This window comes from Fistularia commersonii, chromosome 6, assembly GCF_037954325.1.
Source record: "Fistularia commersonii isolate RoL2024-O1a breed Wild chromosome 6, RoL_Fcom_v1.0, whole genome shotgun sequence".
Lineage (NCBI taxonomy): Eukaryota > Metazoa > Chordata > Actinopteri > Syngnathiformes > Fistulariidae > Fistularia > Fistularia commersonii.
The window spans coordinates 21,182,548-21,244,846 of record NC_141289.1 but is presented as its reverse complement, the minus strand read 5'-3'; the positions used below and the strand labels follow the sequence as shown (position 1 = coordinate 21,244,846).

General features: G+C 45.5%; 2 protein-coding genes and 1 long non-coding RNA gene across 3 annotated transcripts; all 3 read right to left on the bottom strand.

Moving 5' to 3' along the window:
• Positions 1–5,598: 5,598 nt before the first annotated feature.
• LOC147233669 (uncharacterized) lies at positions 5,599–6,723 on the bottom strand. Its single transcript, XR_015106234.1, has 3 exons — positions 6,671–6,723; positions 5,946–6,013; positions 5,599–5,627 (listed from the first exon to the last, which is right to left on the bottom strand). It is a non-coding gene; the product is annotated as an uncharacterized LOC147233669 (long non-coding RNA).
• Positions 6,724–12,867: 6,144 nt separating this feature from the next.
• On the bottom strand, positions 12,868–37,339 carry LOC147233668 (interphotoreceptor matrix proteoglycan 2-like). Its single transcript, XM_086147418.1, has 20 exons — positions 37,261–37,339; positions 37,040–37,186; positions 35,700–35,866; positions 34,571–34,639; positions 30,474–30,972; positions 26,998–28,805; positions 26,745–26,906; positions 26,160–26,218; positions 25,998–26,018; positions 25,526–25,752; positions 24,232–24,287; positions 23,937–24,150; positions 21,951–23,665; positions 21,660–21,879; positions 19,000–19,210; positions 17,560–17,748; positions 16,570–16,753; positions 15,973–16,052; positions 15,531–15,575; positions 12,868–14,763 (listed from the first exon to the last, which is right to left on the bottom strand). Exons 1-19 carry the CDS (start codon positions 37,337–37,339, stop codon positions 15,542–15,544), a joined length of 6,141 nt encoding a protein of 2,046 aa, XP_086003544.1. The 3' UTR covers positions 12,868–14,763; positions 15,531–15,541.
• A 2,681-nt stretch (positions 37,340–40,020) lies between these two features.
• On the bottom strand, positions 40,021–55,974 carry LOC147233667 (sentrin-specific protease 7-like). Its single transcript, XM_086148684.1, has 21 exons — positions 55,728–55,974; positions 54,571–54,676; positions 53,902–54,137; positions 52,169–52,260; positions 51,951–52,075; positions 51,592–51,856; positions 51,453–51,520; positions 46,632–46,760; positions 45,334–45,367; positions 44,914–45,114; positions 43,603–43,811; positions 43,458–43,528; positions 43,251–43,367; positions 42,841–42,963; positions 42,647–42,739; positions 42,417–42,490; positions 42,014–42,072; positions 41,335–41,378; positions 41,186–41,254; positions 40,571–40,721; positions 40,021–40,304 (listed from the first exon to the last, which is right to left on the bottom strand). The coding sequence occupies exons 2-21, from the start codon at positions 54,673–54,675 to the stop codon at positions 40,164–40,166; spliced, it is 2,406 nt and encodes an 801-aa protein (XP_086004810.1). The 5' UTR covers position 54,676; positions 55,728–55,974; the 3' UTR covers positions 40,021–40,163.
• Positions 55,975–62,299: the final 6,325 nt, after the last annotated feature.

Sequence of the window (62,299 nt, the reverse complement as noted above, 5' to 3'; positions counted from 1 at the left end):
ACTGGGAGGGTTTGCACCCAGTCCTGCACCTCTGGATGGAACTGGGCGCAGGAGAAAAGCACTGGGCGAGCAGATGATGACTGGGCTGCTTCGAATCCAGAGGGAAACTATATGACGTAGCCCATGTTTGCACATTGGATCAATTGTCTTACATTCAATCTTTATTTTTTTGATGCATTCATTGGATTTTTAATGTGGTTATTGATTCCATTCTTTAATTTTTATTTATGGTGCCTCATCCTATCATATTTCTGAGCAGGTTTGAGCGGTCGTTCTTTCCGTCTCTTATTTGACTTCTTCTTTTTTCCCGTGCAGATCTGATCGTCTACTGCACGACCTTTTCGCCGTGGGGCCGAACGTCGTTTTTTAAAAAGTGAGCGGCCTGACTGACCTTTGGTAGATGAGGTGAAAATGAAAGCATAAAGTGTGAAACGCACGTGCCATGTGTTTCTATGATTTTAAACAAATACATACCTTTAAAAAAGTGCCGGCTGTTGGAGGCTTGAGATGCGCCGCTCCTCCGGCAGTTTGCTGGATTCTCTGGCGTGTTGAAGGACATCTACCTTCCACCCAATGAGCCATTCATCATTTGCTGCTTATTTACAAATTCCTATGCTGTCACATGACCTGCTTTTCATGCGTTCTAGAGGGAAGATTGATCAGCTGAATCTGCGCGTTAGCGGCTAACCTCGGCTCCGTCTTCAGATGACAAGTCGGCGGTTCGGCTGGCGTCTCGCTTCCTCCCGGGTTGCCGTACGGCTGAAAACGACTTTCCGACCTGCCCATCGTGGAAAACCTGACGCGTTCTGTCTGACGTCCATCTTTTGGCGGCTTATTTTGTTGTGCGTTTGAGATCAAGTCAAGAAAAGACGAGGAGCTCGGCATGAGAAAGGGTCGCCTGTAGTCGGGGTTCACCGAAGGTACTCGTCAGATATCGGGGGAAACAGCGAGCCGAAGCCTGTCGATGTAAATGTTGTCGAGTTCCTTGGCGGACGCGGTCCGCTGGCTGTAGTTGGCTTAGAACCGTAATCTTCGTGCATTTAAACATCTGCGGAGGCTATTGGCCCGTCCACTGTTGCCTATGTTAGTTTTGCCAAGTTTTGTCACCATAGGGCCGTGTCATCGGCCGAGAGTCGGGGTTCGCCAGCCTATCGCGGGGCCACGTTCAGAGACGGGCCGCCGTTTGCTCCCTCATCCACGAGGAAGGCCAATTTTCCCATTTTTTTTCCAATGAAGCTTCTGCATGTTTGGATGGAAGCCCACGCAGAGAACATGTGAAGCCCACACTGAAAGGAACCACTGGCGCCGTTATCTATTCAGACCTTTGTGTCATGTCGATGGCTTAGTGAGATTTCAAAATACTTTTGTAAAAAATAGTGTCATTCAAGAACTTTTCCTTTAATCGATTTTTTTTTTTTGACCCTTGAGGTCAGATTTATTGTCCTTTTGTTTTAAACCTGAAAGTGTTTGTGTGTCTGTGAAAGAAGTGAAGTTGTGCGATGCCGACCACCCACTGCACGCCAGAACAAAAGAGTGGGATCGGACGGAGGTTTGCAGGCGGCGGCGCGTTCTTAGTTATAAATGAAATCTCCTTGAGAATTGTAAATCGTATGTCTTCACTGTTTTTAAATGTTTTTATGAGGTTTTGGAATGTAAGGTTTTTCGGACGTTTTGAGACGATCGACGCACAGCTTCTGTGATCGGTTGTTCTGCAAAACCAAAGTTCGAACGATAATTTGTGAATCCACAGTTGGGTCAAAGGTTCCTGGCCTCGGCTCACGCTTCCCGTCTGGCTCCCAGTTACGGCCCTAAAGTGCCTCTGTTGCTCCGAGGCTTGTTTGTTGCAGTCAAGCGACTCCACACCTCGGTCCGTAAAACCTAAACGCCCACATCAAACGGCGGTTAATTAGACGCCGCTACAGCATCGCAGGCATCTGCACACCATTAGGCTAATGAGGCCAACGCCGCCAACAAGGCTAACGAGTTGTTGCAACCTCTGGCAGGTTAAAGGCAACGACAACAAATGGAAACAAATACCGATGCACGTTAATCTGCTCGTAACGCCGCAGCTATGTGCTCGACTTGGAACGGAGATGGTAAAAAAACTGGCTTCGATTTGATTTGAAAGCAAACAAAAGCAGTAAAACCTGCACAAATCCACACTTTACATGCTAATAAACGTCGTTCCGCTACTGCTAATCATTTAACAGAACCAAAACATGTTGAATTCCTTAACTGTCAGCACAGAAACCATTTTTATTGTAACTTGAATTGATATGCGAGTCTTTCTTTGACCTACTAAGAACGGCGCTCTCCTTTTTCAGCGCGTGTTGGTCTGAACCCGAACAAAACACAAAACAACAGGTCATTTTGAATCCGCTTCTCACTTTTCTGAGATTTCCTTCTTGAAAATCCAAAGGTTTCTGCTTTGCTAGTTTTCAAATACTCTCATTTTCAAGTGATTTCCCACCAGTTCTCTGGTAAGTTGTGAATGAAGTCTAACTAATATGTGCTGAAACGCAGCGTTTGCAGGCCGGAGCTGCTCGGCCAATGGCGGGGCTGCGTGGGGCGGCGGCGGCGGCGGAACCTGCGCTGCATCACAGTAACGAGCGCTGACGCTTATGTAACATGGCGGACAATGATGTCTTTGTGGAGCGGCCCGGACGGCGGTGGAGCAGCCTCCGGCGGCGCCTCTGGCGGCGCCTCCGGCGGCGCCCCAGCGTGAAGGCCGGAGCTTCGGCCCCGTGGCTGGACATCACATCTGGAAGGACGGGACGTCCCTCACTTTGCGACTGCGCAGAAGAAGCCGGAGGTCTGAGAAGAGCGGGAAGCCGGTGCGACGATCGCTGGCCTTTTCCTCGGTAATGATTCCTTTCCTTTGGATGGCGCCGGCTCTGGTTTCCTCCCGGTTTCCCCGCCACATCTCAGAACAATTTTCAGTTGCAGTCCTGCAATCTTGAAAGTCGTTTTTTCAATTCTACGAGCAATTTTTTCGTGTCATTTCGAGGTTATTTTCCTTTGCAAAAAAGAGAAAGAGATCTCCGTGCATGTATGCGCGTGCACGAGCATGTATGGCCACACAAAGAGTTCCTCAGTCCTGCTGGGAAACTGGCAGCGAGGAGGGGAAATAATGACGGCCGCCGCTCGGCGGTAGAAGAAAAATGATTCCTAAGTTCCATCCAGTTATTTCTTCTCTAAGTGACTCGGCAGATCTGTGATCTTTTAATCACCCCCCTGTTTTTAGCTCAAACTTTGTCAGGTTATATAATAAATCCACGTCATTCAAAATCGGTCTTGAAGTTTGAGGTTTGGGGAAAGACATGGATGGCTTTGGCATCGAATGGAATTGGACCACTTTTTTAATTTTCTTCACCAGAAAATCCAAACGAACATCTGAACTACGTTGACGTCAACATTAAATCACTTACTAAAATAAGCACAACTCCCTGTCAGGAAGTCACGATTTATATTCGCTTCTATTCTGTTTATATTTTTGCATTGGCTTGCCCTGAGAAGAGCCTCGTGTCAAAAACAAAGGAGGCTGTTGCGATGCTCCGGATTGTTCCGTGTAAATCTGCACAGCAAATACATTCAGCCTACAATGTATTGGCTGAATGACTGGAGGAACGGCTCCGGTCTCTTCAGGTAACCCTAAGACTTTTACGACGGTTCCTTCTAGTCAGAAACCGGCACTCGGACTTGAGGTCTGACAGCCATTCTGACAACGTCTGGTTCAGGTCAGGGTTCAGGTCCGGGTTCAGGTCCGGGTTCAGGTTTCCCTCCTGACACGGTCCTGGTGTGAACCGTCTTCACCAGAGTCCGGATGGCCTCTGAAGAAGACGAGGAAATGCCTTTATTGCCGCATGCAGTTGTACATCGACCACGACTTCGGTGAAATTGAAGCCATCATGGTTGGACCATGAGCAGAAGGAAGCTGAGGAGCAGCACCAGGGGAGCAGCCAGGGGTTCAGGGTCTTATCCCACAACACCTCGACCAGCGAGGAGGAAACGGGAACCCGACCGGGGATGTTCGGCTCCAAGGACGACCGCTCTGAACCCCCTTTTCTGACGGGACTGGGACTGAACCTCGATCATCTCCTGATGGGTCCTGAGAGCGGGCCCGGCACCAGACCTGATGAAGGTCCTGAAAAACTGATGAGTCCTTATCGAGGCCCGAATCAAATGCTGCTCCAACTCTCCTCGGTTTCCTCAAACTTTGGATTCTCAAGTAACTTTGACATGAACTGCCGCTTCTGTCTTTCTCACAAAGGTCCACATCAATGTGACGAGCCTTCTGGGAGAAAACGTGAGGCAAAATATTCTGGCAGCGAAACCTCAGTCACAGGAGGCGTCACCTGAGCGTCACCTCCTTGTCCAATATGAAAATCCTCATTTCCTCTCGACATCTCGGATGCGAAACACTCGGAGGGAGGAGACGAGCCGCATGGCGGCAAAGATGGACAGAAAACACACCGCTGTAAAGTTTGGAACGTGAACCACCACTCAAAACACACAGATTCTCACAGGAAGTTTTCTTCTTCCTCTTTCTTCCGTTTGTTTTTGCTGATGAGCAAAGTTCTAGTTCTGACTGCTGGATGTGATTCTGTTTGAACCAGAAAGAGAAATGCATTAATCTTTGTAAGCAAAAGTAGAATACATGTAAAACCGAGGTAAGAGTCGGTGCCTTCGGTGTTTGGTTCAGGATTTATAGCTGTACATTTAAATGAGTGTGTATGTGTATGTTTATGTGTGTGTGTGTGTGATTTATTGCCTTGTGTTTTATTGGCTGTATCTGTCTTCTAATAAACTATACCCCCCCCCCCCCCCCACGCTCGTGCCTTGTTCTTATTGATGGCTGCTCATTGAGCAGAAAGGATTGGTCTTCTCTGATTTATTCCCGCCAGGCCGTGAAGCCGTCGTCTCCTGAGCCTCCGGTTTCAGGATCAGGTTCATAGAAGGGATTCATCATTATTCAAATTTATTCAAGAATATTTAGGGTCGACCAACCCGAGCGCCAGTCCGTGCAGGGAGGAGGTGGAGAGGCGGCGAGGTCAGGGAGACCGAAGGGACGGATTCAAGTAGATGTTGGTGACTCGAAACCAGGGCGAAGCCTGAAGAAGGAGAAGAAGCGAGCGTCCGATGTGGCCGTATTGTTTTGCCTCTCTTATTTAAAGCTGGAAAAAAACACTGCACAAGAAATATCCATGTTCTTCCTCCTCCTCTTCCCACACCTGATCTTCCTCTCCCTGCTCCTCTCTGCAGATGCAGAGGACGTCTGAGCGACATGCAGGTGACCGAGGATGGCGGAGGCCTGGACAAGGGAGAGGGAGGAGGCTTTGGCTTTCCTCAAACCTCTTGAGGTACACACCTCAAATCTCCAAAGTCTTAGCTGCATTCGTGACATCCCATGATGCGGGCCAGTGGTGTCCAATGATGTAGTTGAACAGAAAATATCTTCACATTATCTGGATTTTAAAATGACAATTCGGGGTCACGCGTCGCACTATCCTCGCTGTTCCCGTCATCCGTGTCATTTCGGGGGTTAGAAAACCGTTTGCAGACGAAGCCGACGCGGCGGCCGCTCAGCTTCAGTCCATGACCTGAAACCCTGAAAGGCTTCAGAGCAACTGTGGCCACAAACAAAAGAAAGTTCAAATCAAATAGAGGATTATTTTGTGTCTTAACGGTGTGAAAACAGACTCCATCATGATAGTCCTCGTTTGCAAAACTCAATGGGACTAAAAATGGAAGCGTCAAACCGCATCGAGCCATCTTAGAGCAGCGGTACTCTAGGATAGAATAGAATCAAATCGATTTAGATACGTTTAGGGACAATACAGTTTAAGAGTGTTTAAGATCATTCTAAACAACAACTGTTGTCCTGCACAGTGTTCATGGCGATTGCTAACTTTAACTTTTGTTAGCGATGGCTGAAGTTCGGATACCTTCCCCATCACTCCATGTGAACGTCCCGTCGGTCGAGGCGGCGGCGTCTTTCCGGAGTCTTTCCCGGCTGATGATGAGATGAGATGAGAACAACTTTATTTATCCTGAAGGAAATTGTTGTGCCAGAGTTTCAAGTAAAAAACATAACAATAATAGATAATAGTAGAAAGGAGGAAGAATAAGAAATACAATGAAATATGAATTGTCTTAACTGTTAACTGTAACTACAAAGATTGATCGACTCATGCGGACTCTCTGATTCACACATCCGGGCAGCTTCATTCCAGTGAAGCTCCTGCATGTTTTTGCTCTGTGGGAGGAAAGCGGAGGAAAGCAGGCATTGGGAGAATATGAACTCTCCCTCCAGCAGGCCTGCAGCAGGAATCCATCCAGGTCCTTTGTGCCGCGAGGCGGAAGCCGTGGTGCCGCCCGGTCCCTGGCGTGTGTCTAACAATGATTAAATTGCCGCGCAAATGACTTTAAATTTGATCTTGAATCCCAGCGTTCCTCCCCACAAAACCAGCCACACAAATTGTCGGACCAAGACGTCCACCCTGAGACAAAACACACGGTAAATACACTTGTCAGTGGTTTTTCTCCGCTCCCGTCGTTGCGTTTGGTTACGCGGCCGATCTGAATGAACGCCGACAGCTGCGTCCAAACCAGCAGAAAAACCCTGTGTTTCCCATTACACGTCCTCGAAATGAAACATGATGTCACCTACTTGGCTGCCCGCCGCCCTCTTAACGCTCAGAAGAAGAAACCTCTGCTTCTTCCTGCACCACTGAGAATATACTCTTTGGAATTCCCCCGCCGAGGTCCTGCGGGGGAAGTCTGATGTTGTTCCCTCGCTTCATCTCTTGCACTGAACGCAGCTTTCTCAGAAAGATACTTACGCATAGGTATACTTACTTATAGCTGTATGTAACATGTTCGTATATGTATGTAGATATACAAATAAATGGATACGTACATACATATGTATACAAATATATCTATATATATATGCATATATACAAAGATATTAAAGTATATAAAGTACTTATACGTATATGTATACAAACAGATAATGTACAGATGCATACACATGTAGGTATATATATACCTACTTTACATACTTTTATAACAGTATATGTGTATGCATTCATACATGTATGCAAATATATATGTATAAATATTTCCACAGATATGTATAAACATATATGCATACAGGTATAAAAATATGTATCCATGCATACAGATGTATATGTATGTATATATATATATATATATAAATAAATGTATATACCACATATTCATTCGTACATAGGTATATACTTAAACATGTGTATGTACACATACATTTCTATATATATGTACATATATATGTATATATGTATCTAAGTATATGTATGTACGGATACATATATATGTACCGTTATACATATATGTATAAAACTGTATATGGTAATATATGTATAGATTTATGACTATATATATGTATATATATATGTATGTGTAAGTACACAGCTACACACATATGTATATTTATACATGTATAAATATATATATATATAGATGTACGTATATATCTGAATGTATGTATATATATATAGGTATATACATACATTTCTGTGAAGATACATAAATTGATAAATATGTATGAATCTATAACTATGTATGCATTCATATGTAAGTGTATAGTTATATACGTACATAGATATGTATTCTCTCACTGTTATGTCATACAAATGAATACATGTCATATATTTGTATCTACTAATATTTGTATCTTTATACAAATTGTAAATGAATTATCATATTTATGTATAGATTTGTATATAGGCATACATATATACATATGCACATATGTGTATATATAGAATCATATAAATACATTCTTTACGTTACTTATATTCATATACATTATAAATATAAGTATATAATATTTAAAGTTATTTGCAAGAATAAATATGAAATTATATTAAATTTTATTTTATTGTTTAGTATGTATAAATATGAAAACATATTCAAATATTTATACATACATATATATGGAAGAATAAGAGCAACCTTATGTATCCCGAAGGAAATTGTTGTGCCAGAGTTAAAAGTTAAACATAACAAAAAAAAATAATAGCAGAAAATTGTATAAACAGTAAAAAACAAAGGGGGGGAGGGGGGAATAAGACTAATAAACTATAAAGTGTCTCAGTAACAAGTCAAGGCTATAAGGCGTCAGAGGGTCTTAAGTACAAGGTGAAAGATGAGGAGTGCACTAGAGTATGAAAAAATACTGCACATGCAGCTGCTATAAAATTAAATATTGCACAGGTATGAATATATACACAGATAAATTATTACGATTTACAGTGAGTGGGTGAGATTTTTTTTTTAAGGTTTAAGATTTTTAAGATTTTTATTAACATATATATAAACATACACACACATATAAATCTATGAATACATACATGCTTACATATATGTGAATAATGTATGTATATATATATATGTATTTTCCTAATTTTGTATATGTATATGTCTGTATGCAATATTTTTATTGACATATATATATACACACATGTATATATATATATATATATATATATATATATATATATGAGGTTATGGTTCCTATACATGTATATATATCCCTTTATATATATATATACATTTCTGTACGTTTGTGTACATAGGAACATGAATGTATACATATATCTAAATATACATACAAACTTTTTGTACAAAAATAGAAACGTATATAGGGAAACGTCCATACTTATATACATATGTATGCATTCACTTGTATGGGTGGATGTATATTTGTACCTACATACATTTACATTAATATTACATTTACATTTACATTAAAGGTTCATCTAAATAAATAGGTATGGTATAACAATGTATATGCGAGATGTACTTATCCATATGTATGTTTTTTCTATATATGTATAAATATATGCCTGTATACAGATGTACAAAAATACAAAAGTACAAAAAGGACAGAAAGTACATTCATGTAAGATACATAGAAATGTATGTCTACCTATTTATATGTAAAAATATATATGTCTAAATATACAAATATATATGTAAATATTTATGTCTAAATATAAAAATATATATGTAAATATATATGTTTATGTATATTGACTTCTACACAGCTATGTCTGTATGTATATGTCATAACTGTGTATAATTATGTCATACATAAATGTATGTACAAACATATGTGTAGATTAAAAATATATATATTCATATATGTACACATTTATATGTAATTGTAAATCTAAATTGATGAAAACAAAAATGTATGCCTATATGTATACACAAATACATATATATTTATACATATATGTAGATACATATATATATATATATATATACATGTTTTTTGTACTTCTATAAGTTCGTAGCTATATACGTATATAATTACAAAAATGAGGATATATATATATATATATACATATACACCTACATACATATTTGTTTATATGTACATATTTGTGTACGTATATACATTTATTCCTATATATATGTATACATTTATCCGTATATACGGATTTATGTATGTGTGCATGTATGTATGTATATATGTATATATGTATATATGTATATACTTAGATACATATATATGTTTGTACATGTATGTACATATAAATTAACAATTATTTGGCTTTATGTTCTTCTGTTGTAACACATATATGTATGTATACCTATGTATACTCCCTATGTATGTATAGTTTTTAGGTACTTTCTCTTCTTTTATACACATATATATATATATATATATGAATATATATATATATATATATAAAATATATATATATATATATATATATTGGATATATGAAAACGTAAAATTTAATCATGTATTTGAAAAATGAATATTAATATATATTATATTTTAATATATTATTAAAATATATATAACGATGTATATAATTATTTATTTCTACATATATATGTATACATACATGCATATATAATGTGTATATATATATGTATATATATGTATATATAATTATAATTATGTATATATATTCACATGTCTGTATGGAATATATACAAATATACACACGCACATGTACAACATATATATATTTATACATGAAGTTACAGTACATATATATGTATAAATATGTATACATTTGTCTACAAATATGAATATATTCATACATACATACAAACTTTTACACATATATAGAAATGTGTAAAGTCATATATATGCATACGCATGTATGATGTATGCATATACATTCAATGTTCGTATAAATATGAACGTATGTGAACATATATGTATATTAGTGTGCATATGCCAACATACATAGGTGTATATACATTAATATGTATGTTTTTTTATATTTATGTATACACAACCATATGTATGTATACAGATATGCAAAGATATAAAAGGACATAAAGTACATATGTGTAAAAATATACAAATGTATAAATATAAATCCGTATGTTTATATATGTATGTTTTTACGTATATATCCATGTATATACATATATATATATATATATATATAAGACCTATCTATGCAAATATATGTCATACATAACTGTATATAAGTACATATATGTAGATCTAAAAAATATATAAATATATGCATACATTTATATGTAATTATGAATATGAATAAATGTAAAAAACATAAATACATACATTTATATAAATGTATATATTTATATATGTCTGGGTCAATTTATACATGTATACATATATATGTCCTTTTTTGTACTTGTATAAGTTTTTACCTATGTACCCATATATATTTTACATATTTTTATCTGTTATTATGAATACTTACCTACATATACATGTTAACCTATGTACACATATATAATTAAGTATGCATATTCGTAAATATATGCGCATATCATAGATATGCACATATATACACATATACATGTATATAAATATCTACATATGCTTATACATACATACATACATACATACATACATACATACATACGTACTTACATATGTGTACGTGTACGTGTATATATGTACTTCTTCATATATATGTTTACATGTATATGTATGTAGGTATGTATGTGTATGTATATGGTATGTATGTATACATATATACAAAAATGTAAAAGTAAGTGTACCCATCAAGTAGGTTAACATATATATATATATACACACGTGTATATATAGATACATACATGTACGTATATGTATACATATATGCATATAGATTTCTATATGCATTTGGATACATAAAATGCATATTTACAAATATATTTATATTGGTATATATATAAATATATATACATATGTTTATGTATATACATACATGAGAACCCCATTTAATGCACTTTGTCCGTACATGAAGATAATGCTCCATTTCATTGTCTTGCAACAATGAAAGCTTGATGTTTAATGTTTTCTCCCAATTCCCTTCAACCTTTTCTTAAAGTTTGAAGGCAAACAATTTGGTTCATTTGACATACCATTTTTTGCTGAGCATTTCTGTATGAAACTTGACAAACCAGAAGTGACTGTTGTTATTCAAAAAACCATGTGGATAGTGAAGGTCATATATACCGCCGTATACATCAAGTAAAGAAAAAAAGAGCTGTACTGGTGTCTTGCCCAAAACCAAGTGTGGTTTCTGGGTGCAAAATGACCTTTCCCCTCCTGAAGAATGCGCCCTTTTACGTTGTTTTGGTTTTTATGCCGAGCATGTCGTCACATTACGCAACACGTGCGCAAACATTCCTTCCTTCAGCGCTCGACGAAAAAACAGACATTTCTATTTTGTCATTTCTCTTTGTCTTTGTGTTCGTCGCTCAGCAGTCGCTCCCACCCCACCCAGAAAAATGCTGCCATTTACTCGGGGTTTTACATCAGACGCAGCCTCCGACAGTTCCATTAGATTGACGTTACATCACATCGGACAGGTTACATCCATCTGTAAAGCTCTGCCAGCTGCAAGGCTGCACTGCTGGAAACTTTCAAAGACAAATCTTACAGAGCCAAGACACTGAATTTAAAATGTCAAACTATTGAGTTTGACATGACATATATATGCACACACACACACACACACACACCTATATACACATATATGCATGTGTGTATACTTATACTTATACTTATATAGATGTTTCATGTGTAACCTCATATCATAACTGATGCTATTTTCAGATTAAAACCATGTTGGTAGAATGAATAGGAACATTAAATAACAAAAAACACGAATTTGGGAAAAAAAAAAAGTTGTTTAAAAAAAAAAAGCTGTTGCTTTAAAATAAATAGTGGAAAAACAAAGAGAAATGTAGTAAAATGACATTGAACAAATTAAAAATATGAATTATTAACATACTCAGTGAATGACAGCGTTAAAAACAAAATACAACCATGTTAATTTTTCCCTCTTTTCTTTTTTTCATTGTAGTGATAACATGAATAAAACACACCTGGAAAATAAATATTTTGGTGTCCGTTCACAATTAAAACATTAACGTTTAGAATAAACGTCTCATAAAGTAAAAATGAGAGAAAAGCAATTAGAAGCCAAAAGGAGGCGCCGGGCGAAGGAAAACCTTTGTGCTGGTTGGCCTGTTCGGGCTCGACTTTCTGGATCAGCTATCACCAGGTTGTCATGACGATGAGTGGAAGCGACAGCTGGGGAGGTCGTGTACTTGGTCACGTTTGACAGCTGAGGGTCGTTTCCAGGAGACGGATGATTTGGCGGTGTTTGCTCTGCGTCGCCCGCCGCGGACAGGCTCTTATGTAACGTTCATTTTCACCCAACCGTGTCACTGATGAAAACTGTTTAACTGATCGGGTATTTATTCAAAGAAAACTTTGTTTTGCCTTGACGCTTTGGAAAAAAAAGGGGAAAAAAACAAATGTAATCATTTTAAATCAATCCCGTCAGATAGATTCCAACGACAAATAAGACACAGATGATTGGGTAAAAAATATTGTTCTTTTATTTTAGAAAAACATGGCCCACCAGCTTGCACACAAACTTTCTACGGCAGAATTGTACGGATAGAAAACACGATACAAAACACAGCTGAGTGGCGCACAAAAACATCCACAACACGTCCCAGCGTCCCATTTCTGAGGCCGCGGAGACAAAAAGACGTCTAATCACATGTACATTTTAAAGCTACGACACTCTGGCATCATTATTTATTGATTAAAAAAAAAAAAAACTCAACTAGCCTAGTGATATATAATTCCTGTTTTTTTTCCTTGACCATATTGGATTTTTTCACGAGGGAGATGCTTCAGCAGAAACGTGAATAAATATAACAAGATTGTTCAACATACGGAGGTCATTGTTGTCGAATGATGATTTTTTTCTTCCTTTTCTGGGCAACTAAGAAAAAAGAAGCTTCACGAAGTCAGATATTTTCCAAACATTGTGTTTGGAGACAAAATGGAAGCGCATTAAACCAAAACAGCGGCTGCCGGTGACAGGAAATGTTTTAACGCTCGTATTCTGAGTTTGTTCCCCGACACCTGGCGGACTCTGACAACGCCGAAGAGGATAGTTTGCGATCTGGGTCTCACCTGCTGAGTAGACCTGCTTATCTACTCGACTAAAACCACAAAGAGCATCGACATGTTATCATAACCGTCATTAATAAATGGAAATTTGATCGGGTCCTGTTTTTTACCGTCGATGGTCGATTCAGTGATAAATTGATCATATTGGCTGATGTTACTTTATTACCAGTGTACTGAATGAAGATGTCGTCTATAAATTAACATGCTATTTTAAAGTTAAAATTTGAGGGCTCTCTACTTACTGATTCTAGTATTTTATACGTCCCGTGTTATCAATTCCCAGTGATCTATAAAATTGCCTGCACAGCACTGAAAATATCGATCAGGTGTAATAACTATTCATTTACAATTTATGAACAATTGTTAGTATAAAATGTTAACACATCTTTCAAAGTAGATATATTTGATAAAGAAGCTTAATTGTGATGCAGTGGGGTGAAAGAGTTTGCGGTTTTCAATCGTACGGAAAAAAATCTACCCGAAACTGCCGAGAAACTTGTGTGAAATAAGTATCACCCGCAAACAGGATCACTTTTGAAATTGACGTATTTTCTTGAGCAAAAAGATCCAATATCAAGCACCGGCTTTTGCATGTTTCAATTCTACTTAAGCGTGTCGTGCAAATCACAGATAAAAATCTTCTGGTAAAATACAACAAAGTGTCACTAATGAAATGAGCATTGTTGTTGGAGTGAGCAGCACCTATGGACAGCAGGAGGAGGTCTTTGGTAAAAATAACCCGGTGTTCTACATCATCGACGCTCCTTCATCCACCGACAAATGTAAACATTTGGTGAGCAGCTGATCGGGCAGCAACAGCGACGACAGAGCGAGCGGCCAACCGGTCCCAGATCAGATACGGAAGCCGTGACGTCTTTTCAAGGGCTCTGCGACTCGACAGGAATCCCAAAACTCTAGCGGGGCGCTCAAGGCACTGAAGGGGTCGCGGCCGTCCCGAAGACGAGTCAAGCAAAAAGAACATAACAAACAAACAAGAAAATAAACCAAAAAAATATATATTTTCTTTTTGTTCAGGAGATTGGATGTTTGCGTAACAGCGGTGACGACCAGGCCGGGCTGTGAAACAGAGACCCTTGAAGCGAAGCTGAAAAAATAAATCCGTGTCGGGGGTGACGGAAACAAAGAGGCGGCGGAGAAAGAAAACACAAGATAAGGTAACGGAAATAAGAGCGGCGGCCTCGTGAAGGTCGGGGTTCAGTCCGGGGTTCAGTCCGGGGCGACTCTAGAGCGCCATGGCGTTGACAAGCTCCTGGTCTGAGGCTGCAGAGCAGGACCTACAAGGAGACACCAACTTCAACTCCAAAGCAACGGACACATCATGTTATTAGGATAATTATCAGGATCTTATGGGGATAATAGCAAATAAGGGGTTCATTAGTGTGACCCCTTGTTGAACTTATGATTTATCATTTTCATCTATATTTACAGGATTTTTATGTTGTGGTAAGGATTGGGTGGGTTTTTATCTTATATACAGAAGTGAAAATAAACAATGCTTTTCTCATGATTTCTTCTGTAACGTAAATTGGCGACGGAGGGGAGCGGCAGATAAAACCTCCCGGCACTTCCCGACGACGCCCTGCTGTCAGTTTGACATCCGACAGACGCGTCGCGGTCACCATGTTGTTGTTATGGTGTCATTTATTTGTTGGCGTCGGCGGAGATCTGCTATCACCGGATCTTTGCACTGGTATTGTTGGGATCGGAAAGATGAATTCAAGCGAACTCTAAAAACTCTTCGTCGGAGAAAAGTTAAAGCTGCCGATGCCGGGAAGCGGTGACGCCTGACGTAAAAGCTTTAGAACAACCTTATACCAAAATATTTATGTGATGGAATCGCCATGGCAGTAGCCAGCGAAGTGTGTCAGTAATGCGACGCTCCTCCGAAGGTTTCTGGCGTGGCAGCGAGGCCAAGTTGAAAAACGAACGGCCGTTTGCGGCGGCGTTACGACGCTGGCGTCACCCGGGGATCGCATTTCTGTCCCGAATCACCGCTGAAACATCTGCTCGCGGTTGAGGCCCGAAACACGAGTCCAAATACCTTGACGCCGGCTATGTGGTGGAGCTCCCCCTCCTTTCTAGGAATCTGCTCCATGAAACAAGAGAAAACATGGTGACGTTCTCGTTCTCTCGCCGCCAAGCCACAACCAGCACTCAAACCGCTGCACGGCGAGCAGGAAGGACGCCGGCGCTCAGAGGCAAACAATCATCATCTATTCCATATAAGATAATATGGGTTGGATCATAAAAATCACAATTTATCTGAATAACTTTATTTTTACCCGTGTTGCCTGTGTGTGTGTGTGTGTGTGTGTGTGTGTGTGTGTGTGTGTTTTACCCAACATCTCTAGTGTGATTTCCCAGATTGAAATGTAGTGAGCAAAACCGTTTCATTGAATCAGGAACAAGATTGAGCGAAATAAAACAACGGGAGGATAATAGATATAATGAATAAATAATGAAACAAACAGGAAGCCACTTACACTTGTGTCTGTCGCACAAAATCAGCAAAGTGTTGATCTCTGGCACATAATTCGATTATCCTCAGACGCTCCTGGATCTCCTGCAGCCGGTCAAAGATCGGAGGGGAGGGAAAACATGTTTATATAAGAGAGGCCAGGAGATAAAAATACCGTCCTGCCGGGACGCCGGCGGTCTGAGCCAGAGAGCTGTCACAACACGCGTCCGTCTCCATTTCAGACACACTGTTAAGAAGATCCTCATTAGACAAAATAGCAAAGACAAAAGCGGCCGCCGCCGATTACTTTCTAACCGACCGCTGCCGTTTGTTTCCAGGAACTGACATTTGCTTATTCTATTTATGACCTCATCATTTCTTATTTGATCACGGTCATTTTCAATTCATTTCAAGTTCCTTTTTACAAGTATTAGGTGGGATTTGTTTTCCATTTTTGCAGTTTCTGTGACAAATGGCATCTATTTTTCAGGCAAATCGGCATGAGCTTTCAATCTGAAAGGAAAGATAAAATAGGATCTTTAAAACTTGGTCCGGCAGCATTCGGATCCTGCGCTTTCACACCGACGAGATGCAACCGCTGTCCTGCGGTGACTTGGTTCACCTCTTCCGTGAGCACGGCGTTCTGGTAAGCGTGTAGTACGTCGCCGCCGCCGCCGCCGCCGCCGCCGCTGTGCCCCGGCAGCTCGTTGTCGTAACGCCGGTAATACTGGCCGGTCACCGGAGCTCCTTCCTGCCCGCGGCCCGCGCCGCCGCCGCGTTCCAGCTTCGGCACGCTGTCGCTGCGTCTGCCGGAGGACAAACATCCAGGTTTTACTCCGACCTCAGCGGACAGCAGGCAGGGCTACACGCAACATTCACACACACAACCATAGGCTTACAAAAGAAATCAAATGGTGATGTTATTTCCATTGGATTTAATGGCACACAATTTACATTAACAAATTACAAATAATTATATAAAAAAAATATATATATACATATATATAAAATATATATATTGATAATACATATCAATAATATATATGATAATATATAATATATATATACATATATATGTATTAAATTATCATATATTTATATATATATTATATATATATATATATTTATATATATATTATACATGTTATATATACATTATCATATATATTATATATATATATATATATATATATATATATATATATATATATATATATATATAATTTTTTAAAACTTATAATTATTTGTAATTTGTTAGTGTAAATTGTGTGCCATTAAATCCAATGGAAATAACATCACCATTTGATTTCTTTTGTAAGCCTATTGTAAAATAAAAAATAATAATAATTGTAATAAATGTTGAGTACAACAAGGGGTCGCGTACGTTGGCCTCACACACACATCCGGCACAGATCGTCTGATTTGATATTATCATCCGTGTCATTTTAAAGGACACGGCTTTACATTTGAGTCGACCCTCCAGGAGTTCATTGTAATAGCTAGTTTTAATATCATTGTATTGAAGGTGAATGTTTTCCCGTCGGTATTTGCCGATATGAGCTGGCGGAGCGGCCGGCCGAACATGGGGTGGAGGGTGAGGAAGGCCGCTGACCTGAGGGGATCCTCCGTGTCCTCGTCCACGTACTGTTCACGCAGCGTCCTGGCCAGGAAGTAGACGATCGCGGCGGCCACCGCCAAGAACCCCGTCACCGAGGCGATGGCGATGCCCACCACCAGGGGCTCGGACACGTACTCCTCGCAGTGCTCGCCGCGGTACCACCAGTTCTCCCCGACACGGCACCTGCACAGGTCAAAGGTCATTCAGAACAATAAGAATAATAATGATAATGTGGCGTTTCAGCAATGAAATAATGGCGGAGGCGTAGAGGAGTTCGATTCTTTAATATGAAACACCGACAAAATACAACTACAACTTGAGCATCCGGGATCATCTATCTATACCTGGCTTAACCTCGACCTTTGACCCTTGGAGAGACCACAACCCTTTGTGTCCACCACAATAATAACGATTGCTGTTGTTATTATTATTAACGCTGTGATAACACACACACACACACACACACACACACACACATATACAGTTGTACCTTGACTTCTGAATTTAATGGGTGTGTTACTCAGTTTGATCATATATCAAATTAAAGTTCCCCATTTAAATGAACCGCCCCCACCCCCCCACGGGTTTCTTACATGTATTTAAGTCCGAAATATTTTACTGTGTAAAGAATGATGATACACAATGCAAGGACAGAAATGAACTGGTCTAATTCAGTGCATTTACCTTGCAGATTGGACAAAGATGCCAGTGGCAGCGGAGGAGTTTGGAGGAGTTTGAAGGAGTTTGGAGGAGTTTTTCCTTTTGTGCTCTATCCTTAAGTTAACTTACTCCTCACACACTCAATGCCACAATATATTGCGAAATTTACTTTGTACGCGATGCTACACTGTATTGCTAAGCTTCATTTAGCGATGGAGTGAGTTTGAAAAGAAATCGAACCATCCTGCTTTGAATGACTATCGCTGCCGCCGTCCGTTGCACCAAATCCCTTAAATGTGCCGTGTCGTCTCGCCGCCGGCGATCTGCGCCACGGCATCTCGCCAACAACAGCTTCTCCATCGCAACGGGCACAACTCCCTCATGCGTTCGCAGATTTTTGGCACTTTTTGAAGCGGCCCTCGATGGGCGGCGGAGGCCACCTGGGTGTCGGACGCTCGTCCTGCTCGCTCCTCGCTCAGATCTCTGCTCGCATCGCAAAGCAAAACAAACGGAGAAGGACGCCTCCCATCACAGGAGATTCAGGGGTCGATTCTCTTCGGCCGTAAACTTCTAATCCTCAGACGGTAAATGATGTTAAACCCTCCTCTCTGTGCACAAAGTAGATTTCCTGTGGTTCGTGATGTCTGACGTCAGCTTTTATAAAACGTTGCCGGAACGTCAACATCGGATTCCATTGTTTGAAAGACAGAAAAACACTGACGTTGCGCTTCGACTTTTTGATCGAAATCAAATAAAGTTGGGAGCTCAACCGACCTGCAGATGGCACCTTTTCCAGGGATGACGTCACATTTGCCGTCGTTGAGACAGAAGTCGTCCCTCAGGCGGCAGATGCTCTGGCAGGGGAGTCCGTCCACGCTCAGGTAGCCGGCATTGCACACACACTCCGCCTCCCCGGACCACTGGTTGACCATACACTTGGAGAACTCATTACACGCCTGGAACTTGCAGGGATCTGCCCGTTCACCTGGACAAGAACCACACAGAAGCTCAGAGGGAAATTGGACAAACATATTTGCTTGTAGAAGTGATGTCACTTTGACACAAAGGTCAATGTTCTCAGAGCTTTGCTCATGTAGCAGTAGCATGTATCTTCTTCTTCTTCTTCTTCTTCTTTCGGCTTTTCCCGTCAGGTGTCGCCACAGCGAGTCAACTTTCTCCATCTAACCCTATTCTCTGGATCCTCCTCTCTCACACCAACTACCTTCATATCCTCTCTCACTACGTCCATAAATCTTCTCTTTGGTCTTCCTCCAGACCTCCTGCCTGGCAGCTCCAATTCCAGCATCCGTCTACCAATATATTCACTATCTCTTCTCTGTACATGACCCAACCATCTCAGTCTGGCTTCTCTGACCTTCTCTCCAAAACATCGAACATGTGCCGTCCCTCTGATAGACTCATTCCTGATCCTCTCCATCCTGGTCACTCCTAAAGAGGACCTCAACATCTTCATCTCTGCAACCTCTAGTTCTGCCTGCTAGCAGTAGCATGTATACAAAGGCACTTTACCGACTATCAAGCACATCTGAAAATAACTCAATAAATCTGTGTACACATACAGACCGCGCTTGTTTATAAATACACACAAATATGTACTGGAAAAGCTTTTGATGAGAAAAATGAATAAAAAAAGACGATCCATCCATTTCCTCCTCCGGCCGACGTCTATCTGGGTTTTCCTCCCGCGCGCTAAAACCGTTAAAGTCGTCTTCTTCGCTGTCGGAATTGAACGGCCTCAGAATTTCACTCTGGTTTCATGGGTTCGATGTGACCAGGATAAATGTTTTGGCGGCGTGAAGCTCGTTAGACCAAAAACATCCATAAATTAGCCGCATGGTCGTCGAAGCCTCAGCGCTCAAAGCTTGAGGAAAAAAGAGCGGCTTCTGGTCCGGAAATGAAGGTATTTATCATATAAATACAACAATACAAAGGGTACATTTCCACCAACTTCCAGGTCAGATCGAGGAGGCAGTGAGACTGAACGCTTGTGCTGATATGAGGTCTCCAGAATGACCTTCGAAGGCTCACTGAGAAGGTGGGAAGCTCTATCAGCCTCTTTGGACCTAAAAACATTTCTGAATATTCAACCCCTTGAAGGAGGATCTCTCTCCCTGTCTGAAGTTCAGATGTTGGCCGATGGAAAACATGACTAACTAGATAATCGTGTCCGCGCTTTGTCTTGACCGACGTTACTCATCGCTGAAGATTACCAGGTTGTAAAGAACTTCTTGGATTGGCTCAGACAGATTAAAGAGCTGCGGCTCACTGGAGGCAAAGCTCCGCTGAGATGATCACAGAGAGAAATATGGAATGTCAAACCAGAGAAAGCGAGAGTTTGTGTGTTCTTAAAGATGTGCGGCGTTCCCCTGGGCTCTGGCTCGGGTCCCCTGCGCTTCATGCCTGCCTTTCAAAGACGAGAAGAAGTTAAATTTGCTGTCGAATACTGAGAGAACAAGGATCTGAACTTGACGTCCTCTCCTTGGGTCTGTTGTGAAAACGCAGACGCTTGAGGCAATGGATCGTTTAGGGAGTCTAGAAGAACACCCGGTGCTGGCAGCAATTACTTCTGGATTTAAGTACGTCATACTTGACAGAATTTTCTCTCTCCAAAATGGCCACCAAGACCCGATGACTGTGTCATAAAAACGATCCCTCTCAGATCCTTCAGGTGGTCTTGAGGAGTGAGGAGGTGCTCACGTTTCGAGCTGATTCAGGTTCGGTTTATGAAGGCTTTTCTTTTCAACTTTAGCCGGAAAAGGTTTCAAGTTGCTTTGGACAAAATGTCAATTTTTGTAATTAGGACATAAAACGACTTTCTAAATTAACAGCTAAGATTACCGTACCTTTGATTGATGTAATGGACAGTGTGACGCAAAGAGTGACAAATGCAGGTTAGTGCTGTGGCGGTGAGTCAGTGGTGCCGCTCACGTTCCTCCCAGACAGATTATCTAGTATTAGCAGGCCGATGACAGCGACGCTAACACGCGGCAGAGAAAATCACTTCGCCTCAACGGTTTCTCAACATCTCAGACACCAGGGATGAACATTTATGACCATTTATTTCATTGTCAAGATATAAACAATGAAAGACAGTCTTTTTAAAATTGCCAAGCGACCTCCTGGCAATTTACTAGTGGCACTTTAATCGGCTGTGAGAGGAAGAATGTTGACCAGACGGAGGATCATCGATCGCAGATAATTCTTCCGGGAAATAATTGGTCAGATCTTTCTGTTGTTTTCAGTGATTATTCTTGTTATTGACAGTAATACCACTATTGGGCTGTTAATGTTCTGGATTTAGCTCCAGTAATCTCCGACCGGCACGCGGTTGCCAGACCGGGACACACAGCTGCCCGGATCATGGCTGTTGATTAGATGTTAATTAGATGTTAAATCCGATAAAAGGTTCCTACCCGATTCAACATCCAAGGAGTACTTGTCAATGGAAAGGTTCATGGTGTCGTAGGCTGTGTTGGCGAAATCCTCCAGGATCAGGTAGACTACATTTGTGACTCCGTGGGGAACCGGCCTCCCAAACCTCATGCGACTGTTGACGACAACACTGCCATTCCTGAAGTTGAGGATCTCCAGGTTCTGGAAGTTGTTGAGGTTGGACTGAAGGTACGGCACCAGCTGCAAATACAAGTTCAAAGGTTAAACCGGACTGGTTTGAGACTGTTACTTCTAAAGAGTCGAGTCCTCACCAGTTGCAAGAAGTGCTGTTCAAGCGCCTTGTATTCTGGCGAGCTCTTGTTGAAGAGGTCCATGGAGAACACCATGTTGGTCACCCTGAGCCTAAAAAACACCGTCAGTTCTCTCCCGAGCCAAACGGGCGACACGACGCCATCGAGGTCGGCGCCTTGCGCTCCGCTGAACAGGCCGCTGCTGTCCCCTTCTGCTGCCATGCTCTCGTACTGGAAGACGTCAAAGCTGACGTCAATGGCCGGCACGTGGGAGACGCCTCGCTGTGAGGGCGGATCGGTCAGATGATTGCTGCCATTGACTTCCTGAAGCAAAGACGTGGGAAGGGTGTCGCCTACCGGGGCCAAAGTTGTCCCTCTCTCCAATGCTGTTGTTGTGGCTGTGGGAGTTTCCACCTTTGTAGCCTCAGATGGCGTCTGATGAGTCACATCAAAAGACAGCACGCCGGATGGATCTTCATCTTCAGGCACCAAATCCGAAACGCGAGTGAACGGGGAGTCCTTCTCTGCTGAGAGAGCGATGTTTCCGTCGAGGTCTGGACTCGGAGGCGCAGACCCAGAAACGGGAGGGGTGGCGGAGGTTGTGACAACGATGACTGCGTCCACGGCGAGGTCGTCTTCCAGGGTGCCGGCTGGTAATGTCAATGTCGTCGTCTCAGAGACTCCCAAGTGTTGCTCCTCCAAAATCTCATCTTCACTGTTCTTTTCAGGAGGTGTGACGGGGCCTCGGGTGAAGGCCTCGGCCTCTGTTAGATCTACATCGAGTACAGACTCCTCTACTCCCACAAGATTGGGTAACAAGACTTCGGATGTTGATGTGTCTTCAACTCCCAAGAGGACTGGGTCATTTTCAGCATCTTCTTCCTCCTCTTTCTCTTCCTTCATCGTTACAATGACCCCAGTTGTTTCTTCTGGAGTTTCTTGAAGCTCAAGTGCTGCTTCTGTTACAGAAAAGACAGCATCGTGTGCCCAGAATGTGGGATCAGGAGATGCCGTCGATAACGCCAGCTTGCTGTGAACTTCAGTTGGAAGGAACTTCTCATGGATGGCGGCATCTGCTGTTGGTGCTGATGTTCCATCTGTAACTGTGAATGAGAGGGTGACCCGCTGGGTGGAGGCTGAGTTTGGTGTGACCAGATACTGGTCCTGGGAGGCTTCTTCCACGCTGCTGTCTGGCTGTGAAGGCTCCAGCGTGGGAAGCAAAGGTGTGGTGAAGGTGAGCTCTGAGGTGTCAGCTGTCAGAACATCCTTCTCGCTCAGCGACGTCTCCAAAGCGCTCTCCTGGACTTCTTCGTCTTGGTCTCCTCCCTCCTGCTGTTCCTCCTCTTTGGCTTCAACCTCATCTCTGCCTCCCTGCTCACCCTCTTCATCTTCTTCTCTGTCCTGGTCTCCTTGAGCCAGGAGGCCTCCTCCTCCTCCTCCTTCATCTTGATCTGCACCCTCCTGGTCCCCTCCATCCAATTCTCCCGCCTCCTCATTCTCCACCTCCTCAACTCCTCCCTCCTCATCTGTTTCCTCCAGGTCTGGTGGAGGCAGCGCCTCCAGGTTGCCGTCATCATACGAGGTGGGTTCCAGCAGCCAGATGTTGCCGTCTGGCCCGTCACCGGAGAATCCAGAACCAGATCCGTCATCCGGCGGCAGCGGAGTCGTATCTCCTCTCGGGGGTTCGTCTCCAGGAGCGTTAATGGACAGGAACCCCTCATCTTTAATGTTGTCATCTGTCGGCCAGACACACAAACATGTTTGGAGTCATTGGAGTAAATTGCAAATCCTTCTAAATCAAAGTAAATTTTATATTCGAACTGTTTTATAATGATGTCATGAAGGCAGGTCATGTTGACGACAGAGACAAATATTCATCTGCCCGAAGGATCAACAGCTCAATGCCCAGAGCCGGTATTCTTTCCAAGCCTTTCTTTTGCAGATGTTGGCGCGGGATCGAGGATCGTCGTGATTATCGGCGATCAGTTTCCGAAAACAAAGACTCACTGTCGCCCAGCGGCGGGTCCTTTGGATCGGCCCCCGGAGAAGTCGTACTCTCGTCGAACGTGAAGACATCATTTTCACTCCTCACTTCTTCTTGGACGTCTTTTCGCACATCAAACGGGTCAATCAGGAAGTCGTCCTTCTTCAGGAAATTGTCATTCCCTTGGATCTCGTGCGCGGGTGCGTCCGGCGGCTTCTCGGCAGCCAGGATGTTGTCCTGCAAAAAGACTCTGCGGTTCATAAAAGGAAAGCGTCACAGAATTCCAGGCCTTTGCGTACGGAGATGTTTCCCTCTCACCATATTGTTGCTGGTGTCGGCGGGTCTGACCGTGGGTTTGCCCGATGGAATGAGCTCTGCGGGAGACAAGAGGCCACGTTTGTGCTTAAATGGTTCAATGCTTCCTTCTTCGATCGGTGGAAACAAACCCGTGAGAATGTGAGAACTTTGTAGCTCTGAGCAAATGAAGAAGACCTCCAAAGTATCAACAAAGTTCTCACAAGTTTATAATGGAACGCCGTCATTTATCCTGGAAGCTGAAGACATCTGAAGACATTTCACACAGCAGTCCAAAGCATTGGACTTTCTAACACAAAGGAAAGTCCATGTAAAATCAATTTATAAAAACAGGAAAATATCAAAACCACGATAATAAAGATGTTAACATTTAGACAATTAAAGGATGTGAAAAATGCCGAGCCCTTCATCTACTTTCCATATTAAAGATAAATGAATTCCATGTTTACGTCCATGTGCTGAGCAGCGGTGCTATCTGTCTATCTATCTATCTATCTATCTATCTATCTATCTATCTATCTATCTATCTATCTATCTATCTATCTATCTATCTATCTATCTATCTATCTATCATCCATCCATCCATCCATCCATCCATCCATCCATCCATCCATCCATCCATCCATCCATCCATCCATCCATCCATCCATCCATCCATCCATCCATCTATCTATCTATCTATCTATCTATCTATCTATCTATCATCCATCCATCCATCCATCCATCCATCCATCCATCCATCCATCCATCCATCTATCTATCTATCTATCTATCTATCTATCTATCTATCTATCTATCTATCTATCTATCTATCTATCTATCTATCTATCTATCTAGCAAGCTAGCAAGCTAGCAAGTAAGAAAGTTAGCAGGCTAGCAAGTTATCTATCTATCTATCTATCTATCTATCTATCTATCTATCTATCTATCTATCTATCTATCTATCTATCTATCTATCTATCTATCTATCTATCCATCCATCCATCCATCCATCCATCCATCCATCCATCCATCCATCCATCCATCCATCCATCCATCTATCTATCTATCTATCTATCTATCTATCTATCTATCTATCTATCTATCTATCTATCTATCTATCTATCCATCCATCCATCCACCCACCTATCATCCATCCATCCATCCATCCATCCATCCATCCATCCATCCATCCATCTATCTATCTATCTATCTATCTATCTATCTATCTATCTATCTATCTATCTATCTATCTATCTATCTATCTATCTATCTATCAGCTGGATAGAGGGCTGATTATTGCCCAGAAAGCTGTTACCGTTGTGGAAGGTGTTGTTGGACAGGCCGTGGTCTTTGTGCAGAGCCTCGGTGATGTAGTTGCGGAAGTCAGTGATGGTGTAGATGACGGTGGGCTGTTCTCCTGCTGAGGGGTAACTGGTCTCCACCATATTGTTCTGCAAGGTGATGAAGTCCATGGTGTCGTTGCCGATGCCGGCGGCGTCCACCTCCAGCGTGATGGCGTAGTGAACCAGGACCACCAGACCCCTGGTGGGACCACACATACGGAACTCAACTCATTCTGATCCGTGTATTAAAAACATAACTCCGGAGAAAAACCTGCATTTACTTATCGCTAGTCTTTCTATCGGTTTGAGAATTCATGATTTATGAATCTGTTTTATTTACGTTGTTTACTTATTTATGTAGGTCAGGCCTCGCTCACCGCAGAATGCAGAGATGAAATATAGCAAATAAGATGATATTATTTATGCATGTGATTGATGACTCACCGCTCCAGGTCTTTCTGAGGCCTGCGGACACAAACATGAACAACATCCACGGTAAGCAACCAAACAGACGCTTCCAAAGTGGCAGGTAAATAAAACACCGAGCCATTTCATCATCTAAGCTTGCGTTTCCAGTTGAAGCAAAAGTTTTTAACCAAACGTCACCTGAAGTCAATGACGAGCACGTCCTTGAATCCGGGCACTCGCTTGAAGGCGTCTTCAATCTGGAGGTGACAGCAGAACATCTCGGTTGAAGCCGTGTGTGGAAAACATTTTCCTTTGTTTTGGGTTTTTTTTTTTGTTTGTCAAATCATTAAAAAGGTATTTTAGTGTTTTATGAATCGGTCGGCGGGGGTTCTCAAACACCTCAAACACGTCTTTTCAAAGTTCTTTTCGGGATCGTAAACAGAATAACGCAAAATAACACGATGCTCTGAATCTTTCCGAGTCAACAAAATACTCCCACCTTTAACTTTATCAGTTTGAGAATAATAAAGATTATTTCCTCCTCTGGCTGTATTTTGCCTTTCTCAGTTGACCTGCTACAAAAGCAAAAGGACAATTTTGTGACGTTTAAGTCATATTTTTCATTTTCCAAACGAATGACATGTTCCAATATTTCAGGGAATTTCCAGAAACAGAGAGTTTGTTTTGTTTTGTTTTGTTTTGTTTTGTTTTGTTTTGTTTTGTTTTCCCGCTAACTTGGGTATTTTCTTTTTGAATATTGAGAGAAGCCTTTGAGAGCGTCACCCTGTGGGTAAAGTGTCGCGCCAGCTGCTGGTACTGGAAGCTGCTGGGGTCCCTCAGAGCGTCGTTGTAGGTCTCCTCCCTCAGCCTGATGCTGAGCTCCACGGCCTGGTCCTTCAGGGGCCTCAGGGGCTGCAGCAAGGAGTCGTCGATCTCGTTCCCCAGCTGGAGGAGAAGGAACACCGAGCCTCTGAGAGGAGAACTCTTGGACATCGAGGCTGAGGTTACTTTTTTCAGGGAAACAAGGTTTTCTCACCAGGTTCTCGTGCTCCTGGAGGGGGTAAAGAAGTAAGTTGTCGTCCGGGTCGAAGACTATTTCTGTCTGGTCCGGGAAGTTGCCGTTGTTGTACTCCACGATATATCTGCTCGTCACTTCCAGAGGGCTTCCTTGTGTGGCTCCTTCTGGATGAGGAGAAACCTTCTCTGATAGCGGATCCAGAACCGTCTCCTGCCTCCACTTGTCGTCCGGTGTTTTGTCTGGGGCGACGGCGTCACTGTGCTCAGGGGCAACATCTGCAGGAGGCACCTGCACACCCTCCTTGCTCAGGGATGCACCTTTTTCTTGTGCCACCTCTGGAACTAGCTCCTTTTTGGGCTCAAAAGGAACCTCCTTGGCTTCAGAGCTTCCGGCACCTGTGGTTGCTTCCGGTTGTCCATGGACTCCCGGAGATGCCGCAGTGGAAGCCTCCGGGCCGGCTTCTTCGCGCTCTTCGGGGAGGGGCTGCGTCTCTTGAGGGTCACCGGACGTTTGCTTCGTCAGTTCTGATGGTGTGTCCGAAGTGACGGCCGGCTGAGAGACGTCCTTCACTTCACTTTCTAGTTCGAACCCTTCCGTATCTTCTGGAACAACCGCAGTGAGCGGAGTTATGACATCTTCTGACCCCAGAGGAGCTTCAGTGACACTCCCTTTGAGGATTTCTGCCGCCGGACCTTCTGGTTCTGTTGTTTCTGACGTTCCTTCAGCCATCGCCTCTTCTTCAGCCTCCAGTACATCCCCTCCAGCTCCTTCTTGGACTTTATCTGCAGACAGTGTGGTGATTTCTAATTCGTGCTTGTTAGATACTGTAACTTCTTCTTCTTGTTGTGGAGGACCTTCTGTTGGTTCTCGTGTAGGTTCTGTTTCATGTGGATATTGTCCCGTGCCTCGTTCCACAAATACTGATTCATCCGCCGGATCTTCTGTGTGTGCTTGCAGAGGGTTGGTGTCGTCTTGTGGACCTCCAGTGGGTCTTTCCACGGGTTCATCTTCACGTGGCAGACCTTCTGTAGGTTGTTGCGCATCTTCTAATCCATGTGGTCTCCCCAAAGATTCTTCAACAAGTTCTTCTTCTTCTGCCGGGTGTGTTGAAGGTTCTTCGACAGGTTGAGCTTCATTTGATAGATCTCCTGTTTCTTGTTCTCCAGGCTCTGTCTTTCCAGATGTTTGTCCAGTAGATTCTTTTACAACCTCTGCTTCAGGTATTGGTCCTCCTATGGGTTCATAAGTAGGGTGTTCACCTTGTGAAGGGTGGCCTGATGTTTCTTCTACAAGCACAGCTTCTTGTTGAGTAACTCCTACAGGTTTTTCTGACGGTTCGACTGCATGTGCTGAACCTTCTCTTTCTGGAGCTGTTTCATAGGAAGAACCTCCCGTATCTTCTTCTGCGGGTTCTTCTTCATGTCGTGAGTCTTCACTGGGTTCTTCTAGAGACTCTTTGTCATGTAGGGAGTCTCCTGGAGGTTGTTCTACAGGCTCTGCTTCATGTAGAGATGGTCCTGTAGGATCATCTACAAGTTCACTTTCATTTAGTGGTGCTGCTGTGCTTTTCTGCTCTGGTGTTGGTTCTTCCAAAGACTCTGCGTCACGTGAAGACACAGGTTCAGGTTCTTCTGCAGGGTCTACATAAAGTAGGGGATCATCTGTGGGTTGTGCTTCATGCAACGAACCTACTGTGGGTTCTTCTTCATGCAGTGGGTCTGTTGTAGGCTCCTCTGAAAGTTCTGCTTCATGCAGTGGCTCTTCTGTAGATTCCTCTTTAGGTTCTATGTCGTGTACTGGGCTGCCTGGAGGTTTCTCTGTAGCTTCTGCTCCAGGTGAAGGTCCCAATGCTGGTTCTTCTTCAGGTTCCACTTCATGTGTTGCAGGTTCTTCTTCAGGTTCTACTTCATGTGTTGCAGGTTCTTCTACAGGTTCATCTACAGGCTGAGCTTCATTTTGTGGTCCTCCTGTAGGTTCTTCTACAGGTTCTACTTCATGTGTTGCAGGTTCTTCCTCAGGTTCTACTTCATGTGTTGCAGGTTCTTCTACAGGTTCTACTTCATGTGTTGCAGGTTCTTCTACAGGTTCATCTACAGGCTGAGCTTCATTTTGTGGTCCTCCTGTAGGTTCTTCTACAGGTTCTACTTCATGTGTTGCAGGTTCTTCCTCAGGTTCTACTTCATGTGTTGCAGGTTCTTCTACAGGTTCTACTTCATGTGTTGCAGGTTCTTCTACAGGTTCATCTACAGGCTGAGCTTCATTTTGTGGTCCTCCTGTAGGTTCTTCTTCAGGTTCTACTTCATATGTTACAGGTTGTTCTACAGGTTCCACTTCATGTGTTGCAGGTTCTTCTACAGGTTCCACTTCATGTGTTGCAGGTTCTTCTTCAGGTTCTACTTCATATGTTGCAGGTTCTTCTTCAGGTTCTACTTCATGTGTTGCAGGTTCTTCTACAGGTTCATCTACAGGCTGAGCTTCATTTTGTGGTCCTCCTGTAGGTTCTTCTTCAGGTTCTACTTCATGTGTTGCAGGTTCTTCTACAGGTTCTACTTCATGTGTTGCAGGTTCTTCTTCAGGTTCTACTTCATGTGTTGCAGGTTCTTCTACAGGTTCCACTTCATGTGTTGCAGGTTCTTCTTCAGGTTCTACTTCATATGTTGCAGGTTGTTCTACAGGTTCCACTTCATGTGCTGCCGGTTCTTCTTCAGGTTCATCTACAGGCTGAGCTTCATTTTGTGGTCCTCCGGTAGGTTCTTCTCCAGGTTCTACTTCATGTGTTGCAGGTTCTTCTACAGGTTCTACTTCATGTGTTGCAGGTTCTTCTACAGGTTCTACTGCATGTGTTGCAGGTTCTTCTACAGGTTCTACTTCATATGTTGCAGGTTCTTCTACGGGTACATCTACAGGCTGAGCTTCATTTTGTGGTCCTCCTGTAGGTTCTTCTACGGGCGGCCCTGTTTGTGATGGACCTGTGGAACTTTCTTCCACAGGGTCTGCTTCAGGTGTCGAGCCTTCTTCATGGTCTTCTATAGGTTCTGCTTCTGGTGGATCTCCCTGCGTCGGCCCATTCACAGGTTCTGCCTCATCTGCTGTTTGTCCTGTAGCTTCTGTTTCCTGTGGTGGACGTGGACCTGCCCAGGGATTTTCCACGAACTGTGTAGTTTGTGTTGTGCCTCTGTCAGGTTCTTCTGCAGGTCCTGGTTGATGGGATGAACCCTCAGTGGGTTTTTCTTCAGTTTCCGTTTCACGCGGTGGAATTTCTGGATGTTCTTCTACAGGTGTTTCTGCCTTTGGTGGTTCTTCCTCATGTTCTGCTTCGTGCACTGGTGCACTTGCAGATACTTCTATGGGTTCTGCGGGTTCAAGTGTAAGTCCTCCTCCAGGTTCCCGCTCTTCATCTCCTTCCCTTCCATCATCCTCGGTGAGTTGGGACGGTTCCATCGTAGTCCTCCCGTCTCCATGCTCCCCTTCCTCCTCCTCCTCTGCAGGGTTACCTTCTGTTCCCTGTGGTTCTTCCTGGATGGCTGGTGTTTCTCCTACAGGCTCCTCTGCTGTGATATCTACCGGAGCTTCCTCTGATTCCTCCTCCGTGTTCACAAGTGTTGCTTCTTCTGCTGTTACATCTACAGCATGTGTTCCTGTCACATCTTCTGCCACCAGACCATCTTCTGCCGTGTCCCGGCTCTGTGTCTCGACCACCTCGGGTGGCTCGGCTGTAGCTTCGGTCGGTATTTTCTCCGTCTCCATCACCTCCGTATGTTCCACGTCCACCTCCGGGGTCACGCTCTCTTCCTCCCTGGTATCTGACGAGGACCAGATTCCGCCGAAGACCTCGTCCTCCGGTGAGGTGAGTGTTTCTGGCTCCGTTGTGAAAGTTGCCTCTGCTGAAGCAATGCCGGTGGACTCTTCTTCCGGAGTCCCGCTCATCGAGGTCGTCTCCTCACCGTCTCCTGGCTCCGTCCTCAGGGACACGATGGGAGTCGCGTCTGTGGTCTGGTGGACCGTTACAGAAGCTTCTGGGGAACTTTTGTCGGGAGGCTCCTGCGTTTCTGCTCGATCTTCTTGAGTAACGACCGCGGGCGAAGCCCGTTCTTCATCATCGGTCCAAAGTATATTGAAAGGAGCCTCCAGAGGATTGTCTTCTTCGGCCGCCTTCACGCCGGGTCTCTCCGGAACCGTCTGGACCTCCGAATGAACCTCAGCCGCCGCGTTCTCCGCCGACACGTCAAGGTGCTTGACGTTCGAAGGTCCTGCCGCTTGAAGGATTTCAGGTCCAGGCTGTGACGGAGGCTCTTCGGACGCAGGAACAGACGCATCCTCTGAAAGTCCCCGAGAAGGATTCGTTCCATCTTTGGTTTTGTCGTCCAAAGGCAGTCCGTCAAGAGGCCGGACGGGGACAGAACCTGGTTCCCATGCGGTCAGGACCGTCTCGGCTCGAGAGGGAAGTCTAGAAACCCGGACACCTTCGTCAGAGGTCACATTCGAGGGAGGAATCAACCCTTCGGTTGCGAAGATCACTGGAGTCCTGGCGGTGAGCTGGCCACCGAGTGAAAGGTCAACTTTCTCTGATCCAATAACAAGGACATCGTCACCTGCTGGCAGAAGACAAACCCGGTCACTCTTACATCACCGAGATCGCCGTCCACCTGCTGACCTCTAGAATCAATGATTTAATCACAGTTCTATGTGACTCCTTGCTTATTTTTGGTCAAAGTTTGGGACGTTTATCGCTCATTTTTCAAAACATTGAGGAGCTATCACTTCTCCATGTCTCGGAAATGTTCATAACCGAGCAAAAACTACGACCGCCAAAAAATGGCCCCTAAATCGTTCGGATCATTTTTTTTTCAGATCAGTCGATAAATCGTCCGAGGTTTCAAGAGTGAAAGGGGAATCTTTCTGGAAACGAGAAGCACCAAAAATCACGGGAGTAAGAAGATCTGTGGTGCGTTTGTGACGTTCTCGGCGGAAACGCGGCGGTCTGGACCTCCATTGACCAGCCTGCCAGTAAATAGGCTTACCGATCTATTCTGGGTCTCGGCCTACGGGACTCCGCCTCCAGCTGGAGCCTGGAGTTGGAGCCTGGAGCTAATCAGAATCTGGGGTCAACCTGCCGCCGAGCGCCGGAGCACCTGAAAGTAAGCCGAGGCTCCTGGCAGAGACGGAGGAGCTCCTCTGTCTTCACCGGCGGCCGAGGTGTTTATCTCGGCCTCGTCTCAGTTTCATTGAATTCTTCGTCGACCGATGAATCCGTTTAAAAAGATCAGCCTTTCCGAGTCGGTCGGTCGACTACCGTCAGAAAGACTTTCGGAGCGTTTTTTATTTTTTTGGGCAATTTGGGAAAATGACTTTCCTGTTTTTGTGTTTGTTTTTTCTCATTTCCATTCTGATTCCTTTACATTTTTTTCAGCTCATTTCTTAAAAGTTTGAGTTTTCTAATCAAACTGCATGTTTGGCAGTTTCACACATCATTTTGGGGGGAAATTTGCAGTTTTGTTTTGCTGATGTTCAGCTTCTGCACGCAGGCAGAACTTATCTTCTCAGATGAAGCCATTAGAAGGTGAAGCTACAAGAAACTGACTGATGGCGGTGCAGCGGAGCAGGGAGGATTTACCCGTCGGAGTCTCCGCTTCTCCAGGCTGGAGGTTCGTTGTCTCCGAGCTGCGTCACACAAACGAGATCATTTCAGTTTATGGCAACACACACACGCACACACACACACACATTAGAGAATGTCCCCCTCCTACTGATGATGAACTTCTCATTGATTATTGATTTGCACCTCCAAACCTTCAGAAATGACAAGCCTCCAGTGTTTATTTCAGGCTGAGCCGTGGCGCTCCTTGGATAAATTAAATGAACGGCAGGTTCAAGTTGTCGTTCTTTTTTCGGCGCCAGCGCTGGACCAGGACCCGGACCAGGACCAGGACCCGGACCAGGACCCGGACCAGGACCTGCGTTCCCGCCTCATACTAGTGACTGGATGTGCTTCCGTCCGAGCCACGACGACCACGACGACCACGACGGCGACCGACAAGGGTCGAGAAACTAACACGTTATCGGAGATAAAGGCTTGAAATCGATTTATCGGCGAAAACCCTAAATGGTACTTGTTTTTTGGAAGTTAATGTGTTCAAATTGAACTTTTTGTTGTTTATTAGAGATCAGATGATTGGAATCCTGCTAAACATTCAACTGTAAAGTAAGATGGCAGAGTTAAACGTGACCTGTGTGACGCAAAACACTCCTTTGTCTTAACGCGAGGGGAAGAGACACAAAAACCCCCATTAAATGTATATTTGAAGGGGAAAGTTGTGCCGTCTCTTCCCGGCAGCTGCTCCGCCACGCAAAAAAAAATGAATTTATTGGTGTTTTGAAAGGGAGAAAACAGCGAGACCCTCCGGGGCTCCCAAACACAACACATCTGGACATCCTTAAAATAGTTGGCATTCTCCTTTAAACGTATTGCGCCGCAGCCAATCAGAGCGAGGCGGATTCAAAACCGCACGCCTGTAAAAGTGAGACGAGCCCGGCGCCGTATGAAATGCGCATGGACGTCCAACCTACGCCGCACCTTCTCTTCCTTCTTTGTTATCGTGGTTTCGATCCTTCCAGCGCACGGACGGCGTGTTGCTTCATTCGGCCCAATGGACGAGCGTGAGCGCCTTCGCCCGCCGCGTGACGGCGGCGGCGCCGCCAACATCCCGCGCGTGTGTCGGCGACGCTTTACAAACATTGTCGTCGAAAAAAGGAAGGTTGTAGATAAGACATAGATTTATGCTCTATTAGGGAGCGAAAATAATCTTGGCTTTAGAAATAGATTTATTCTTTTTGTTTGAGCAAATGTTGATCTACTTATTTTCATCATCAAACTTGTGGGTCGTATTTGGATGTTTTGATTCTTTTTGATTTATCGGGTGATTTTCTGGTGTTTGCGTCCGTGTGGATAAAATTTGCTGTCATATTTGGATGTTTTTAACTCCCTTATTGGAGTTTTAGCAGAAACCTCCTTTTAGTTTACTGACCGTCAACCCCGGGCCGCTGTGAGTGTTGGTTCATCTCTGGAACGGGAGGTGCAAAGTATTTAAATGACTGAATTGATTTTCTACAGATGGAAGCTGATGAAGGTTCACCACGGCGGCGCTACTGAAGCACATCTCCTATCCAATGAACGTCCCTGCTTCCTGTTGTTTGGTCGTGGGAAAACCTTTATCATCACGTGCACGACGAAATTTAAAGATACGCCCATTTTTTTTCCTTTTCTTTCTCTATCGTCACTCGCATCCATGAAATATTGGATCGATCGGCGTCTGCAGGCCTACCTGCATGGAGGCGGGGACGAGGTGGTGGCAACACTGCAGCAGGCAACGAAACATAATGCACCAGTCAATAGACAACCACTTCACACACACTCCCAATCATCCGGCGCCTCGTTTGGATCTTTTGTCATAAGATCAGGTCAGATCGGGTGAAGACGCCTGGGATTTTAACATTCAGGTGTGGCGGGTTTTTATGATAAACTACGGATGGCCGACATCCGTTTGGAGATTTCTTTCCCTCTAAGCAGTTACGTGTAAATATCGTGACTTACAGAGAAGAACTCTGTGCTCGGCAGCGTTCTCAGGGTCTTCACCGTGAGATTAGGAGAATAGAAACGGGCCTAAGAGATCACAAAACACATATGAAGTCATGCTCACCTGCTTGCTGCAGCGGCCATGGCCACTCTCTGAAGGAAGACAGCAAGGATAGCATGTTTAACAACATGTTTAACAGCATGTTTAACTATCTATCTATCTATCTATCTATCTATCTATCTATCTATCTATCTATCTATCTATCTATCTATCTATCTATCTATCTATCTATCTATCTATCCATCCATCCATCCATCCATCCATCCATCCATCCATCCATCCATCCATCCATCCATCCATCCATCCATCCATCCATCCATCCATCTATCTATCTATCTATCTATCTATCTATCTATCTATCTATCTATCAGCATCCTTTCCCCCTCAAAGAGCCATTTGGATTTGTTTCCCAGCAGTCAAGAAAACAGCTGGAGCGAACAAACCCTTTGGAAATTTAATATTCTTTTTTTTTCCTTCATGCTATGAAGAAAGAAATACGAGTTGTATTTTTTTAAATCCGTGAACGACTGCAGAGAAAACGAAATGACATTTCTGCATGCAACAAAACATTTTCAATTATGAAAAAAAGTTACTTTCAAGCAAAATACTCAATGTTTCTTTGAGTCCATCTTGTGTTTGAGATCTGAAACGATCTGCCGGCAGAAAACCGGAAATGTGTTCCTCGCGTGCGGTCGCTTATGAAGAGCCGCCGAAATATTCAAGCGCGTTTTATCGAGATGTTGCAAGATCCTGATAATCTTCAAATTTAAAATGACATTTTAAAAATGAATGAACTCAAATAAAAAAACGTTTGAATTGAATACCGGTTCTTATTAAAATCCACCGACTGCATCGGGTGGATCTATATGTGTGATAACAAGGAGGACGAGCGGAGCTTCTGGCCGAAGGCCCTCGGCGGCTCCTCGGCGGCTCCTCAGCTCCGCCACAAACACCCTCCTTCATTTCCAGTCACACCAACAACAAAAGAAACTTCAAAAACATCCGTAGTTGTGAAGTTCATAAGGCGATCGCAGAGGAGGCAAACCCTCATTCGGAGGCGTTTAAACCGTAAATGTTTCCACTCACGCTGCGGATGAGGCCGAGGTGTCGCTCCGTCCGGCTGAAGAGGCGTCCGATCTCCATGACGCCGAGCGAGCCGGCGTCGCAGCGGCTCACCAGGCTCAGATACTCATCCCGATCAGGCAGCTGATCCCAGAAGACCTTGTAGGCCTCCCACACCGTCTCCTGACACACTGGGACCAACAGCAGAGGATATTTAGCCGCTGCGCTCGCTGTTTCTTCAAACCAGAGCGAACGACCCGGGACGTGAGACGGTGACGACCTTTCACTTTTTAAAAGCAATTGAATTAGAGGAGGATAAAAAAGATAAACGATAAAATATCCCCTCTATTTAGGGGCTCTGGTGCTCTGGTGCTCTCTGCGATCCTTCCACATTTCCCGTGCGAGTTGCTGCTTTTTCTCCGGCGGATCAATGGAAGCGAGCGAGCGCCGATGTTCCGCTCTGCTCACCACAGCGAACCGATTATTCACAAATGATTATGTTCAAATTGAGTTCCCGTTCATTTGCACGGACGCTAATTCTTCACCGTGTTCGGACACCGACACTCGACGTCTCCGATCGTCAAATCCATTCTGTCGCTGTTTTCAATCAAAGATATTTGAATCGGTTTGAAGCCTCGATGAGGCGGTTAAGTGACACGTGTAGAACCGCTTTGGATTAAACGCTGCGGACGGTCTTTGCTTGTGTATTTTAAGTTTCGGTTATTTTCTGCTGAAAGACAGACGGAGGATTATTTTACGGGACTTTGCTCGAGCGATGTCTAAACACGCGAGTAAAGATAAATATTCACACATCGGTCCGGACCGAGCGGAAACGAAACATCTGAACCCAACGATCCGGCAAGAGAAGGGAGCCGGCCGTGAGGAGCGCACCTGAAAATGTGTCCAGTCTGACAATCTTTAACGGCAAAGTGGAAAACGAGGAGAGGAAGAAAGACAAATAAAGTGGCGATGAGTCGCGGCGTTGATGCGTTTCCACGGCAGGTCCCGATGCCGGCCCAGATCGTGGCCACTTCTCGCACCGAAATCCCAAAAAACGATGTTGAGGAAAAACAAACGCTCTTCCTGTACATCGACAAGAAATGTCTGAATCTTCCTCTCGGCATCGAAAGTCACGTACGGCCTCGCAAATCCTAGCGGAGGAGTCGAGGAGAGCTCTGGCAGAGGACGGATGAAGGAAAGCGTGAAGGTGAAATGTGAAGGCTTTTGTGCAGAAGCATCTGTCTCCCTGCGACCTCTGACCTCCGCCGCCTTCACCCGCGGCAGACGTGGCCCTAAGCCGCTGAAGGGTGCGGATCAGCGCTTGCGGGAAAGGAGCGAGGCGCTAACCGGGACGCGACTCTCACCTCTGAGGCGGAAGTAGGCGAGGTGGTCGGCCGCCGCCTGTTCCTCCGTCTCGCGGCCGCACAGCTTCACGCCGCTGGGGAAAAGGATGTCCCTGCGGCGCCGCGTCAGAGCGCCGGGCCGCCGCTCCGACGAGGGGCTCCGCTCACCTGGGGAACCCGGCGCAACGTGAGGTTCGGGCCGATCCAAAAACACGCGTCCGCCGGCTCGGAAAGACACCCACCTGTGTGCGCGAAGCCTCCGGCGCTCAGCAGCAGCAGCAGGCCGAGCGCCGGCAGCCACCGCCCGCTCCTCCTCGCCATCTCGCTGGCTTGTGGCTCCTCAGCTCAGCGGAGCCGCGCCTCAGACGCCGGGTGACGGCGAGTGACAGGAAGCTGACGGGCGACGCCTCCGAGAACAGATGGAGCCTCTAATCCTATTTGTTAAGCTTCTGGAGTGGATGAGTGTCAACCTCCGGGACGCCGGGCGCCTCGGCGTACCTCTCGTAATGTCCAAAGTCCCTCGTGTGGCGCCGCGAGTCCCGCGTCCGTCTTCCGACGCCGTCTTTTCGCATCGCGCCCTTTGACTTCCGTCGGGTGTCGCTCGTCTCACGCCGGCCTCCTCAGACTGAACCCCACCCTCCGTATTTCCCAGCTCCGGTCCGGCCTCCTTCGCCCCCCCGGCTCCCCAAACTCCCGTGTCCTGTCCGTCGGCCCGAGGCCTCCGGCCCGTCGTCTCCACCCGGCGGTCCTTCGGCACCGGGCTGCAAAGAAAATCTCTCTTGACACCGGTTTCTTCACCGGACCTTCCGGATGGCCTCCGCCTCGGCCTGGCCGCCGCACTTCATGATGTAATCAAGATTTTTAATCGCCGTCATGCAGACACGGTGACATTGTGCCACGAGAGCTCCCGGCTCGGAGCATTTACGGGTTTTTCATACAAATTAATAGACGGACAAGTTATTTACATAGTGGGTTGTTGTATTCGTGACGCAGCCGGCAGGAAGGGCGATGTGAATATGACTGACGGAAGAGATACAACTGAGAAAAAAACCTCAGCCGGCCCGACACGACTTTAAGCTTCCACATCCGCAAACTCTACGTTTTAAATCAGCACAAAGAAATAAGGCTGGTTGTCCATTAAAAAATAAAAAAACAAGTATTTTTGGAAAATATAGACTCATTGAAAAAGTAAGGAAGAACCATTGTTGTTGAACAAAGCAGCGCTCGGTAAATAAACAAAAAGCGGAGCGGACCGATGAACGCCGCTCTCGTGGCGTCGATCTTCAACAAACATCGTCTGTTTTTTTGCTTTGTTTTTTCAAAAAGATCAGGACAATAATTAGGCGGTCATTGATCCGGGATCAGCCCGTCAGCAGGTGGTCCCTCCGACAGACCCGTCAGCCGATTAACCTGATTAAGGGTCAAAGGTGACGGATGGTCGACTCACTTTCTGCTAGTTTCCTGGATGTGTCATAACGTACGGTTGTGATAAATACATTCTGCCCTGCCTGTTTTTGGGCCAGAATGTCAGCTTTTCTCTTGTGTCATGGACTCCTTTTGTACAGATAGTTTGAAATCCGTTTGTCCGTCACGGCGATCGACGACGAATAAACCTTTTGAATGAACGGCCGATCGGCTTTCCGTCTCGGAACAACGGCGGACAACCTTTTCCGTTCGGTCAAAAACAAACAAGCGGCCGAACGGAAGCGTAGGAATTACGCTTGAATCCGTCTCGTGGGAAGGAATTTGGAGACGGCGGCTTCCCGAACAACTTTGTCTGTCTGATCCGGACCGGGACGACCCCCCGCCGCCTCAATGTCAACAATAGCAGACATCTTTTATTGGATAATAGGATTACGGGCCGCCAGCAGAGCAGGAGCTTCTTATGAACCTGTTTACGATCAGACTTTTATTTTGAACGGCCTCTGAGGTCTACACTTCTTCTGCTTTATGACTTTTATTTTGAGCAGGAACTACTAGTTTGGTCGCAAAGCCAAAGTGTATTTTCAACTTGGACTCCCAGGCAGAGGATCAGGCCGGGCCAGGAAACCTCTCGCCGTCAGCGGAATCACGAGTTTGAGCGTTCGCGCTGAGCGACAGCTTCACCAGTGATTAAATATGAACTTTAGAGATTTTTTGACTCGACAATCAGAGAGGCTGCCTTGCTGCCGCCGCTTTTCTTTCATCGACGACGGAAAACTGGCTCCCTGCCGCCTCCTTCGGCGCGCTGGCAGGAAGCGGTTCGTCCTCAGCGGGGCGCTGGATTAGCAGCGCACACATATCCACAGCAGCAACGCCACCTTTGACCTGTGCTTTCACACGCCGGGGACGCCGCGATACACTCGATGTGTTGCCGTGTTGCCGTGCGGCCGAAATGATCTCATTTTATCATCGGCGTTATTGTAAATCTCGACCCGCTCCGGTTTCCTACCAATCGTGTTTCTTTTCTCAACGGTGACTTATTACCCTATAGAAAGGTATCATTTACAATATTGCTGCAAAAAACAAAAGAAAATATATCAAACAGCACCTTTAAACTGCATTAAAAATTGTGAGTGTTGGCATGAATCATGTCACGGGGTCAGGCCTTCCGAAGGTAGAAAAAAAAATCAATTTTTAAAAATGCCAAGGCAGCAATATTTGGATATTAAATAAGGTGACAGCCGTCGTATATCGTGTATTTCTTGTGGCTCATGAGTGACGGCAGCTGTGCAGAGCGTGACAACTGCACACCTATCATCCATACTCTAGTAAAATTGAATCAGAGGAAATTCTTTGGGAAAACTTGTTTTTTTAATATTCATTTTAAGCGCCAATTGATTTACATGATATCAATAACTGATAGATTTTAGTGCTTTTTAGGCCAAGAAAAATAAAAGCCAAAAAGCATTTTGAATTACTGCAAACTTTTAAAAGGCAGCGGTTTTCTCCAAGTTAAATCTATCTTCCAACGGGACTCCAATGTTTCCAAATAGAGGACAAGAAAAAGCTACAAAGAAGCCTTTATTTGATTAATTTACTGATCAAGAATAAGGAAATATTAGAAATGACTGTGTTACATCGTAATATGTCGATCACTCCGTGACATCAAACATTGAGGAGGACGACATTCTAAAAAACTAACAGATATGAGCTATTCCTTAAATTAACGGGGTGTTCTTGTTGCCTGCTGGCTCTCGTGGAGCCTCATGATGAGACGCCGGATCTCCTCCCGCTTCTGACGAACAACTTGCCGCGGAAACCAGCTCTCCAGTTTTGGGGGGAGGTCAAAGTGCACCACGGGGTTCTGAGGAACAGAAGGGGGAACCTTATGTGCGTGGCCAGGAGACAAACTGTCAGCTCATGCTGATGCATAATAATGTAGAAGATGCACAGGGTGACAAGATTTGGACTTTTCAGAACATTATCCATATTCCAGATTGTTTGCCAAGAATTGTAGATTTGTTTTTGCTGCAAATCAAGTTATTGGAGGCACAAACAAATAGACATATTGAGGAGTAAACGGCAGTAAAACAGAGGAACGCTGGTGTAAAGTGGATTTGAGCAATGCACCTGCAGGAAACTCTCCACGTATTGGAGGAGGAAGAGGCCGCAGTCGCTGCTGTTGTCCTGCTGTGGAACTCTGCAGCTGCAGCTGTGAAAGCCCTCTGGCGAGAAGACGCGCCGCTTCCCCCGACGCACCTGCCACTCCACCTGCAGGTAGCTGCGCACGCAACACCGAGTCAGCCGGCGTTGGCGCGTCACGGCGCCCGTCTCAAGGAGAAAACGACAAAACCAACTTGCTGTCCAAACAAGAGCCCGTGTCTGCAAACTTTGAGTTTCACATGTGGGCGCATCAGCATGTGAAAGCGACGCCCGGAGCAGCTTCACCGGGCTGATAACTGGACCATGTTAGCATCAAAACGCACACATTTGCAGATGTGTGTGGGACGGGCACTGTTACGATGATAAGAGGGATATTTTCAAAAAATTCCAGCGAGCTTCTAATTCATCCCCACGATGAGGGCGAAACACGTGAAAACATCTTTGCACGCCTGTGTTACGATCATTATGATTCGCACCAGGCCTCGCGCTCCGGTTCTTTTCAGGGTTCGATGCTTCAAAAAAGATGTCATGATGTCGAGCAGTGTGTGTGTGTGTGTGTGTGTGTGTGTGTGTGACGCTCACTCTCGCAGGAGCCTGCAGACGTTGTCATGCTTGGACATGGTCAGCGAGTCCATGACCAGGATGCAGGGTCTGCGATGGGAGAGACAGGAAGCCGTTGAGCCGCAGGAAGGCGCCTCTGCAAAAGCTTCACGCCTTCATTTGTGACTCACCGCTTGGTGACGATGCGCCGCTTGCAGCCCAGCTGAGTGCACTCCTGCTGACCCAAACACACTTTTACCTTTTCATTTTTAAAACCGTCACCATCTGTTGGAGCCGCATTGACATACGTTCCGCTCTTTTCAAGGAGAAACAGATATCAAGTGCGGCATGAATCCACAAACATTCTGACGCAAAGCACATATTGAGTATGACCATGATTCTATCAATGTTGTGAATTTATCCTATCTTTTGCTGTGTCGTTTTGCCAAAACGTCTGCCCCGGTGATTGTTTTGCAATTGTAAGAAGGCCTTCGAGGCCCGAGCCGACTCTTCTGTTTGGCCGTGGGACGTTCCTGTTCACTGGACTAGAACGAGTGGAATTTAAATCATCATCATTCGCGCTTGACTTTACGAGCTTTACCGCTCAAGAGGTTGTCTGAAAACAAGCTTCAATAAGGCAAATATTCTTTTTCTCCTTTTTTCATTTTTGTGGCAGCCAAAAAGGAGGTTGAGCGAGTGGTTAATCCGCAGATGACGCGTGAAAATACCGATTCAACCTGAACTTTCTGCGTCTCGGTTAGACAGATCGCAAAGCCAGTCCTGGGTGATGATAACCATCTGTCCGGACTCCTCCCTGCAAATATATCACGCTGGCAACCAAATGTAAAAAACACATTTTCAGCTTTTTACCGGTGGTGCAGTAGACCTGAGAGGAACGCCCCGTTTTCCCACAGAACCCTCAGTTTCACCTGAAAAACCAAATATCAAACACAAACAAATCAGCCGGGGCTAAAATTTAACGGACAAAGAACAAACCGAAAAATGCCGATCGCCCAGAATACTTTTGTGTTTTTGAAATTGATCGAAATGCTTTAAGAGGCTTGGCGATGAACCACCACTATTTTTTTTCCAACAAAAACAATAACAACAACAGCTAGAATAAGGGCACAAAACCGGCCATTTCTTTCAGAAAACCATAGATAAGTTAAATATTTAAAAATGATCGCTGTGTCTGAAGAAAGCGACAGCCAAATGTTAAGACATTAAATCTGGAATGTTACATTTCTGCGGTGAAAGAATGGGAAAGTCAAACCGGCACACGTTCGCGGCTCCATCTGAACGTCCAGCAGACCCGGGAAACAAACCACCACCAGGAACCAGTGGGCTCTGAAACACAAGCACACAATGCGACGCCGCCCTGCGGTGCTGGACTTCAACCATGACGTGATCACAACAGCGGCTTGACTTTCTAGACGATTTTACTTTTCAAAATCGATGTCATGAGCAAAACACTGAGCGCGAGTAAAAAAAGCCCGTCCTTACTCTTGATTGACAGGCACGAACACAAAGTCTTTGTTGAAAATGTCCACGTTGCGAGTCCACGTCTTCACTCGCCGATGCCTCATCTGGCGGTCTCTGAGCACAGCACGGGGCGGGTTAGTCACATCCCACCGAGCCAAGCCGAACGTGAAAAACACCAAACGCTTCTTTGAGAAGCTTGAGGAGGGATGTCTTACGGGACAGAAGAGGAGGCGTCCTCGCCGGCGGCTCGGCGGCGGCTGAGCTGCCTGTAGAAGAAGCTGCTGAAGACGTGGCTGCGCTCGGCCGTGGCCTGGCTGACGCCCTTCAGCAGCAGAAACCTGAGGGAGTCGTGGAGACGCCTGGCTGAGACGCAGAAACTACACCGATGGATTGCACCGCGCGCAAACTAAACGATATCCCCTTTTGTGAACCCGACACAAACTAAAATAGTGACTCGTGAAATATATGAAAGAAGCCGATTTACAAAAAGGGAAAAAAAAAGATAAGAGGTGGAGAAATGAAAGCTAGAAAGTAAAGAAACACAACGTCAACATTATGAATTGGACCTGGAAAATAAAGCTTTCGTCACGGAGGTTTAAAGCTTCGAATGAGATTGGAGCCTCACTTGAGGTAGAAGTCTATGATGACATCGTTGAGGAACTGTCCGGCGTCCAGGCAGGCCAGGTCCTCCCGGGTCACCGTGATCCGGCCTTTACTGGGCGGCGGAGGGAACTGGATCAACCTGCGGGGCCGCAGCGCGGTGACATTGCGGTGGGTCCGTTTTCTACACGACCAGTATCTTCACACCGTTGAGATCGAAAGAGCGGCGCACCTGCTGGGGAGCTGCTGGGACGGCGCTCTCCCCTGGGTCCTGCCGCTCCGTCGCAACGGGCCGGATCTTTCCTAGGAGACGAAGACGGGTGACCTCGGAGGCCGACGGAGAGGGCGAGGATGTGGAGGAGAAGGCGAGGCGCTACCTCCGACTGCCCCAGCAGATCCAGCAGGTGGAGGTCCAGAGGAGGAGGGCAGTCTCGGACCAGAAGCAGCCCGCCGCTCCAGTCCAGAGGAGGTGCGGAGCCGCGCTCCTTTGTGAACTCCTCCATCTCGAAGATGGAAGCCAGCAGGGCGGCGTGGAGCTCCTGCAGGGGTTCCCTCAGAACCAGCAGGAGGACGCAGCATGAGGGACCTGATGGAGCAGAAGAACGTAAAGGACAAACAAAGTCAAGTAAAGAAGCAGTTTGAGTGTGAGGCGCTGATTTTGGAGGCGGAGGATCGAAAGCACGATGGCCTGAATCAGGGGTCGGCAGCCTTTCCCGCTCAAAGAGCCATTCGGACTTGTTTCCCCGCAGTAAAGAAAACACCGGGAGCGACGACACCCTTTGGAAATTTAATATCAACAAACACGGCACACGAGGTTTTTTTTTTGTCTTCATGCTACGTAGAAACAAAATGCCTTGCCATTATTTTAAATCAACGAGCGACCGCAGAGAAAACGAAGTGCAACAAAACATTATCGACTCCAAAAGAAATACACTTCTCGGCAAAATACTCAATGTTTATATGAGTCCTTCTTGTATTTATGAACTTAAATGACCCACCGGCGGCAAACCGTAAATATCGTCCTCTCTCCGTGCACTGCCGCGTGCAGTCGCTTACCAAGAGCGACACAAATATTCTATTTAGATGTTACAAGATTGCCATAATCTTCAAATTTAAAATAACGTTTTAAAAAACAAAGGTAGTTGGTGTGAGAGAGGAGGATCCAGAGAATAGGGTTGGATGGGGAAAGTTGACTCGCTGTGGCGACACCTGAAGGGAAAAGCCGAAAGAAGAGAAGAAGAAGTTTTAAAAAACGAAGAAAACTAAAATGAAATGCAGTTTCATTGAATGCTGGTTCAATGAGATGAGATGAGAACAGCTTTATTAATCCCGGAGGAAATTGTTGTGCCAGAGTTTCAAGTAAAAACATACCAGTAATAGACAACAGTGGAAAGGAGGAAATTGTCTTAGCTGTTAGCAGTAACTACAAAGATTGAAGATTCCCTGCGGCTGAGGGAAGAGGAATTAAAAAGTCTGATAGCCTCAGGTAGGAAAGACCTCCTGTGGCGTTCAGTGGAGCTCCTCGGTGGTATCAGTCTACCACTGAAGGAAACTTTGGTTGATTCCAGTCAAAGGTCAGAGGGACCCCAGCCTTCCTCCTGGTCCAAACCCAGCACCTCATATTGTGTCTCTCTTTGAGCGCCGGCCGACTTGTAATGCGGCGGCTCGGACGGCGGTGGCGTTCTCACCCGAGGCACTGGTGGTCTGGATGGCTGTGAGCTCCCTCTGCAGCAGGTCGGCCTGAGCGTCCGTCACCCACAGGAAGAGCAGCGAGGGCGGCGGGCCCGAGCGGCCGGCCAGCAGAGTCCCGCCCCGAGCCCGGCCTCCGTCCCACAGGCCGTACCCTCGCACCTGGGACGCCACCACCGTCACCTCGCCCTCCTCCACGCCTGCGACACACACAAAAACACACGTGGCGACAACCAACGTCCACCAGATAGGACACATCTAAGACGCCGGTTTGGAAAGTTGCAAAGGATGACAGTAAATACCGTTTTTGACCGGTTTTATTTTTGAATAACGGCGGCGCCTTCATGAAAGTTTTGGGTTTAAAGAACAGAAATGAGTCAAACTGACAGGGCTCGTTTTTCAGGAATCGACTTTTATACCTTTCAGAGGAAGGATGATGCCATTTGGGGTGATCTGAAAAGAAGGGGACAGAGGGAGCAGAGGTCAGAGGTCGTGCGCTTCATCTATTTCCCGGTGTACCACGCTTACTTATTCTCTTAGTACAGCACTAGAAATGAATATACACTGCTCAAAAAAATAAAGGGAACACTTAAAAAACACATCCTAGATCTAAATGAATGAAATATTCTTATGAAATACTTTGCTCTTTACACAGTTGAATGTGCTGACAACAAAATCACACCAAAATGATCCATGGAAATCAATTGTATCGACCCATGGAGGTCTGGATTAGGAATCACACTCCAAATTAAAGTGTAAAAACAAACTCCAGGCTGATCCAACTTTGATGTAATGTCCTTAAAACAAGTCCAAATGAGTCTGTGTTGCTTCCTGAGTGGACACTATGATTTCACACAAGTGGGATTGACTTGGAGTTACATTGTGTTGTTCAAGTGTTCCCTTGATTTTTTTGAGCAGTATATTTACTATCATCGTTATCATCTGACCTTCTAGTGCAAGCGACAGCTGCTGCAGGTCTCACTGATGAGACAGCGAAACAAACCAATCGGAAAGGTCGTGGCTCAGACGAGATACCGTCTTTACACACCGTCTGCGTGCACGCATGCTTGCAGACACACACAATAACATACAAAAAAAAAGGGTTTGGGGGATTTCGGAGGGGAAGGATTGGAATCGAATTTTCTTTTCTAACATCATTTCAGGTACTTTCTGGTTGAAGGTTGAAAATTTCCTTTAGCCGTTCGAACTAATTTCTTCCTCGTTTCCTTTGGAAATATTGCATCATTTTCGGTGTTTTTGACGGAGCGGCAAACATAAAACACACAATAAATGAAAAGTCCAGCAAGGACATTGAAAACACATGTTAGTTATTAGATCAAAAATTAAAACTCCGAAAGCAACTGCAGGCCGATCGTGAATGTGTGTGAGCGCACGTGCACGTGCACGCAGGTCACATAAATAAACACTACACGGTACAATCACTGCCAGGAGCATCATGTTATTGGACATTTGGCTCCTTCTACTAAACATGAATGTGCAGGCTGTTTTAGTCTCATATATATATATATATATACATATACACACACACACACACACACACACACACACACACACACACGCACATATGAGAGATACTGTGTATACATTTCTTGCCATTTTTCCTAGCTTTTGGCCTGAGTGAAAAAGCAGATTCATTCCCCATTTGAGGGATAAGTGACTCTGGCAAGTTTCCGCTGCATTCTAACATGTTTCTCACCATCATCCTCCCGTTTGCATCGGCTTGAATGAGGCCGGCGTGAAGCGAAAGGAAGTCCAGCTCCAAGAAGGACGGTGGCAAGGGCAGGTCGTCACTGCCATCCCCTTCAGGAGGGCACAGGCCAACGGGCTGCCGGGAGAGGTCAGAGGTCACGCTGCTGCACGAGATGCATTTGGAGTTCTTTCATGGTCATGAAGGCGTCTCCTCCTGTCATTAGGTCCTGATTCCTACGGTATCTAGAATCTCCATGCTTGACGCCGTCAGGACGCTATCAGTCGAGTATAATTCACTCGGTGTCTTCTGGGCCGGTCTGGCTTTTACGTCTAAATTTGATCCATCTTGCAAAAGACAGAAATGAGGGGGAAGCGACTCCTCTCGCTGGTGCAGGGATAGGATCTATTTATCATCTTTTAGTGCATTCATTAGCCTCCTGGATGGATCACCTGGTGTCTGCAATTTTTTTTAATCTCACAATTGAATTTTATTCCGCCGCATTAGTCGTGAACTGACACGATTCCTTCCCGAAACGTCTTCCTCTACTTTACAGAAAGACGAGGCGAACGAAGCATAAGCTTCAAATCAAAGATGGATTACTTTCCCCTCGCCTTGTTTCAGAGCTGAGGCTGCCATGCAGCTTCTTAGCTGGAGATCCTCCAAAAACTACTCCTTCCTTCTTAGGCCCAAAGACTCCACTAATCTCTTGAAATGACCTAAACACTCCATCCCTACACCAGACACTAATCTTAGTCAAACTCCGCCCGGTCAAGGAGTTCCTATTCCCTCTGTCTAAAGCGGAGCGGGGAGTTCCACTGCTTATATTCCTATAATTGGACAGCCCAAGTCATCACATCATGATCAATTCTTATCAGCACACAAATTTCCCCTATGGGGATCAATAGAGTGTGATCTTATAAGGCAAACTTATTGATCCCTATAGGAGAAATTCCTTTCAGTTATGTCAAAAAAAGGAAATAAATATGAGTATAAATATAAATAGAAAGGCAGAAAACATGAGATAGCAAGACAAAAAATAACAAAATAAATCTCTAAATAGATAGACAGCAGAAAACAGTGCACCGGAGAAACAGTATGAAGACCCACAAGCAAAAGAAGAGTGGACGGGTGAATAAATCACTCGAGCAAATAAAGAGCAAGCGTACGAGATACGAGGAGCTGCTGCCACAGGCGGACGTCTTCCAGCGTCATCTTGAAAAAAATTAATCTATCTCATCTCGCATAGTTTTGGACGGCAGCCTAACATTTGCCCGGGAGCCACAGGGGGACGAGTGTTTGGGGGTCATGATTTCAAATGCTGAACGTCGTTTATCGATCATAAAGGGTTCTCGGTCATTCAGATTTGTAGCGAGGAGTGAAATGTCCTCAGAAAACCTGGACAAAACCAGTTGCAACGGCAAGATTTGACAAGAAGCTTTTGCAAACCGATTCCGGCTTTCCTTTTAGCCCTGGGCCGGTCCTTAGCCTTCTGAATGGACTGGAAACATTCCCGAGGCCAGAGCCAGCGCTATCGCCAGTCATACATAGTTAGAAGCTGCAGATGAGCAGAAAAATAATGTGCAAAAAGCACATGGATTAAACAGACCACTTTGTATTGGAATATCTATTTCACTAAGACTCCACTGGAGATTCTTCTAGTTGTTGGGAATTTCCAAATGTCAAACATTGAGCAGCTGCTCTGACTTCGGTTCGTGTAATCCGGGCCTCTAGAACCTCCACTTAATCCAACGGCCGACTTGTCAGAGTCATTCTTGAAACGGACACCTTCGCTGTGCCTCGGCCTCCATGGCTCGCTCATGTAAATTGCTTGAGACAACTTGAAATCTTCTTCTTCTTCTTCTTTCAGCTTTTCCCTTCAGGTGTCGCCACAGCGAGTCAACCTTCTCCATCTAACCCTATTCTCTGGATCCTCCTCTCTCACACCAACTACCTTCATATCTTCTCTCACTATGTCCATCAATCTTCTCTTTGGTCTTCCTCTGGACCTCCTGCCAGGCAACCTTCAGCAACGTTCTACCTTTAGACATGAACAGAGGAGTGTTCATGTCCAAACCATCTCAGTCGTCACTTTGTCTCGGTCATACATGTCCTGCACCTCTGTGATAAATTCTTCTTTTCCTTTGGGCTTTTCCCTTCAGGGGTCACCACAGCAAATCAACCTTCTCCATCTAACCCTGTTCTCTGGATCCTCCTCTCTCACACCAACTACCTTCATATCTTCTCTCACTCCGTCCATAAATCTTCTCTTTGGTCTTCCTCCAGACCTCCTGCCTGGCAGCTCCAATTCCAGCATCCGTCCACCAATATATTCTCTATCCCTCCTCTGTCCATGACCCAACCATCTCAGTCTGGCTTCTCTGACCTTCTCTCCAAAACATCTAACATGTGCTGTTCCTCTGATGGACTCCTTCCTGATCCTCTCCATCCTGGTCACTCCCAAAGAGAACCTCAACATCTTCATCTCCGCAACCTCTAGTTCTGCCTGCTGTCTTTTGGTCATTGGAACAGTTTCTAGTCCAGCTTGAGACCATTTGAAATAATAATACGATAATAATGAATACCTTCCAGGAAATCAGAGCCATCATGGATGAACGTGAGTGTCCGGCAGCCGGGGCAGCAGTGAGGGGTTCAGCCTCTTGCTTACACTGGGAGGAGACGGGAATCCGTCCGAGAAAGTTCAGTTCCAAGGACGACGGCTCGACCTCCCGCGCCTCGACGCCCCCTAAATACCTGGGTATTCTTTATGAACTAGCTCTCCATCTGAATCACATGATATATTTTTGCTGGCGTTATCTTGCCAAAGATAGAGCTGATTTTTGCACGCTTCTGCAACCTTTCTTTCCAGTCTGAACAGACCCAACTCAGCCATGCATAAATCACACACGTTTTACAAGTCTTATATGATTTACTGTTTCTTTTCGCTCCAGCTCAAATTTTGGCTATCGAAGAGAACGTCGTCTGCGGATCAAATATTCATTTCAAAGACACTCTTAAGGTACCGAATCGTCCGCCCATCGAGTCTCGGGGTACTTTTGGCTGTTTGGACGTAACGACAGTTTCGCCCCGCCGCGCACGGACGACCCCGCCCACACCCAAGAGGCTCGGTGGAGTCATGGAAAACCAAACCGAGCCGAGCCGGAACCGTGCGGTGGAAAAGTGCCAAGGGTTCCACTATCTCATGATCTGATTGGGTATTAACAACTTCAGCTGCTTACAATGCTTTCTATTATTCCTTCAGAATCAGGAAACAGTCTTACTGACAGCAGGACTTGTGTTTGTGAGAGTTGAAGTATACTCTAAAAGCATTTCACAGTATAGTATCTATACTAAGGTATATTTCACTTGGGCTGGTCAATCTCTAGCTGTCCACCACTCTTTGTCTACAGTGACGGTCTTGGTTGTTCTTTCCAGTCCATCATGGTGTGCTGCTAGCGATCCATTCGCACAAATGTGCATCTTCCACATTAGGAAGTTTCAAAGGTTACATTTGATTGCGTTGGACTCCATGCAAATCGCTCTGCCCTCTTGAATTGCATATTTCGATGATACAAAATCCAGATTCAACCTCAGCTCATGTCCAAACCGTCTGTTTGTCAACAGCTACGATACCAACGTCGGCAGCCAAAGCAGAAGAATCAAGAAATGCCTCCGTGAATCTGAATGAATCGAACCCAAAAGCGGTAAATATTTACCGTGCAAAATGTTGACAAGAGAATCGATCTTTGAGCCGTGAGTCTCCTGTTCATCCTTAGTTTAAATTCAGGGCCGCGACGGATCCATCATGATATTTGTCAGGTGTCGCTGCCTTATATTCTTTATATTTGCCCGTATCTTTGACTTGCCAAAAATGACTGCTGTCCCGCTGTTTGTTTTCCTATGGTAATTAGCTTCCCAGCTTTATGTTTGTTCTCAAAACTCATTTTCCGACTTTTCCTCAGGGTGGATGGCAGTGGGAAACCGGCAGAAACCTTGTGCAGCCTCATGCTTATGTCAAATTTCATTTTCATCTCCTTGGATCTATAATTGAAAATAATGTGGCGTGTCCCCTTCCTGCACCCTTCCTGCACTCAGCGCTGGCTCTTTCCAGGAGGCCATCGGAAGGCTCGCTGGGTCTCGGTCAGCGGCCGTCATCGGGAATTAGCGCCTTGACTAATGAATCATTAGGACCTTGCTCACTCGTGGCATTTCGTGCTTGACTTTTCTGTTCTTTTAACGTATTACTGTTTTTTTCGGCGGGCAAAGCCTCTTGGACAATGCTTTATATGTTACACACTCGCAGCGTTAGCTCTGCATTAGTGGTGTTTTCCATCAGTTCCAGTCAAAAGTCAGGAATTCTTCTCCCATGTTCACCGCATCAAACATACCGGTGCCTGTAAAAACAGTATTTGGCTTAACATATAGATATGATAGATATAATTCTCCATTTTGTTCAAAATGTATCATTTTATGAGACCGTTTTCGATGTTTGATTCTAGTATTTAGAGGAAATGTTCATTCCCTCTCAGTGCAGATGTTAGTCCGCTCGGTCCAGGAGCCGTTAGCGGCTCCAAGGTGACGAAGCACCTCCCTCTCAGCAAAGCATTCAGACCAGTCAGTTCAGCTCAGGTGTTTTTGGACAGCAGCAAGGCAAGCAGAGAGCGGGCTGGAGCCACTCGGCATGGAAGCATCACAGAAAGGCCCCTCCTTGCTGTGAGCCACTCCGTATTCTAACAATCTCTGAAACGGTAGCGTACACGGCTGACGGGCCGTCCTCGGGACACGCGCGATTGCGGGAAGGCGTATTTGAAAGGACATCTCGCCCGCTACCTGCGTCGCGTTTCCGGTTTGCGATGAGTCCCCGTCGTCTTCCTCGTCCTCCTCGCTGGACAGGACGACTGAAAGAAGAGAGGATGAGCAGAAGGTCCGAGCGGCGCAGCCACGTCACAAACGACCTTCCAACACTCACTGGGTTCCGATTGACTCTGGCTCTTCCGGAGGACGGCGGCCCGGCTGATAATCTTTCCGTCTCGGAACGCCTGCCACGTCTCTCGCCTGGTCTCCGCATCCGCGAGACTCCGCCTCCTCCCGCCCGCCGGCCGAGAGGACGGCCGGGCTGCCACAGAAGCCACGGAGGCTTGCCGGACACGTGGCGGAGATGCTGATTCACCCTCTGTGTCCGACAACGTTTTCTTCGGCGGTTTCAGAGAGACGGAGGAGTCTCTCTTGTCGCACTGGGAAGGGCGATAAGACTGGCTTTTAAAGTTCGGGGAGCCACAACAACTGAAAATAAAAGAGAAAGTCATCACCCGCCCGCGGTGACCTCACCTTCCAGCTCTGGGATCTCCTCCAGGACGAGGAGCTGCTCAGACGCTCCAGAGAGCCGTCTGCTCGCAGAGCGTCCAGAGAGTCAGCCGCCTCCACCGATACCTTCTGATCGGGAGGGACGGCGTCTGCGGGGAGGACACACCAGGTCAGACGGGGAGGACACACCAGGTCAGACGGGAGAACTGGGACCTCAGAAGCAGAGATGATTCTCCACCCACCACCACAGGTGCTCCATTTCTTCTGCGGCGGGGCGGCTTGTTCCGAGGCGTCGAGGTGCAGCAGCCGGTCTGAGGCTCGCTTGGGGCGCCATCTGGTGGACGCACAACGGCAGCCGGTCAAACACAACAGCGTTTGAGGTCACTTCCTTTCAAGCGGACTACTGGAATCCAGAAACTTGTACTTTAACCCTCCGGAGAAAGATTGCACCAAAATCAGTATCTGACACTGAGAATCCTCTTCCTGTCCTTCAGGGGTCTCCTCAGCAGATCCACCTCCTCCATCTAAACCCCTCCTCTCTGAATCCTCTTCTCACGCTCCTAACTAACATCATGTCCTCTTGAACTATTTCCATCCATCTTCTCCTTGGTCTTCCTCTAGACCTCCAATTCCAGCCACAGTTTACCCATAGGTTGACTCCCTCCTCTGTCCATGACCCAACCATCTGTCTCTCCTAAACATCTACCACATGCCGTCCCTCTGATGGACTCGTTCCTGATCCTATGTGTCCTGGTCGCCCCCAAAGAGAAGCTCAGCATCTTCATCTCTGGGACCTCCAGCTCTGCCTGCTGTCTCTTCCTCAGTGTCACGGCCTGCAAACCAAACAGCATGTCTTGTCTCCCCACTGTCTCCTGAACCTTTCCTGTCACCCCGGCTGATATTCTTCTACCTCAGAGAACCACTGACACTTTTCTCCACCCGTTCCAAGTGTCTAAAACTGTTCATCACATTTGTAAATAACCATCAATTCACCCGGGTGAATCTGTGAGGATGCGCGCGTGTGTGTATTCGCACTTATTTTTCTTCTTCTTCGGTGAAGTTACAGGACAGCTGGAATCCATCTGGTTGCATTGGCACCACTAAGGAGTTGAACTCTCCCTCAGTGTTCGCCATGGGAATCTCACACACATCAGCAGATCACACGCAGCCACGCCATTGTGAACAACTGTGATGCGGGTGTGGACTCCTATTCACCGTGTGAAAGTGGAGGCTTTGAGGGCTGAATCTGCAGATCACTTCACCCTCACAAACCGAGGGGAAGCTGTGATCTCACAAACCAGACGCAGACTGTCAAGTCGCAACCGTAGAATGATGTTGTCTTGTAAATCCCAAGTTTCCCTGGTTACGGCGGTTCCCCAGTGAAAGGTGATGACATCAGTTTCCGCCCCCCCCTCTCCCTGGTCACATCACAGCTCCCTTTCCCTTTTTGAGGGAAAGAAATGTACGGTTTGTCAAAAAACAGCCACACCTGAAGACGGGTTTGACAGAAATGAGCGTGAGGACAAAAGCGAAGAGTGACATGGCGACTTGTAGCTCAATCACTGGAATTAAGTAAGGTGATACTTTAGGGACTGGTCGAAGAAGTTGGCCTAAACACAAATATTATCTTTTGGTAAAATGATTTGTTCGTTACTTTCCTCATTGATGTTAATTTTGACAAGATTCCCGAACGTAACACATCTAGTTGTGATCGAACGTAGTAAACCTGTGACAATAAATGAGTAAATGTCACGAGATGTTCGATCATTACTTGCATATGACTTCTCCTTCACTCATGATCTACTGAGATATGCGATGACTGCATACTTTGGACTGGAACACGCAGAAACAGGTAGAACATGCAAACCACACCGCACGCTTTCTCTGAAACTTGTTTTTTTTCTGAAGCGCTTTTCTAACGTTCGCTGAAAAGAACCGATGCTGCCTGGGAAACACGACGGCCACTGGGATTCACCTGTTGGAGAGGTTGGTCAAGGATGAATCCGTGTTCTGTCCCGCTTGCGATTGCCGGTTCCAGCCGCCCGTCGCACTCCGATTGGCCACGGCTGCTCCTCGGGCTGGACTTTTGAGTCCCAGCAGGGTTTTCACCACCGTCTGAAAAAGCGGCCGACGTGGCAGGTTTCGCCCGTTCACCGAGGAGCCGAGCAAAGTCCCGGCCTTCATCCTGTCACTTTTGTGGCTCTCGAACTTCTGCTTAGACACAACAGAATTGACAACAAAGACATGAGACGGTAGGAACACATTATGAAGCAACAATTGCATATCTAGGCTTCATTTAGCCACATTTCGACTGTGCGGCCTTAAAAGCAGAAAATGCAGCAACACCTGCTACACCTTAACATCCAGTGAGGCTACTGTCCTTAAAAATGTTTTGGAAATATAATATCAATTTAGATTAACTTACAGCATCAGCATGAGTACTGGAACCATTTTAAAAAGTACAAATACATCAAACAAAAACTTAGCCACACTGGAAAATATAACCTTTGCAGACCTAAAGAAACAAAACATTTAGAAATGAGAAAATATTGCGGCTTAGTGAAACCACCTAAGGAGACTCCATTGACTTATTGTATAAGAAAACTGTCCCATTCAAAAACCAAACATTTGGGATCAAATGCACCTTAAAATCAGGCGCTGGGCTCTGGAGGCGAGACAGAGGCGACTGCATGTGCCTGGAGTCTGAGCCGGGATGTTTCTTCTTGGGAATCTTGTAGGGCGATGCCATCCTGACAACAGGATGCAAAGAGTGAAACACACACACACACACACACACACCCCTTTCCACACATATATATATATATGTACTGCTCAAAAAAATAAAGGGAACACTTAAAAAACACATCCTAGATCTAAATGAATGGAGTATTCTTATGAAATACTTTGCTCTTTACACAGTTGAATGTGCTGACAACAAAATCACACAAAAATGATCAATGGAAATCAATTGTATTAACCCATGGAGGTCTGGATTAGGAATCACACTCAACATTAAAGTGTAAAAACAAACTCCAGGCTGATCCAACTTTGATGTAATGTCCTTAAAACAAGTCCAAATATATCTGTGTTGCTTCCTGAGTGGACACTATGATTTCACACAAGTGGGATTGACTTGGAGTTACATTGTGTTGTTCAAGTGTTCTCTTTATTTTTTTGAGCAGTACATATATATATATATGTATGTATGAGCTGTTTAGGCTGCTGTGTAACTTTTTTTGATAGAATCATTACACAGAGGCCCCTAATCACAAACGCGTTTGATCGACAATATTCTCTCATCAAACACAACATTGTTGAAAAGAAGCGTCTGCTTTTTACATATTTTCACTTTCGAATTCTTCTATCAGTGGCAAAGCAAACGAAACTATTTCATGTGTAAACTTTGCAAAGGCAGCATCACTGACTCAAATCAAGCAAACGGCCCAGCAGTCCGCGCTCCGAATCCAATGAGGCAGTTATTTGTGTTTTTATCTCTGTCTCATATCTGTGGAGTCACATATTACAGATCACATATTTTCCTGTGTTTGGTCTTCTTTCTTTCTTCTTCTTTTGACTTAAATAAATTAGAGTTAGCAAAGGACAGGACGATCGCGGCGGATGTTGACATTTGCTGTCAATCTTCCTTGAATCCACTTGAATCTGGCGGAGCGAGCGGAGACGCGATACTTTATAAAATAAATTGAGAAATGTCTTTCTGCGATTGGGTTGTTTAAGCGGCGCGTTTACCTCCCGAAGCAGCTTAAAGGAAGATAAAGTGGAACTCCGAATGGCGACACAAACCTGCTGTTGTTGTGCTCCCGGAAGCAGCTAAGCCGCTAGCGTGTTAGCAGTCGGCGGACCCTCGTTTTGCTCCACCTGTTTTAACTGTCAAGGCGCATCATCAACGTGGCGGCTTGGCCAGCAGCTCCGGGGAAAGCCAAGAACTATCTAAAAAATGCATGTTTGCGTTTTCTGTCCGAGATCCATCCCGGTCCGACGATCAGCTGTGCGACAACGGCGACATTGTTGTTCTTGTTCGCGGTGTTTTGTGTTCGTCGGCGCGGCAGCGGTGCGACAGCGGTGCGACAGCGCCCCCTGCTGGCCGGGAGGTCTGGCTGGCGCGGCCTGGACCTGCGTCTTCTACGAAATATTAAGATGAAGAAAGAAAGAAAGAAAGAAAGAAAGAAAGAAAGAAAGAAAGAAAGAAAGAAAGAAAGAAAGAAAGAAAGAAAAGACACGTACATTCAAATCAAATCTTAGGTATTACATTTTTCTAAATTGTATCTTCTTCTTTCTTCTTCTTTTCCTTTGGTCTTTTCCCTTTATATTTCATTGTATTTCTTATTCTTCCTCCTTCCTACTATTATCTATTACTGTTATGTTTTTACTTGAAACTCTGGAACAACAATTTCCTTCGGGATAAATAAAGTTGTTCTCATCTCCTCTTATCATCTCATCTCATCAGGGTCTCCGCAGCCAATCCACCTTCCCCATCTAATCCTATTCGCTGGATCCTCCTCTCTCACTCCATTTGCCTTCATATCCTCTCTCAGGACGTCCATTCATCTTCTCTTTGGTCTTCCTCTGGACCTCCAATTCCAGCATCCGTCAACCAATGTACTCCCTACTATGACCCAACCATCTCAATCTGGCAAACTTTTCCAAGGTGTGTGTCCTTCTGAAAAGTACATTTTTCTGTCAGACTTCCAACACGGTTGCCCCTTGCTGTAGCAATCATTATAATTAATACTTTATTAATCTCTCGTGGGGAAATTCATTCTCTGCAGTTAAGCGGTCATGGATGCAGCGTGAGCAGCAGGCTGCCAGGGGAGCAGTTTGGCCTTCGGTGTCTTGCTTTGGCACACTAGGAGGAGGATGGGTTGGACGATTGCCCGACCTCCTGCGCCGCCCAAGTTGTTGCATGTATGTACAAATGTGACGATATCTTTGCTAATTTTGCACATCCAACCGTTCTGCTGCGGCTCACAGCGTGTCATGTTGACACCGCGCCACCTCAACTCGGAGCTCCTCCCGGACGGCCGAGCCTCTCGCCCTCTCATCTTGACCTGTTCCCTTCAAACTCTTGAACCAAGTTCTCTCTTACGTTTTCAGAGCATCCTTTGCTACCAAGTAGCAGGTACTGTGTGACATACTTGTTGTGCTTTTGCTGAAAAGTGTGATCCGGTGTTTGTAATGACTTGCCTGGGGCCAAGCTCGGATTTCATTTCAAATAAATTTGATCAATATTTTTGTCTCATCTCACAACCGTCTTGCTAAGAGGTAAAAAGTAAGCAAGCATTTTTACAATTTAGAATGAAACGTCATTGTAACTGAATTGAAAAGTCCTATCTAAATGATTGTTTTATTCATTATCTGTAACGCTTATCCTGCGGCCAGGATTGTGGGGGCTCGAGCAACTCCGGCTCTTCAGAGGTGGGGTTCGGCCCCGCTGGCCGTCACGCTGCCACGTAGCAGGACAAACAACCATTCGCTCGTTCTTCTGCACGTTTTGTGGTCTTCTGCATGACCAAGCGCATGCTTTGAATTGTGGGAGGAAAGCCACACGGATGCTGCACCCACTGAAGTGAAATAAATGTACGTCATTTCTGCTAAAGTCTGAGTGGTATATATTGGACCGACACAATCACTCATCGTTAAAAAGAGGTCCGATAGTTGTGGTACGAAACCAGGGACGACAGACGGTGTAAAGAGACAATGTAGGCAAATATACAGAGTGCTGTGTTTGTTGGTCCAGAGCGCAATGCGGTGCCTTTGAGACATCGGGATCTTCATCCAAGAGCTTATTCATTTATCTTTTGGTATGCTGAGCGGTTTGGACCGCTTCGAATGCGTAAAGGTCAAGCGCCAGCAAAAATTACAAACTGTCCACATTGTCGTGCTCCGCATTGCACGACGATGGAAAACCAAGATATCCGCTCCTGCGGCTTAACGCTGATTTTTAATTTTAACGCAAACGAGCTACGTCGTTTACCACAAACGTGTTGGAGCGGCATCTTCTTTTGCTCTTTTGCGGCGGTCTGGGCTTCTCCGGCATTCAATCTGTGACGCAGCGTCTGGATGAGACCCTCACCGAAGGGACCGTCCGCACCATTCATCTTCATGCAGTCACAGACAGATCCTGCCCGCCGCCGTTACCCCTCACAGCTCAGCCGCTCCCGCTGGTTTCCAGCACACCGCCTCTGCAGCTGATGGCCGTGTGCATGAGGAGTGGCCTTCAGCCCTGGGAAAATTTGGTCTGGGAATCACAAATGAAAGGGATCTCAGTGTGCGTGGATCTGCAAGGCTGCATAACAACATCATCGTCATCACATAACCTGATCGCAGATATTCAGGAAGAGTTTCCGATGGCACCCCTTAAAATTCAAATAGATCAAATCCTGGTTGAAAGACGAGGCGCTGGCTGTTTGCTACCTTTTGCTGCAGAGCCACATTTTGTGTTATAAAAGTAAATGGCGTGACTGACCTTTGGTAGATGAGGTGGAAAAATGGAGAGCGTAAAATACAAAAAAAAAAAAAAAAAACACCCCTTACTGTCTTTTTTAATTTTCTAATTCTATAAAAAAAAAAAAATCCCATTCCAATGTCCGTTCTTATCCTTGATGTTGTTGCTGTTGTTCTCCCTGCATCTATTTATTTGCTATTTTGTTTTTCTAATTGTCTCTCTATTTATGTTTATATTCATACTTATGAATACAGAATTTCCCCCTTTGGGGATCAATAAAGTTTATCTTATCTTTAATGTATTTTAAATTCACATCAGTGCACCTGCGCTACATTTGGAATACGTGTATATAAATGATTAAAATTCTAATAATTCTCCTGAAAATATTGGACCCTGTTTTTTTGTTGTTCTTTTTTCAAAAAGTAAATGGAATCAGCTCTGATACATAAAATGAATGGTAGGTGTGTTTCCATTGTCCCTCTTTTTCATTAACAATTTCATAAAATAACCAAACCAAACAAGTGAGGGACAGCAGCATCTTTCCACCAGCTGTTGGAGGGTTGGAAGGAGCTGTTCCTCCAGATGTTCCTGGATCCATCGCAGGTTTAGGGGCTTCTACCGCCATCGCCGGCGTGAGGAAATGCACAAATTTCCCGTCTATCATTTGCTGCTTACTTACAAATGTCGATAACCGGACATAACTTTCTTTTTCTGCAGTTATGATGAATGAAACAAGTTTTGCTGCGTCGCTGTGTTAGCGGCTACCCTCCAGCTCCGTCCTCAGACGACTAGTTGCCAGCACAGTTAGCATGCTAAACGGTGTATTAGTTCTTCGTGGAAACACTTTTCCTGAGCAGCGAGGCGTAGAAAAGCCACGCAAGGAGAACGGAGCTGTGCTGGACACTATGATAAATAATGAAGGAAATGAGAAAAGATAATAAAGTGAAATGTCCTTTGTCAACATTCAAAATGCTCTTATAGGCAAGCTGGGGTAGATCGATCGCTACAGAGGGCGTGATCGCCTCAAAATTGGATTATGTCATGAACCGAGCATTTCCAGTGAATTTCTCAGCTTCCAGGAGGTCCCGAGGGAGTTAGCAAGCCAGGAGCTCCGGCTCTCCGTGGATTATGGTCCCAGCGGGGAGGAGACGGCGGCGGTGTAGAGAGAGGCGGCGGAAGCGAGGCTGCAGGGCTGGTGCCCTTGTCAGGCCAGGGATTAGGCCTTTACATCCCGCCTAATACCAGCGCTAGCTTAGCCTTTGGCCTTCAGGCCGACATGTGCGCCGTGCTGTGCACATCACAGCGGGGGACTTGAATCATCGCGCTCCCTAAATTTCACCGGCATGTCAAATGTGCCACAAGGGGAAATAACACCCTGGACAGGGTCTGCGCAGACATCAAGCTTCAGAGTACCGGGCCGGACCGCTACCGAGCCCGGACCAGTCCGACCTTCTGTCCCTGCTTTGAATCTCTGCATTCGCCCCCATCCCTCAAGAAAACCTTCACAAGAAGGTTGCGACGTGCCTGAGGGTGCGTCTGAGCAGCTGCAGGACCACTTTGAGAGGACAAACAGGGCAGTATTTGAAGATCAAGACCTGGAGGTGTTCACACACAGTGTGCCATGCTGCATTAGGACCCAGTCGACAAGCGCATCCAGGTCGACCCCAAGCGGAAGCCCTGGATGACGCGGGACGTCCAGTACTACCTAAGGACAGACCTCTACAGTGCAGGCCGGCCTCGCCTGAGGAGACTGTAGGAGGAGGATGGAGGACCATCTGGGTGGGAACAGCAGCAAGCAGCTGTGGCCAGGAGTCTCTTACCAACCACAGGACCGACCTTGGAGCTTCTGGAGGCGACACCGAGATGGCGGAGGAGCCGAACATCTTCTTTGCACACTTTGACACGGGACCACCAGAGTCAGCGGTCTGCAGCAGCCAGCTCCACCTCATGTGCGGGGACGAGGTGGAGCTGGTGTCAACAACCTGCTCCTCGACACCTCAAAAATCAAGGAGCTCATATCAGACTTTAGGAGGAAGGAATCCTCCACCGTTTCCAGCGGTGACCGTGTGCCGAGGGTAGCAGGCAGCCACCTCCTCTGAGTCCATATGGATTTTCTGTATGAAAATGACCCAGCGGACGCTTTACTCTCCGAGGACGCTCAGGAAGAGCAACATTACTCAAAGACGATCGACGTCGTAGTGAAGGCACTAACGTACTGCATGCTCTTACAGCACAGCAGCTGCACAGAAGCTCAGAGGAAAGACCTCCAGAGGGTCATAAAGTTCACCCAGATGATCGTCGGCTGCCCTCTCCCACACCGGAGGACCGACACGCTTCCCGTCCCAGACTATAATTAAGGACACTTCCCATCCTGGTCACATTCTGTCTGAACCGTCGCCATCAGGTCGACGCTGCAGGTCACTGACGAGGACAAACAGATCAAAACATAGTTTCTATCCGGTTGCAATAACTCCTCTAAACGGCGTGAAGAACCAACTGCCGAGCAGATGGCATGTTCGTGTGTTGAAGTGCTGCTATATTCTTTAGTGATTTATTTTTATTTCGTGCTTTCAATTATTTACCACTCATTTTTCTTTATACGAGTGTGTACGAGACGCCATCAGGAGGCCCCTTAAAGTTTGTTGCATATGTGACAGTGACAATAAAGATTTATTCTGTACCACAGGTAGCAACCACGTTCTAGTTGACAGCTATTGAGGAACGCAAGGAAACCACCAATGACGCGGGTCAAAATACGGCCTTCGACGACATGAAGATGCTACGGTGCACAAAACGCAAAGAGAAGTCAAGGCTACCAAATGCGAGGATGAAGAGCGCCGTGAGGAATATAAAACAGCAGACGCTGAGGTACATAACCAAATCAAGAAAGCGAAAGAAAAGTCCTCGTTTGAAGGAAGCCCTCAAAGCAAGGCCGGTTCTGAGAGGAACAATTGAAAGCTAGCATGTGAAATACGTGAAGCGGCTGAGCACAAAAAAAAAAACGCGGGGCGGTAGAAGGTGCAAATTGAAAAATAATAATTGAGAAGCATCAGATACAAGGCAGATATAGAGAATACACAAGATCCCCATCACCATCCCATCGCAGCCGATAATGATGTGCTCGCAGCTCGCGAACGAGGTGCTCCAGGTCCCGCCGAAGGAGAGGAACCCCATGTCTTAATAAGAGAAATAGCAGGTGGCGGTGAAACATTTAAGAAATAGAAAAGCGACCGGCTCCGACTCTATACCTGCAGGACTTGGAGTTATTGATGCGGTGCATTAACAGGGACGGGAAACAACGCAGGCTCTCCTTTGGATCAGATGACTGAAGAGCTTTACAGTCGAATAATGACAATTAGACATTTTTTTCAAACAAGAGTTGAAGTACCTGAAGTTTGTATGTTATCGCTGCTTTTTTTAAAAACATTTCCCCGAAGAGGTTGTGCGGAAAGCACTGGGAGGCTTTGCGGGGCCAGTCAGTCACAACGCCTGGTCAAATACCGCCCAATTTAGATTTGCAGATGACACTGGCTTTATCACCGGCTCAAGAGGTGAAAAGGCTGACTTGAATAACAGATTGGACGCTGCAGTGCAGAGCTCTGGAAGAAGTGAGGAAAAAGCTAAACTGACGTCACCTCGCTCCGATTAACGCTAAAGAAAGCTGCAACGTCTGATGAAAAATGAAAGCATGACTGGCAATTGCAAAAAAAAAACAAAACTCGTGAAACTGAATAAACCTCGGACCACGAGAGGAATATCCACCGCAACAAAATGAAAGCTTCTCAGATCATGAATTATTGCTCCTGCTTTTCTACCGCTGGGAAAGTTGCGCTCAAAAGTAAACCGCCCGATAAAAGAACACGGTAAATGCATTCGATGAAAACCTGGAATGACATGTGAACAGGAAGTT

What these genes read in the sequence shown, in the direction of transcription:
- LOC147233668 (XM_086147418.1), bottom strand. Translation starts at nt 37,339, where the DNA reads ATGGCGAGGAGGAGCGGGCGGTGGCTGCCGGCGCTCGGCCTGCTGCTG. An exon ending in CGGAGGCTTCGCGCACACAG is followed by an intron (nt 37,187 to 37,260) that starts GTGGGTGTCTTT and finishes CGGGTTCCCCAG; the next exon opens with GTGAGCGGAGCCCCTCGTCG. An exon ending in GGACCCGCCGCTGGGCGACA is followed by an intron (nt 23,666 to 23,936) that starts GTGAGTCTTTGT and finishes TCTGGCCGACAG; the next exon opens with ATGACAACATTAAAGATGAG.
- LOC147233667 (XM_086148684.1), bottom strand. Translation starts at nt 54,675, where the DNA reads ATGGCATCGCCCTACAAGATTCCCAAGAAGAAACATCCCGGCTCAGAC. An exon ending in GCCCAGCGCCTGATTTTAAG is followed by an intron (nt 54,138 to 54,570) that starts GTGCATTTGATC and finishes GTGTCTAAGCAG; the next exon opens with AAGTTCGAGAGCCACAAAAG. An exon ending in TCCCAGCAGCTCCCCAGCAG is followed by an intron (nt 43,368 to 43,457) that starts GTGCGCCGCTCT and finishes GCGGCCCCGCAG; the next exon opens with GTTGATCCAGTTCCCTCCGC.